This window comes from Leiobunum rupestre, chromosome 1 (genome assembly GCF_980474605.1).
Source record: "Leiobunum rupestre chromosome 1, qqLeiRupe1.1.hap1, whole genome shotgun sequence".
Classification (NCBI taxonomy): domain Eukaryota; kingdom Metazoa; phylum Arthropoda; class Arachnida; order Opiliones; family Sclerosomatidae; genus Leiobunum; species Leiobunum rupestre.
Window position 1 is genome coordinate 56,005,644 of NC_143384.1, and position 72,089 is coordinate 56,077,732.

Genomic DNA, 72,089 nt, shown 5'->3' on the forward strand with positions numbered 1-72,089 from the left:
AATTTAAGTTATTTCGGTCAAATTCTAATTTTGATCTAATCAATTTTGGATGAAACTTTACAAATAAAGTTTAATTTGCCATTTTTGTTTGAGAAAAACTCGCCATAAAAACCAATCAACTGTTATCCCTTTAGCATTTGGTGTAATGTAAATCACATTTACGATTATAAAACTATTATTTCTTTGCATTTCAATTACCTCTTCAAGTTTGACCTGTTCTTTTAAACATTTTTTGTTTATTGAGATTAATATGATTCACTGTCAGCTGCATTGAAAGTGATCAGAAATAAATATCATAATCATGATAAGAAGTACCCATATAATGGTTTCCAATATTGAAAGTACAATAAAATTGCTATTTATTGCCATAGTTTGGTTTGTACAACTCCTTTCTCATCTTATCAAAAAAATATATGCTGAATGACCTACCAACTCCAGATACAAAGATCAAAGCAGTTCTTTTTGCTGGTTATCATCGTGACAGGCTTATTTTCCATTGTGGATGCTCTTTCGATGATTTAATTCACTCGGAAATTCTCTTTGTAGTCGAAATGATCACCTTCGAACATTCGCAATATACTAAAATTGAAAATATGCTTTTAAAAATAAGCCGCTGCTGTACCGTCACACCTAGCAGCTTATGCTATCACGTTAGTTCTGATATATGTCCAACAATATTTCCTCCACCTAATATTTTTAAAAATCTATAATATACTCTAATGCAATAAAGCCCCAGAAAGTCTCACATGACGCGATATCAGCCAAGCGTTTCACTAAAAATGTATTTGATGCATAATAGCTACGATGTCTACGCATTGATACTACTTTATGATCGACATAATAAGTGCTCCTGGTCCTGCTGTATATAGATTTCATTTGGGATAAAGACAGATACGAACCTTATGATAAAACCTTTTACGCGTTTATCCAATCCCTTGCTATAGGTGCTGGTGGCTACCCAACTTTAGAGTACGGGTCGCTGTACCGAAAATTGCTTGGAAACCCTTTGGAGGACCAATGAGCCACAGTGCGCTTTAAATAGAACGAAAATGCACCAACGTTATCACGTTCCAGCTTATTGAAGAAGCGAAATCTTGAGAGTTCATGGCTTCTTTATTGTAAAACATTTCGCTTCCACCTTTAAGCAACGTTTCCAGATGGTTTTTAAACACTCTTCTTCAGCATTCTGCATTAACCTAATTAAAATAACTGAATCAATTAAAGGTCACGCGAGTCTCAATCTACATGTAAACCACAAACTCAGTACTTAAAGCCACTTTGTGCTCTATCATATTATTGTGATAAGGCATTTGTTGAAAACGTAGATCAACGTTGCCTACACAGAGAAAAACAACGTTTAGGTTTTCAATATATTATTGAGATCCGAACATGTGTTATTCTAACGGTTCGAACAAAACTTATTTTTAAAACTTAATCACTGAAATTTTAAACACTTAATAAGCGTTAAAGCACAACTATACCGTATAATTTTTAAACGTCTTGAAAAAAACAACGTTAGACCTTTAGCCTACGTGGTTTTAATATTTTAAACGAACCGTTAAGAGATACGTATAATGTTTATACGATTAAGTTGACTATCATACCGCCAACAACGTCATTTTCATTTTCCTATTTAGCCGAGCTGGTGGCTTTATTTACGTTTTTGAGATCGATTTTAAGGTAAGTGTTCTGAAATTATTCTTCATTAATATGAAATTTATATTCTTATAAAAAAATCATCTTAATTTCCATAAATGCGATCGTAAAAGTGTCACATTTAATAGAAATATAAAGTTTTCCTTGAATCTAATTGTGATAAAATTTTAAGCCTGGTACTTCTTTTCTTCAATCCCAAAAATTATGTATAGGGAAAGGATATTTATGGTCTAATAAATAAATAATAAATACTTTATTTGTAAACTAAAATTTGGTTAGATATTGTTTGATAAAGTTACCAATAACGTGAAAGTTTTCTAAGGATGGGTGAATTCTCTAAACACGAAAACAATTGATAAGTTAAGAATATTTATTTATGGTTCTTGTGTATGAATCCTCTTTAGCACTATACCATTTATCGGATAAGAAAAAAATTCTGATTCGAAATATCTTTATTTTATTAATAACCATAATTTTGAAATAATTTATATTTTGATTGGGTATTGAATTAGGCCACCAAAATAATAACAAAGCAATATATTAATTGCTCAGTCTTAGTGAACTGTAATGGCACCATGATACGCTGATACCATTTTCCTCTTTTCTACAAATTCACCTCATGATCTGCTCCCACCCTAAGTTAAAATACAGCCAACCTGGTATTTAATTGGGTGCATGAAACTAAAATAAACCGACGTGGTTAAATAAGATAACCTCCATTTTTGGAGAAAACTACCATGATGCCCACGGATTGTCTAAAGCTATTTATTATATTCAAATATAAATGAACTAATTACTCGTTTCACTTAAACCGGAAATTTTGTGTAGTTTTGAATATAACCTTTAATACGTAAACGTCCCTGTTGGATCTTTTGTCGAATAACGGATGCAGATTGGGATAGCGGAAAACAATCGCAAATATCTCGGACGAAGTCTGCTTTCAAATTGGTCATCGTTGCAGTGAGAGAAGTCTAGGACAGAAACTGGGCCACGAGGAACATTCCGAAGATCCAAAACGGGTATATATGTTATACTTGCCTAATTCATATAATAACGAAACAATCTTTCCAAAATATAGAGTCGAGTAGGTTATAATGAAGAATACTAGTAGAACAAAAACCTGAAAGATAATTTATAGATGCAGTTAAATCAAGCTATTGAAGTTCAAATTTGTGAAATTAACTTTTTATTTAAAAATTGAAACAATAGCAGTTTATTGAGAAGTTATTATGCAAAATACGTAATGTATTATGTCTAGCAAATGTAACTGACACCTCAAATTTTAACCAAGAATTGTATTCAGTTTCATTGCTTTGTGAAAACCAATTTTTTTATTCAATATTTTTTAGTAAATTTTGTGATATCAGCTGGTTAAACCTTTAAAGCCGTGCGGAAAGTTTTATAAAATAACTGCTTAAGTAATATTTATTGGAAATAGAGTAACGCTGGAACGTGTTGTAAATCAGTGGCAGCTAGGAGCAACAAACACAAGAAGAACGCAGCTAACCTTTAAACATGGTAAGCATTGTTGTGTACAAATATCATTGGACGAGCCTTTAAGCTGAACGTTCTACGGGCGGGGGGAAGACAATTTCCGAATTTTCCCCTTCCGACGGCGTTACTCTAACAAATGAAAAATTTACACAAGAAAATGCACGACTTTTGCCTAATTGCGTTCTCCTTGTGTGGGGTGCTGTGTTTGTTGCTCCTAGGTAGCAGTTATTTGGACTTCTGAACGAAAATTTTTACTATGGGAAAATCCATTCGTTTCGAAGAACCTCAAATTTCAGTTCATGAAGAATTCGTTAATTTACCTCGAAACTTATTTTACTGAACTTCATATCCTCCTTAGCCAACCAGAAATCGACTGGTCACGGAACTCAAACCCCGGCGAAATGCATCACGCGTCACGATCTGGATTCATGACATTAGATCGATTTCTGATTCCTGAACATTAAACGGAGCAACGATATGAAAACGCGTAAAACAAGTCAATTATTTACTAAAACTATTGGAATCCTCGATTTTCTTAGAAAATTTATACTTCTTCATTAAAATATTGATATCTCAAATATATACTTAATAACACCGAGATATTTTTGCACCTCAAATATAAATTGTTTGCATTCATAATGAAATTAACGGGCAACCAACAAATTAGAACAATGAAAAGGGGTGTTGCGGAAACAATAACTGGGACTATTTAGAAAATGCGAAAAAACCTTTTGTTTAATGCGGCTTAAAATATTCCAAACAAAAAGCGACGTTCAACTAATTATTCTATACCTTAAGCTTTAGTACATTATTCAATAAGGTACCTACCCTCCTTTGAATCTGTCCAACAATTCCTGAATAATTACCATTCGCATCTTTGATTCCTAAACTACTGTCTGTTGGGTACTTCAATATGTGTCTGTAATTCAAAATCGTACTAGTTAAAAAATGATCAATCACTTTCTTTTGAATAACTAAAGGTTATCAGCTTTCAGCTGTTATATTTGTTAACGAAACACGGACGTTAAAATCATCGATCATTAAATAATTTTCATTTTTTACGAATTCAACTTAAAAAAATTGCATTGAGTCGACCATATAATGGGCTATATATAAACAATAAATTAAAGGTATCAAAGATAAAACCAAGTGTGATTGAAAATTGTCTATCATATGCCTCTTAAATATAATTTTTAAAAACAACAAATCTCATTTTTAAATGTGCCCACACTGCGTTCAAGTTAGAATTTGTAAAACAATAACCCAAAAACACAACCACTTAAAAATTGTTTATTAAATCTGTACTTAAAAATATGCCAACAGTATTTAGGAAAGTTTTTCGCTGCTCTGCCATATGTAGAATTAATAAAAAACTGAAGATTTTTATAGTATTCGGCCTGACCCAGAATTTTAATATTTGAAGCAGTTCTAGATTTCTATAACAAAACTTTATTATCATAAGACTTACCCGGCCTCGTACCCAAAGATCAAAAAGAAAATAATTTTAGACTTTCTATTCAGAAAAATCAACGACTATTTACTTACGTGAAGTTAACGCTGTATATGAGATAGTCCAGAACAAAGCTCATTGGTCCTGAAAGAAAATATCCCTCCGAAGCCTGTTGCTTCTCAACATGTAAATACTCGAGAGCCTAAAAGGTTTGAACATATATGTATAACTTCATCCTCCAATAGCTAAGTTTTGAATCAAACCTTATGTCGGGATCTTCTTTCCTGGTTGAGCTAGAGAAGGACCACGCCCTTTCCCGACATTCCACTTCAAGTCTCAGAAACGTCAACAAATCCTCAACTTGCAAGGTCTGGTTGATGTCATGTTTTCAACTGAATTCTAGTCTCATCTCCGCAGGTATCCGGTCCATTATGATGTTAAAGAGGAACACTCCGTAGGAGTCTTGAGGTATACCGATTGCGTCTAATCCTCTAACTTCGATTTCGCAAGTATCATACAAGTTCCGCAGTCCCACGGTGTCAGAATTACTTTCTACTACGGGCAACTTGAGCAACGTTTTCGTATGAGCATTCCGTATGACGCATTTTTGTCCAAATCTCTTTCTCAAAATATCTACAGCAACTCTGTAGTTGCAATCTTCCAGGGATAAACCATGTATGGCCGTCGCAGCTTTTCCTCGTAGGTATGACTTTAAATAGCTGAGTTTGTGGACATCAGGGAGTTCCGTTTGCTCAACCGCAATTTCAAACTGAGACCGAAAACTTGTCCATTCACTGAATTCTCCATGGAATTTCGGTACCTCAAATTTTGGTAGTTTGGCTGAATTTATTGACCTAGAATATCTCGCTCTTCCGCTAGCGCTACTGCTAGAAGTCGTTGATGAACAATCATTTCGAGCTTGTCTTATTTGATGTTCTGCTTCAGCTTTGGCTCCTGCAATTCGAGTCTTGAAATCGTTAACTTCTTTCATCTCGACCTTTATATCAGACAACGGTACGCTATTTTCTATTTTGTTGTCTAAAACGGACAATGAATATTCCAATCGGGTCAGTTGAGCCGCAAGAACTTCAAGGTCTTTCACATTCGTTAAGTTCGCTTGTGTCGCCGTTTGTAACTTCCCTATAAATTCGTTGACGTTTTCTCGAACTACCTCTCTCTTCGTTAGACTTCTTTCGTAATCTTGTGCCATCTTGAAATAATGTTCGCTTCCCACGTCTCGTCGTAATACGTTCGACGGTCCAAATTAAACCTCTAAAGCTGTTTCGCCGTTTTCTTAATAAATCGAAACTAACTTCCTAAGCTAAAGGTCCCGGGTTTTGGCACCATATAAAAACTCGTTGTACGCAAATGACTGGGACTTCATCGAATTAAAACGAACTATTATTTTAGTTTACATACACAACTAAAACTTTTTACAAAAGACTATGGAGTTAATATTTTCTGACATTTATCGCGCGGATGCAAATCGTCAACTCGCTAAAATCCACGAATTTATTTTCAAAGTTACTTTCTTATCAATCGGGATACTATCAAAGTTAAAATTTTACTTCTTTTTACAACGATATTTAATTTTGTATAGACCTTTTGATCTACTTTTTGATATTATTATTACCTCTCCGAGGGGACAAAGTCCCCTAGGAGGGGTTATACAACGACCGTGTCTGTCTGTGGGTGGGTCTGTGGGTGTGTCTGTCTGTCAGGACTGCGAACGCGTTCGCATTTTCGGTGCAAAGTGTAATCACTGCGTACGCAGTTTCTCAAAGGGTTGGCAAAACCACCGTGTGACGGTGAGCGTTAACGGATGCATTTGCGGTTTGGTTTGGATGGTGTTTTTTCGCTCACCGTCGTGACGGTTTGGTGTATTACGGTTTTTGTAATGTTTATGCGTAGGTTGTGAGTGTTGAATTTGTTGTGTTTGTGTTCTGATGGATGTGCATGTTGAGGCTGTTGTGTTTATATGGGCGTTTTCTCTCCAACTTCTTCTTAATGACTTTGGGACGGACCGAGTGCTGAGTGTAATGCTACCTCTCAACGTCCAATGGCAGGGTTTCCACCAGTTGTACACGGTATTCGTCTTAGTATCAATTTGCGATCGCATCGGGCGGGATTTGAACCCGAGACCTCCTGATTGACAGGCGGACGTTCTACCACAGAACCACCGACACTTGTTACGCCTTATTGAAAATTAGACCTTCAGCTTTATCGGAAGCGTATTTAATAGAGTACGAAATTTTGGTTTAATTGAAATAGAATTGAAATTGAAATTATTGCATCGAAGAAATTCTAATTTAGCGTTTCTCTATTGATTAAAAACAAATGCGCCACCCAAGTTTCGAACCCAGACCATTCGGCTTAGCAGTCGAGCGCTCTACCACAGAACCACCGATAGCTGCTTAGATTCACTGAAATTAAGACAGGCATCGTAAGCATAATAGGTAATAAAGTCTTTTTTTATTAATGAATTTATGAAGGCCTAATCTGGTATTTTTTAAAGGTTAAATCTTGTTTTAGCGCAGTCAGCCGAGATTAGAGGGTTAAAGGGTAGACCCTGTGGGTGGTCCACTTTCTTAACGACCTATATATAGTTCTGTTAATTCTAAGGAGATAATTTAACGTTAATTGCTTTAAGAGGTGGCGGTTAGTCAAGTGGCTCTCTGTGCTTTGTTGATGGTAAGGTTTTTGCTTCTTGTAAATACATTTGGTGTGGATATTTGGATATCTACGATTTCTAACGCAGTCAATGATTTCTTGGGTGTGCGAGTCATTATATGATATTGGAAATTGGACGGCATTGGTCTTTTTCATGTGGTATGCGTCACAACGTCAACAGGAAGTGAACGAGTCGTCCACTACCAGATATCTACGGTATCTTCATCAAGGACGAGTGTTGAAATAAAATGAGCGTTAAAGATGCGGCAAGTATTTCGTAAGCGAGTAATTCCAAAAAGCCTCTGTAGATATTTCTTTCATTAAAATTTGCTTCGTATTATATTTAACTGATAAACTTGTTCTGTAAAAGGGTTTTAATTCAATTGTGCATTGTTATAGTACGTCTAACTTACTGTTGTAACTACTTAACTTATGATATTCTGAATAAATTAAAATTGGTCGTTTCGTCTCAATTATTTTAATTATAATTAAAATTTTATACCGGGCGGGATAGAAATGGGTTAATATTTTTAACAAATAACTCTAAATTGCGGAGATATATCTTTAAGGGTTATCTCGAGAAATTAATACCACTAGGGACAATTCTACCGAGGAGAGGTATATTTTGGCTTGCCAACTTGTTTTTACTTTACGTTATCTAGGAAAGTTTGGTAAAAATATTGCTAATTTAATTTACAATGTCCTTAATTGATATCGATGTTTATCTATTGCAGTAAGAAAAGCTTTCATTGGTGCAAAATTATAAGTGTCATTAAATATAGATCTCTCAAACCAATCGGCAAACGATATGAATGGTTTGTTTACCTGTTAAAGCTTGGATTAAACTTCTGTTCTCGTAGACAAATTTCATCGCAATACGTAGTTTGAAAAGTCTATTATAGTGTATGCCACGCAAACGCTTCTTAACACGGAGAAGATTTACTTTCTGAAACTTACAAGTGAAATATGTACCTTTTTTGACCACACTAGTTTTTGTTGGAGAAGTGGTGACTCACCGTGCGCCATTAGTTTGAAGAGCATGCGAATGCGATGGAAATATTTTGTGTTTAATTTCATTCAAAGTACGACATTTAATAGTAGTTGTGAGCTTTGCTGGAAGCAACCCTAAACGGGGATTTACTCAAAAAGGCACTTCAATGTTAAAATTACTTTTCGATATTATATAATTCCTATTTATTAACGAGTTTTTTGTTCTGAAAAGTATTATTTTCTCTACGCTGACCTAAAATCGTTTTAAATTGATTTGTTCAATCTTGTTTTTCCTGTGAAGACTCGATTTATCTACGTCATGATGTTGTTGGTTCCGTTGACTTCTCTCCCATCATACCAATCTAAATGGAAGGCATCACCAGCTGATTTTCATAAAAAAATGTGTTTAAGGAAGGCCAAGCAAAGGTTTAGTCAATTTTGTTTTTCAAAAAGATAAATGATATATAGAACTGTATACAGAAGTAAACTCGATACACTTTGTGTTGTTTTGGGGTGGGTAGTTCGAAGACGTGTTATTAAAAAGTGGCATTATATCAACCACTGGCTGGCGAAGGCGTTTTGAGGCTAAAACGTTTAAATAAATTTATGCTTATAGACCATTCTTAATTAAATTTCAATTTATCGTAATACAGGTAGATAATTATAATTTATAATCTCAATGGTTAACATCGAAATTGAAATACACCTCTTTAACTCCGCCATAGAGGTATGCATTACTACAGTTGTTACAAGTACGGGAAGAGTGTTCAGATTGTGTTAGAACTCTGTTCACCATAGATTGGGAGTCTGAAATAGCCGCATCGGGTGTTTGAAGTTTCAGAACTTGTATTTCTTTATCCATCGAAGCGGCAAGGACAAAGATCAAGCAAGATCTAGTCGGCCAGTTAACGTTCGGTTCGGATCACGTAGAGTTCTGCAGCGAAGAGAGGGCGATCGGAAAAAGTTTCTCAAATATGCGCGTTCAGTTAATCCAAATTAGTAGCTTCCTTAAGTTACGTGTACAATTATCATCCTCAATTTGTACGGCTTGCCGAAATACGAAATTGGCGTGGTTTGATTGCCTCATTTCCCCAGTTTAGTGCAATAACGTTGCGCGTTTAAAGTAATCGTTGGCGATATTAGCGTCAATGAAAAAACATTCAAAACGAGTGAGACACTTTTTCTAACTAAGAGCAAACCTTAAGCAGCTCCGAGTGTACCGAAAACGGGAAATGTTTGAAGGGATAACGCCATCAGAGTGGCAAGAAGGACCAAGGCTTCAGCTGAACACATCAGAAAAAACTTATTAATAAACCACGTCACAAACGCCGTGCGGAGAAAGAATCTCCGTCGCCTGTGTTCCGTTTTGACTTCCTTTTAAATAACTGTGTCTTTGGTCCCGTGGCGTCTGTCGACTCCCCGTGAATTATCTTCACCCATAAAAGACCAAAACCACCGTTAGACGGGGAATACTAAGTTGAACTCGAAAAAGTAAAAGGATACTAACATTTAGGAGAATCTAAGCTCCATTTCCTCTGAATGTTGGTCTCCTCTTACTTTTTCGCGTTTAGCTCCTAAAGGGAAAAGATTCAATGGTCATTCGTTTTGCAATGACAACCCAAAAGGTTTTTCAAAACTTAAGTTTAAACTTTCTTAGAGGGAAATGAGTGCTTATTTTGTGAGTGAAGTGGAACGACATTCCCTTAAATTTGCATAACCTTAATTAGGCTAATTTTCGTGGTCGTGTAATTATACTCATATTTTCCTTAGTTCTTCGAATTTAGCCTTGAAGCTATATTTTTCAGTTAGCCCTTTAATCGAGGTATTAAATAGACCTATTAAATGTAGGTCTACAATTGCTTATATGCAAAGTAAACTAAGATAAACATAAGTGGTCGGAATTGGAAGTGTCCGGATTTACAAAGATGCAATTATTTTCAAGTAGTATTAATGTCACAACTATATAATTTAACCGTTAATACGTCTACAACTAAAAAAACTCGACATAGATAACCTCTTTTTCTGAAGTTTAAGCGTTTATGATAATCATTCAAATAATCGTAACAAATACCTAAAATCAAAAATATTACCCTACAAGTGAAAGGCTTAGCTCGACAATAATATTTTATCGTTACTTTAAAGCGTCAGTGAAAACGCAAAATGTATCTTAAATTTAAGGTTTGATAAAACCTTTTAATTTCTTGGGAGATAATTTTTTGAAAACAGATAGCTCACTATTTAATTCTAAAATTTTGTGTTAGTTGATATTTTGAAAGGGCGCAAAACTTAGGTCTTAAAATAAAGGTTTCGTTAGCGGTTTGAAAAGACTAGCTTGCTTTTGATAACTCCTCTTCATACTAAGCAGATATAACCGTTTCGATCAGAAATACCAAGCTACCGAAAAAACATCGCTTGTTAATTTTGGAGAGATTATTAGAAAAGCTTCATTTTCCCAGTTTATTAATACTAAACAAGCGGCATTCTACACTTTTGTTTTAAACATTGGTATTATTTGTATCATTAAATGGCGTTTATCTACACATACAACTTTTGTAAATGTTTGCTAGTTAGTTTTCCTACAAACATTTATGAACTAATGAGTAGACATCTTCGTTTATCACTCCGAAATGACAGAACATTTGCTGTTGAAAAGAAGGCTTTTATTGAAACTAAAGCAGATCTATAACCAACCCGTGCAAATAAAAATATTAATTTAACAATCTCTGGTTTTGTGACCTCGAACATCTCCATTTTGGTGTCAAATTTGCAATTCATTCTCGGTAAATACCAAGTGTATGTTAAAATTGTCGTGTATCATTACGTTTTACAAATCCGTCAAGCTGAAGTGATAATAAACAAGTTGGCAAGCAAAAATATACCTCTCCTCGGAAGAGTTTTTAATTTTCAGTGAAGTGTAACTGTATCCGTGGTTCTGCGGTAGAACGCTCACCTGTCGTGCAAGAGAGCTCGGGTTCGAATCCCGGCCGATTAAAAAATTATACTACACCCAATGACAAAAAGAGGGCGCTTTTGGAAAAACCTTTTCCCGGATTCTAAGAAACTGGGTACGCAGTGATTACCCTTTGCCCCGAAAATGCGAACGCAGGCCTGACAGACAGACCCACAGACAGACAGACAAGGAGGTTGTATAACCACTCCTAGGGCACAAAGTCCCCTCGGAGAGTTAAAAAATAAATCTGATATCAAGTTGCCTTTCATTTGAAACCAAAATGATAACAGACACCAACTTAAAAATAACAAGTTGACAAAGTTCCAAAAAACAAAGGGATTGACTATTTTGCTGAATTTCTGAACTGTCTGAACTGCTGAATTTAGAAGGAAACCTTCTACAAATCCTATTATCTGAACTTTTTGACTATTTTGCTGAATGCTGAATTTCGGAACTCAAAATTTCACCAACGCATTCATAGCCATAAGAACGGTTCTGTCTGAACGTTTTGACTATTTTGCTCAAAGCTGAATTTCTGATCTGTCTGGACTTTTTGACTATTTTGCTAAAAGCTGAATTTCTGATCTGTTTCAACTTTTTGACTATTTTGCTGAATGCTGAATTTCTGAGCTCAAAATTTCAACAACGCATTTTTAGCCGACAGAACGGTTCTGTCTGAACTTTTTGACTATTTTGCTGAATGCTTAATTTCTGAACTCGAAATTTCAACAACGCTTTTATAGCTGTCAGAACGGTTCTCACTATTTTTCAAAATAAATTATAGACCTTTTCATACATGTTTTTTTTAAATTTATTTCTTGTAGTTTAATTGTGTTTTTTAGTTTACACAGCATTTCTACTAATTTCTTGAAAAAACTTGTTGGAAATTATCTCCCTTTTTCTTAAACTTATTTTCAACAGCATTTCCAGGACATCACTTGTTTTTCTGCTTCGTCGTAATCATATTTGTGTTTATTCATCAGATATTTTATGAGAAACTCTCAAAAGTATTTAAAAAAAATACGAATTGTGTCATCTCACGCGCCTGACTTCTAGAAAAAGGTTTTTAAATTTTAATTTTTATTCAGTTTTTATACATTACTTAAAGGCCTAAGTTTGATTCTGCCTGTCCCCCTTTAAGTTAACTTGCCTGGAAAAAGAATAGACTGGTGGTGGTCCAACATGTTCAGCGGTGGGTGTCTACCATATAGTAAAATTAATATTGATTTTAATATACCAAATAATGTACTTTAATTGGAAATGTCAAACTCTAGCCCATAGTATGAGGTGTATTGATCACAAAATATTTTAGGCTTAAATACTAACTAACAAATTTGTAAAGGAGTATTTCTCTTTAACGGTTGTATCATTTATTGTCCATTTCTGGCGTGATGTATCTGTGCATGAGCGGAAAAGTAAAAAATTGGTTATTTCCATAAGTGTAGGGAGTACGCACTAAAATTAGAGATCAGTGAATTCCGACGTAGATTTACATTCCTCTAAGTGATTTAAATAAGGCTTTTTTTTATTAAAAAAGGGCGAAATTTTTCAATATACATAAGCCGATAATTGCTACGGTAGACGTTTTCCAATTAAAGTTTTCATGTAGCTTACTTGAAGTGTATAAATTCCTTTTTCAAATAGATTTTTTTAAGCTCTTCAAGGGCAATTTTCTAAACCTACTTTTATTTTAATATTTTACTGAAGTAGAATAATCGAGAAGCACATTGGGAAAAAATAAATTAAAACGAGAAGCGAACAAAGGTTTAAATTCACCAAAAATTTCATTTGGACCCCAACGTTTTGGCGAAAATATTCATTTGTCTTGAGCGATATTGACATGTCTGTCATAGCGGTGGCCCGTGGGGAACATTACGAAGATTCTGCTTTAAAATAAAATTACCATATACAAATAATGGTACAATGAGCCGTTTTTTATTTTTTATTAAGACTTATTAATTTTTATAATTTTAGTTGATTTTCGTTCATTAAAATAGATTATTATCTTTTTTTTCGATGCACCTAAAGGGGAGGGGTAAAATATGGCGTGTACTCAATAGCGGTACAAGTAGATGGTTAGCTAGTAGTGAACGAAAAGGCCATGGTCAAAGAGACGCGGGTATTCCTTTAAAGGGGAATTATTGTACGTATAGTCCCTTGAATCTATGATGGCAGGGACGGCGGGATTTACCATTGGAAAAATCTTAAAATTGGTAATTTATTTTATAAATGATGGCTTTATGAAGGGGGTCGGTTGCTTCTTTATTGTGGTTATAATAAGTTAGTGGTAAGTAAATACAGTCAAGTCGTCCGTTCTTCAGAGCACTTCCTATCTGTTGAGAGAAGCCAGGGTAGCAAAATAAATTCGCGCAATTAATAAATCGTGACAAGGATTTTCTTTTAACTTATCCATTTTTGATGAAGAAAGAGGAAGAGTTCCTCCAAAACGGAGGATTTTATAATACATTTATAGACTATCTATAAACCTTTTTTAGCTTCTGTTTTTAATTTACTATATCTTTACTTTTCTTGCTTATACCTTTTAATCGTAGTGTTTTTCCTTTATTTCTACACAAAAATTAAAAATTGTTTATTCAAAATTTAGAGAGTCACCTCAAAAACATCAAATAGTTACCACAAAATCTTAATTAGAGCTTCCACACGAAATAAACAGAGTTACCACACGAACCTGAGAGAGTTTCCACACAAACTTTAATATAATTTCCACACTAAAATTGATACATTTCCTTTACAAAAAATCGAAAACACCTAAGACAACCGGAACTTTCTACTTAAGCTGAGTGTTATTTCGGTGGAACATTTTGGTACGGGCCATAATTTGAAATTATAATAATACTTGGGAAGCTTAACCAACAAATATCTCGGAGGAAAGGTCGTGGGGTCACCAATGCGGCACGTTTCAGGTCAAAATACACCAACCGAAATTCCGTTTTTATTGTTCTTCATCATAAATAGATATAATTAAAGAGAGATTTACCCACACTTTATGCGGAACATATTTATAATTTAAAAAAAATAGTTAATAGTTAATTTGAAGAGGTTTCAGTTTATGTAATATAATACTGAAACAATTTTTTAAAAATTATTAAAAAAAAACACTTATCAACTTGCAAATTAATATACCCATTACCAAAAATAATGTGTCGGCAACTTCCTCGTTTTGAAATAAACACGATTATTCATATATAAACTCGTGTTCGGGTAATGGAACCTGTTTCAGCGCAAAGATAGTTGATAAATAATAGAGTCGTGGTATTTTTCTCACGAAATACGTCTGAGATTTCGAAGAGAGAAGATCTTAAGACTTCATTGCTGTTAAATCGCTCCGAGAAAGATGAAGGTCGGTCTTATAGTTCTGCTGGTTTTAACTCTTGCTATCACGGTCAGCCTAGCCGTGAACAATGAGGAAATCCAAATCGATGAGTTAGTCAAAGGTTTGTTTTAAATTTTCTTTATTAAATAGTATTATTAGAAAAAAGTAATACATCATTTACGCTTTAGAGCTCCCTCTTTAATTACGAACCCCATAATGTGTTGTTGAAATTATTATAGTTTTCTTAAGTGGGCTATCTTGGGCAGGGGCCGGTGCATTCGCCTCGTAAGTTTTTTGGGGTTTTGGAAGCGCAAAGTTCTTAATTTCCATGGGGTTCAAGTCAAAGGTGCTTAACGTTTTTTGCAATTTTATAGTAACAATAATAATAATAAAAAGCTTAGATAATACCACTAAAGGCCTTGAGTAATTTTTAATGCCATTAATTCAGGTGGCCGTGTTGTACTACGAATAAAGGTGGTCGCGAGTCCTTAATGCCACTCGAGTCAATAGCCTCCTACATTTACCATTAACGGTTAGCTCAACAAGGGTTTATGTCAATCAGAAAATTGACGAGATAGAAAAAGCTTTCCCAAATTTAAACCAGGTGTAATTCCACTTGCTGCGAGGTGAAAGTTCTAACCATCCCTCCGCCCCACCAAAAGGCAGAATCACTTCTTCACCTTCGGGTTAAGACCTTATTTTTAAACTCTTTCAAGTACATTTAAAGATGTTAGATGTATATTTAATATAACAAGGAATCATTGAAACAGAAGATGTAAATGTACTAACGATAGTCTTCAATTGAATTCTTGTTCGTGCATTTTAGTATTAAGAAGTGTTAAATGAATCGCCATAAATTAGCAAATCTAATACCGATTTATTTATTTTTAGACAATCATTTTATTACTAAAAGAGGTGTAATTCCAAATACTTTTCAATTCAAACCAGTTGTGTGTAAGTATAATTTCTTTTAAATGTTATCTACGTTAGAATTACTTATAATAGCTTTAAAACAATTAGCTTTTCGATAGGAAGATAATGAATTAAATATAAATACTTTTTTAAATGGTTTATTAAAAATATCTTGACGATTTGAACCTAAAATAAAATTATATTGAATTGAATCCATTAAATGTTATAAGATAAAGGTTTCATAAGACAATCGGATCCTTTCTAAAGAAAACAAACGTTAAAGCATCGTCTTATTCTCTGCTTTATTTGAAATTAGCAATTGTAAGGTTTTTTACCGATAAAGTTGTTTTTCAATTAGCTAACGAAGAGAAGAAAAGACGGGAAAAAGTTCGCCAAATTCTTTTTCTACAGGTAAATCGAAAATTTGTTTTCATAAATATTTGTTCTCAGTAGACATTTAACCTTGGAATGACACTTTAAAATTGTAATTTATTATAGCTTTTTCGTGGTCGCCAAGGATAGAAGAAGAACTAGATGACACGGACGTTTGAGAACACACAATTCCTCTGATGTATTTAACACGTTTGGACTATTAAATTTACATTTAAACCAATTTTCTATTAGCTTGTACATTAACTTAATAAACGTACTATTATATACCAAAAGGAATGACTTCAGAAATTAGGCTTTTCTCTACCACCCTGTATATTTAAAACATTATCTTAATCACCCGGTCGTTTAATATAACTAATCCACTAAGCATTAACAACCAAAGAGTAATTTTAACTGAAGGAAAACCTGGTTAATTAATTATAAACAACATTTTAATCAACCTACATATAAAATTAATAAGCGCGCTATAACAACCTAACCATCTTGTATATTTAAACATTATTCCAAACCAAACAAACTACAAATATACCGGGCGTTTTTTTTAATTCGGACAAGTGATTTTTTTACCAAAACTACTACAATAAATACCTGAGGGACATTGATTGTTGAATATCATATTTTTATGAAAATATTTTCACAATTTTAGAAAAAAAATTTACCACTAGGTGCTTGATCAATTTTGTCAATTGAGTATTTGTAGAGCATCATTTGACACCTACGAAAATCTTTGGTCCGATGGAAAAAAGACCTATTTTTCACCGAAAAATGTGACTTTAAAAATTTACGAGTTGGTCAAGCCAAAATAAATTGGTTTGATCCTTGAAAGAGATTGCAAAGAAATGCAGTCATAAACGTGTCATGAGAATCGATGAAAATTCTTATTAAGGAATAACTGTACTAGTTTTAAGAAAGGCTCAACTATATAAAAATGTAGTACAAAATAACGCGCTAAACTTCGGATAAATCAGTTTTACTACGACAGCAAATCAAACTATTCCTTGGGCTCTGATCTACTGTTTAAATATTAACTTCCCAAATAAAACAATATATTTATGAACTCCCAAAGCTTAGTAGAACAACTTTCCCTATTAATCATTTCGAAACATGGTGCAATAGCATTTTCCTTGTAATAACATCCAACCTTTAAATCCGGTACGTGGTAGAAACCGGTTTTAGGGAAGTAACATTTAATATATATTCGAGGGAGTTAGTTTTTTATCTTGAAATACTTCGAAGATTCAAAGAGAGAACATTAAAATCTTTTTGTTGTTAAGCGGCTTCAAAAAATATAAAAATTTATGTCTGGCAAAGAACTGCTAGTTTTGGTTTTCGAATTCATGGCCAGCCTAGCTTTGATCAATAAAAATGTCCAAGATGTTCATTTATTTAAAGTTTTGTCATAAACTTAAGCAATTGAAACTTTTTTACACAATTATATCCATTAACAGAGACGTAAATATCTGCTCCTGAAATTCGGTTGAAAAATGCACATGTACCTCCTCAGGCTTAAGATATTCGAGATGTTTGCTTCTACGGTCTGCGGGAGTTCCCTCAAATTGAAAACTTCATAAATAAAACTAAAATGCATATAAGGGTGCATTTCTATTAAAATTTAAACTATTGGCTCGTTGCAGTTTGTGTTCCGCGAGATTCAGGTTAAATTATAATTTATTATAAATATATTATTTCGGTTCCTCTTCTCCGCACTAATCAACGATAATAGTTGAAAATTAAAGTAAGCAGTGTTAAGAGCATTCATATTAATCACCGTCACCTCAAATTCAAAGTTTGCTTCGAGCATAATTCAGAAGGTTGTGGATATTGATATTGGGATAATTGTAATGATACGTTATAGATCATAACCAAAAATCGATCAACTATGATTTCACGTTATCACCCTAAAGCTTAAACAACCAAAGCGTTTGAAAAGTGTAAAAAGCTGAGCTTGTGCCGTTCACTTACATTCGTTTATGGGATTTTCCATAGACCAATAAAGCCCGGTTTCGTGGTATTTAAATCACCTTTGGAAGCTAGCTTTAAGCCTGTTAACTGTGTATGGCTGTCTCTTGAACGTACAAAATTTGGTTCTTTCTTTCAGAATTCGCAATAAAAAACAGCAAAGTCTGTCCCAATATTTTTGATTTTAATGTTGAGTTCGCAATTTATCTTATGGCAATTTTCATGGTTTTAAAATTTACTACTAATTTTAGAGCTTTTAGTTTTAAAACTTCAGAAGAAGTTTGGTGAATTTCAAATTATCATTTATGTTTAGTTCAATCCACGTATATAAATTTAACATATACAGCTTCTATTTGGATTTTATTATTCTAAAACGCACTGAACATATGTGCCATACTTGCATACTTTAAAAAGTCTTTAAAATATTTTTTTATTAAATTTGATAAAAATTTTAGCTTTGGTTTATTCAAATATAATTTCTTTGTTTTAGTACAGTGTGTTTAATCTCTTGGCAAGCGAAATATTTTATTATATTAGTGTATTGTCGGAGCCGCCTAGAGAGTTTGCCTACGCTACGGCTCGGAAAAAAATCAAGGAGCATAAATTTTTCTCTAATATTTTTTGGAGCAGTAACCAGATCTAGATCCACATTCGGAGATCCACATTCGGAGCCGATTAAGAATTTTTGGGAAAATTATGTTCTCAAAACTGATAAGACAAAACATTCGAAGGTTGAAACAAGCAAGCTGCTTCTCCCAAACTCTCCCAGTGCATTGGATGTCAAAACATAATTTTCATAGAGTATTATTTATATTAGTAGTACATATTCTAAATTCTTTTTGACTGCTTAAGGTGATGTCATATTTCAGACTATAGCGTTGATACGTCGCAGATCAGGATGGGCAAAACTTAAACTGTTTCATTAACTTTTAAAAAACATTTCATTTTAAACATATTTTGGAATTTCAATAATTGTGGCTAAGTATGATAAGCTTTAGATTACCAATTACAACAGCTTTATTTTGAGGTGCCGACGATCAATATAACATAGTTGTTATTCCTCTTGAAAATTATTAAAAAAAAACTATTTTAAAATACCTTTAAAATGGGTAATTGTTCAAAAGATATTTTGTTAAGAATAACTTTTACTTTTTTTAGCAAGTCTAAAAAAATATCAATAGAATGCTTTTAAGCCCAACGAAAAATTCCACGGGAAATTTGAAGTAATTCTATTGAGAAACGTAGTTTTTTGATTTAAATTAAGTAAAATTATTGCCTAATCAAGCTGTTCCCATACTTGCGAGTTAAAATTTTGTCGAGATCCATCGCGAAAAAACCTCATTCGCGCTCGAGTTGCTAAAAGTACGTCGTCCGATAACTCGGTTAAGATGTCTTGCAAGAAACACAAATACGCCTCACAATTTAACCTAGGTGGAAGAAAGTTAGGTCCAACTAAATGGTTTCCCACAATGCCACACCAGACCTTTACGCTTAATTGCTCTTGATGTGTTCTAAGAGTAATCGCGTGAGATTTTATTTGACTCCACTGGTTACTGTCATTCGATTTATTATTCCTTTACGGGATAATTTGGCCTCGTCAGCTGACAACACAAATTTCGGAAACTCAGGATCTACTGCATCTCTTTCCACAAGTTATTGACAAAAGGCAGTTCACCTCGTTAAGTGATTGAACTTTTTATAGGTGGCAAGCGTGATATTGATGGCTGTTAAGGATTCGATACACCATAAAGTGAAGTCCACACAATCACCTCCCAACGTCCCGGCTACCTTTGATTGGCGTACATAGATACAATCTAGCTTCGTTACGGATAAACATTTACCTTTGAACCATATCTAACAAACATTTAACTTAGTCATGACCCCTATACCTTATCAAGCTTGTAACGTGTCTAAGATCACACATAACGTACAACGGGTCCTATTTATTATTTAGCTTTGTTCAGGACCCTTAAATGTCTAAATCGTTTGATTTACCTTGCCTTTTAGTGGGCCCAAGCTATATTTTTTAGTCGGGTCCTATAAAGTCATCTTACGTTAAAACGGGCCATAGACAACACATAGCATCTCAACGGGCCCTAAGTTTTATAAAACCTCGCAACGGGCCCGTCACTGAGGTCCGATATGTACATTTGATATAATTTTTCAACAAGACGGGTTCTAAATAACAACTGGCCTCACAACGGACCCTAGAAATCACATTACCTAGCAACTGGACGCAGACATTATCTTACTCCGTAACGGGCTCCAAACACTATTTTTTCAGTTACCGGCCAGAAGGCCCTAAGCAACGTCACTGGGGCTCACGTTGTCATGACCCTATTGATCTACATTATGTAACCCATCATAACAGAAAATCGTTCGAATTAAGGACATCATAAAATTTTCTAAATTTTATATTTTCAATAGAGGGCGAGTTAAAAGCGCTCTTTCCGAAAGGTTATAAAGAATTTATTTCAAAAGCACCTTTAATAGTGCCATTGTATTTTACAGTAAAAATCCGCTCTACGTGGACGCGTACGGATTTTTTTTAAAAAGAAAGTTCCCTACTTGGAATTTGTTGAAAATATTTAAATACTTTATTTTTAATATAAGTATCATCTCAGATGTTCGACAGTTAAAAAGTTGTATTGTAACGCAAGGAAAAGTCTGTTTTTACGATAGATTAATTATATCTGCATAACTTAAAGCACAAATTTAATACTCATCTCCCAAAGAAAAAATTATCCGTCAACGTTTTTAGTTTATTTTCTTAATTTTCCTTATAACGAAACATTGCGCAACAGAGTTTTCCTCGTTTTCAAATCCACCCTTTAATTCCTGTACGCGACATCAATCCAGTCTTTTCTAATTTATTTAACTGCTGGCGGAAATTTTAAAAAATATACACAATAATGCAATTTTTCAATGATTTCTAATTATAATGGACAAACATGCATTTTTGAATAAGCTCACGTTAACAAACACACAAATGAAAAATAAAGAAACGCTTAAGTTGCAGATTGAAAGAATCACGAAAAATCTTTTACCTCAGTTGGTTTTGCTTTAAACGTTATTTGAAGTGGTGTGATTCTCAAAAAAGCTGAGAATAAAAATATTTATGAGCGCTTTGATATTTGAGAAGTTAAACAAAAATATGGATCCTTATAGAACCAGTACAACATTGATGGTTAATTACCATATTTTAAACTTATGAGAGGATTATCAAAGTTTTAACTCATGAGATGATTATCAATGTTTACACTTATAAGAGGATTATCAAAGTTTACACTTATAAGAGGATTACCAAGGTTTAAACTCATGAGAGAATTATCAAAGTTTACACTTATAAGAGGATTATCAAAGTTTAAACTCATGATAGGATTATCAAAGTTTACACTTATAAGAGGATTATCAAAGTTTACACTCATGAGAGGATTATCAAAGTTTAAAGTAATTAGATGATTTTTGAAGTTCAAACTGATAAGATTATTTTTAAGTTTAAATTCATTAGATTATTTAAAAGTTTAAACTCATTAGAGGATTATCAAAGTTTAATATCACTTAGATATAAATGTCGTTACCACCGTTGGCATGGCGATTATCTTCAACGCAAATTTTATAAGGGCGTTTTAAATTCTCAAATATGTCACGAACATTTTACAAAATCATGCCATTTATAAAAGAGGCATACTTAAGCTAGCTGCGTATATTTAAAATATCCTATTAAAAAGTACTAAATGACGTATTTTTAAAGCTTTTCAGTTTATTTAAGAAAAACATACTTAAATTTATCATGAATTATTTTAAAGATATCTCCTTTAGAACAAGAAATTAAGCATTCTCTAAGGCTTCCTAGAAATTTTTAAAGGGTAAGGAATTGACCTTGTTTAACAATGATTTTAGTTTTGTATTGAACTAATTTAGTAAAACTTTATTTTGGCATAGAGGAAAATTGTCCGAAACTTATTTTTGTAATCTTTACATCAGAAATGTTTTCAGAATTTAATTATTTAATCAAAGATGTGGCACTTTAACTATAGAGATATAATTGCCCTCTGGAACATAAGCCCTGCTTTTGCGTAGTTTTATGTTTTCCATACAGTAACCACGTTTAGTTCAAAACTCATGTGATATATGCAAAAATCTTAATTCAGACTAAAACAAATCGTTAGGAATATTATCCACTCCGTTTTAAACAGTGAAAAATATAATACTAACACCAGGTCTTAACCTAAAATTCCAACTAATGTGATCAGTTCGCGAAGAAAAGAAAATTTGCGAAGGTGCTCGCCGACTCCAATTGTGAATTTAAGCGAATCTAAATTTGCCATTTATTATTATAGTTCATTAGTAAACGTTACAGCTGAATATTTGAAAAAAATGATTCACCTAAAATTTAATGTATTTTATTTAAATCAAGGTCGCCTACCTATTAACCTTTTTTTAACTTCATGGAATTCGCGAAGATTATTTTTTCATGGACATTTGCTTAACAGCAACGGTGCCTGACTGATTCAAAAGTTGGTTTTCCTTTTAAACTTATTTAAATGATAAATATGTAATATTCACGGAACACAAAAGGTACATAAAGTTAGCTTTCATCTAAAACGAATTATAATTTCTTGATTAATGGTAATCAAAATAATAAAACTATAGTTAAAGGCAAGTTCCGGCTAACTTTTGGTGTTAAAACAATGGCATAGACTTAAAATGCAAAATAAAAATTTTAATAAATTTTTATTGCAATTAGTTTAATTGCTATCACTAAATAATTAACTTTAAATTTGAAGAGTAGACGCCTAAGCGATAGGCTTCTCCGTGAAACGACTGGACAGGATGTTTATTGGATAAGGGGACACGAAGCTGGGATTGGCTGTTTTCGTTCGTCTCTTTTTCACGATTGTAGGAAATTAGTTTGCCCTAATCGCCTTTTCAAGTTTTCATGTAATTATAAAATGTCACGAATTAATCCTTTTGACGTAGAACCGGAATACTTTGAAGAAGAGCTGAGAGAGTTAGAGATGGTAGAACAAAACCGTGGTGATGAAAATTATCTTTTTCTGATCTCAAAATAAATATTGACTATTTTCTACTCAATGATATTTTAAATTTCTAATGACCAAAGCAGTGAAAGAGTTGATAGCCCAGGCACTTTAGAGTTTTAATCAAACAATTTAGATTACAAGGTGAAATTTAGCATACAGGCAGTTTTTAAAGTAAAGAAAAATATACTAAAAGTCCCCACCCCTCAGATTCTTGGCGGTCGATTTGCATTTTTTAAAGAAATTTTTATTTTCGCAACGGTAGGCTATAAAAATTTAATTCCAACGTTTTTGGGTAAGCTTACATCATTGATATTTCGCTCAATTATGGCGCTCCCAGAATAAAATTAATTTTAAACGATAAGGCATTTGAAGGTGTATAATTAACGTTTATTTAATTTTTCTCTTTCGTGTCATTTTTGATAAATATGAACCCTAGCACTTACACCCCAGTTCGTTTTTCTGGAAATTAGACCAAACTTCCTTTTCCGCGTCGTGTTCTCAACGTTATCAAAAAATTTACTTTTCAGAATTTTCGTTCTGGCAAATGACGTTGTTACGGCCAACTTGTACCGCGCTTGGCTCTGCCTGGAGGAACACATATTAGCGAAATTTTCTAGGAACTTTCCGAGGGACTCACCCATCTACTTATTATAATTCCGAAATATTTTGCAGTAGGGCTCGCGACGAACAGATAATATTGGCTAAATATTCTATATTTATTAGTATGATAGCCGCTAGGTGGTTCTAAGTAAACTGAAAAGGCTAATTATATAACTGCATGCTGATAAATATATTTGAGCTGTGGAATTATTTTATTTATTTATATATTTCACTAATAGATGTATAAATATATATATAAAAATACAAAATATATATGTCAAAGTAAAATTTCGTTATTTAATGCTATAGTAATTCATAAAATAACAAAAGTTGTTCGTTTGTAAATATGGTCGGAAATTGACGGTCATTAAAAGTTGTAATCCCACAACGCATGGGTGTCAGACTTTCGCCACGGGTGTCCTATTCCTATCCTTCCGTTGGCGTGGTCTTGGTACATATCGCGACCCTAATTACTACAATGAGGACGAGCGGACTGTCCCACACGCCTTCTTATTTAAGGGGTCAGCGCGATTTCCTATGGCTAAAATTAATACAGCCAAGCGCAGGAGAATCAATAGTCGGGTCGCTAAAAATTTATAACTTTATTTTAAGCGATTTCTATGCCCAAGATTCAGTATTGTGGATGCCTAGAAGTACTACAATTACTATTAATGTATCAGCGTTGGTGTACAGTACAGATATAGCCATACGGATTTGTTGCTACTGTCAACTTCAGCGAGAAACGTATTGGAATCCCGTCATTTAACGAAAGTTAGTCGACTGTAGATAAGAAGCTTCGTACTGTAATAAGTTAGTTTACCATTTTTGACATGGAGGCCAACTGATCAGCTCGTAGCCAGTTTCCCGGAAAAATGCTAAAATCAAATTTTGTCCGTTTTCGAGTTAACGTTGTTTTTCGCACTTTACTCAAGAAATAATAAACCATTTCTTATGGGAACTTTATTTAAATCTCATTATTTATACGTAATTAAGTATTTTTTAAGTAAAAATTATCATTATCGTAATTAATTTACTTGCAGTTGAATAGTAATTAACATTTAACCGTTAAGCCTTTGCTTCGTAGGGAAAATTAGCCCGTTGAACCCGATCATATATTCAAGGTTAAAAATAACGTATTTAGTTGTACCAGAAAGAATTTTGTGGAAAGTGAAATTTAGTTTTAAGTTCATTTTGTTTTATCTCTTCCATAAGTTTTTTTACCCAGCTGATTTTTTACAAAGTTAAAAAAAATAATAATTTAATTTTCATTTAGGTGTATCTATCTTGCATTGTGTTAATAATTTTGGGAATTATAATTACAGTAATGAAGTATGGTAAATTTTTGAATACTTTTTCATAACAATAAACGTTTTGGGCATTCAAACTTAATCCTCTATGTAAAGGCGTCTTAATTTTTCAAAAGCTTAAAGAGTGAGTAGACTGAAATTATTGTTATTTGAGGATCAGTAGTGTACGATCCATACCGTTGTAAGGTAGTACAGCCAGAACAGGTCTTGAGACCCAACATTCAAGTACTGTTGATAAATGTGCTTACTTACACTACGCGCGTAGAATTTGTTTTTAGTTTTTTAATAAAAATTACACATGGTTAGTTTTTTATTTGAAAGCTCCGCAGAGTTGGAAAACTCTTGATACATGATTGAGATAAAAGTAAACGATAAAAAGCTCTTCACAAATCATGCTATGCTACCCATAATCACTATCTTATCAAAGGTCTGTTTTTGATTGAAAGTTTTACCAAAATTAGTATATTTCACTTGCTTACTAGAACCAGTTATACACATATTATCTTGTTATCTAAGTCTTAATGGGAAATTAAAACTCAATTTGACATAACATTTTGAAATAATGATGATAATTGGTTAAGTAAAATATTTAAAATAATATTCAATATTTTAAATTACATTCAATAATATTAAAATGTCTGTTCAAAATATATTTAAAAATAAAACCTATTTATTTTCTAACTTATGGCTTTTATTTTCAATTATAAATTTTAGGCAAAATACGCCCTGTTAGGCAGAGCAAAGGGACAGCTATTAAATAAAAAATGCTTTTATCAAACCAACTGGAAGGTTGATTTAAGGGCTAGTTCGGATCATTTGAAATGTTTTAGAATTAAAGAGTAAATTTTTGGAATTATTTTAAAAAGCAAAATATATTTCTAAAATAATTTCCATCAATTTTTTCTCACCTTTTATATATTTTAAAACAATTTCCTTAAATTTGAGCCATGAAACTGTAACAGTAAACTGAGAAAATTTTCAATTGTAAAGGATTACGTGTAAAATTACAACATTTAAATTGCTGAAACTCATTATAGAAACTAAACTAGTAAAAATTCATCAATAAAAGAGATTTGCAATCAATTTAATCAAGGAAGTTATTAAAGTTAACATGCCGTAAATTGTGAACCCAAAGTTACGACTGAATGACTTATTTCAATTCGACTAGGTCTTTCTTGAAAGTCTCTTTAACAATTCAAACAAGCTACTGCAGTGTAACTGCACACATTTCAACAGGCCTTTCTAGAAAGAAATGTGGTCATTTTAATGTAATTCCAAGATCACTCTTTTTTACTACCAGCGGGTACTTGACTTGTGAGGATCTTCAGTTTTTGATGATGCATGCCAAATTCAAATACTAATGTATAATTCTACTTTAAACCAGAAGTTTAAAATAATAAGTGCAGACTTGAATAGATAGAATTTAGTACATGTCTGTTTTATAAATTCATTAAATTCATTAAGCGAATTAGCTTACATAGGAAGTTGCAAACTCCTTTGACCGTTTAATTTCATATGTATTTATACAAAATTTTAATATACAGAATATTTATTAAGGTTATTATATTTTGTGAGTAGTAGTTTGAAACACAAAACTGCAGATGTTTCAAACTACAGAATCAAAGACTGTATAAAGCTACGCGTAGTCTTTGTACAAGATCCAGTTACGACAGCATAGCAGACGTCTATACAGGGCTTCCACATTTGATATATAAAATTTTCCTATTGCGATAATTTCATTAAATGAAAAATCCCGTTTTTCACGTTTTTGACCTAGAAATTTCCATTTTGTATCCCTCACTCTTAATACTAATTTATATAGATATTCAGATTAATTCTGAAAATGAATCCAAATTTAAGGTTTTATTTATTACAAAATTACTTACATTTGAATAATTTTGCATAAACATATCCTCAAAAGTTGCTCTAGATATTTAGATCGTGACTTTCATTACTTTTATAATGACCCTTTATTAAATTTCCATCATTTTTCCGTTTTTCTTCTTAAATTGCTTTATTCACTTATAGCGTTTTTAAAGGTTGAAAAATACCGGAAAAAGGAAAAATTCAAGGCATATGGAAGCACTGCGTCTATAGCATTGAAAATCAATGCCAGAAATAAGCGCTTCAAAAATATGGTGCCTTATCAAGCAACATAACTCAGCTCGTAGTATCAAGGTTTCTTAAGAAACCTTGGTAGTATGTCTTTTTCTTTCGAATTTTTTATCCCACAGCCCTATTTTATATCCATGGTGGCTGATTTTAAAATTCATTTTCAATATTTCCATTAGAATATGCATAATTCTGAACTAAACACGCGTACTCCTTTACAATTGAAAATTTTCTCAGTTTACTGTTACAGTTTCAAGGCTCAAATTTAAGGAAAGGGTTTTAAAATATATAAAAGGTGAAAAAATTGATGGAAATTATTTTAGAAATATATTTTGCTTTTTAAAATAATTCCAAAAAATAACTCTTTAATTCTAAAACATTTCAAATATCTGTGCCTTCATTGATCCGAACTTCCCCTTAAATCAACCTTCCAACTACTTTGATAAAAAGGATATTTTATTTAATATGTAGAAGGGGCTGCCCTAGACTCGTTACATGGATGTCGGTCCATATTTGGAGAAAATAAATTGAACAGTAAAGCAACATTATGCATACACTTTCTGTAAAAGTTTAAGTATTCCATAGTGATTAGACGATTACAGAATCCCTCTAATTGTCCTTAAGGGGTCTTTTCAGGGATTGTGAAATGGAAACTTGAAATTACATTCCTGTCCCCCCTCCACATTAACTATCCCAGTTTTTGAAACACTTTTAAAAACTATTAAAGGATCATAGAATCATAACCAGTTTCCCACACCACGGTCACCAAAAATTGAGCATTTATAATGCCCTTTTCTGATTGGTCGGATCTACAATTACTATAGAGTTACGAGCGATTGACACGTAGCGCCTCTTGGGGCGAGCTCACGCGTAACTTGGTTAATAATAAACTACAATTCCCGTTGTAAATGTAGCCATGATTTAAAGTAAATTAACAAATCGTTTCTAAAAAAACATTTGATAACATTTTTCCATAATATATGAATTTAGAAGAAAACAAAAAAAAGCCTTTAAGATTTTATCGTTATATTTTCGATACAGGCGGGCTCAAAGATCATGCGTAATCCAAGATATACATATCTAGGGAGAGAGCAGTGATTCGCGCTGAAATTTAAATATTTCTATCTTGTACAACCTAAAGTAATATTAATATTTTAAAGAAATTATATGACAATTAAAATTAAATTACTTACACTAATTGTTATATCGTAGACTTTTTGAGTCATAGACGTCGCTCGTATGCACTGCCCTTGAACTTCTGAGCGGTCTTCGTTAACTAGCTGTTTCCCTAACGTTAAATATACGATTGCCTACCAAAAGAGCTTGACATTTTGTATACGTAGATTCTCTAAAATATTTTTATCGCGAAAAATTTCCCACGTATTTCATTATTTGTTTCATATTACAATTAGCGTTCACCATCATTTAACGATAGTAATCGGGTTTTTCCGTTTCAAAATACGCGGTAGATTAAACCGAGGCTTAAGACTGGGTAAGAGTCACCGCCTTAAAATTTTCGTCTACTTTAAAGATACATTGTGAACGAACCAATGGATGAAAAGATACTTAACTAGCTTTTAAATAAACCTCGAAACTTATTTCAGGTCATATTTATAATTCACTGATGACAAAATTCTGCAAAAGTATTAATATCGTTTAGAATTACAACCTACTTTCTAAAAGCTCATTTTGCTTTCTAATGAGCGCGTTGACAACCCAAAATTTACCTAGACGAGCAGCTGTTCGATTATCTACATGACGCGTTAAAATGTTATTTTTGGATGTTATAAAGCGATAAACGATTTTTCAAGACGATTTTATATTACATTTAAGTTCATATAAACGGGAAAAATTTTCAATGGAATATTTCTTATATCATTTGGTAGGTTAATTAACGTTTAGTTATTGCCAAGTTTACATTAATTTCAATGGGGCGGGGAAAAACTTTTAATCAAGTTACGCTTGAGCTCTCCCCGAGAGGCGCTGCGTGTCATTTTCGTTTGAAACTGACAAAGCCTATAGGTAAAGAAATTCAGGTTGAAATTTTAAAATGATTCAGTGGCCCTTTAAGTAATGTTTTGCAGAACGTGTTGAAAAAAATATCTTTGTCATTCGCTGAACCTAGCTTTAGTTTACTTCAAACATAATTAATATAATATTCATATTAATTAATATCATGATTCAAACATAATTAATATATTATTAATATTAATTAATATCATGATTAATGTAAGTGTTGCAAGCAGTGGCGTAGCTAGCATGAGTGGAACCCGGTGCGGTTATCGTGGTGTGCTACTTAATTACTAGTCAAAACGTGTAAAAAAGTTTTTTTCGGATTTCTCTATTTTTTTTTACGGTCAGCTGTTACCCGAAAAACGGCCCAAAACGGGTGGTACCCGGTGCAAATCGCCATCCCCCCCCCCAGCTACGCCACTGGTCGCAAGGTTTTTATTCAAACCGGAATGTAACCTTTACTTTGAAGATGCCATTCTGTATTTTCAATCAATAATCAAGATGAGTTTCCGAATATGAAATTGCATCTTCCAATTAATAGAAATTTCGTCTGCTAACCCGCGCTGCGACTGGTTCCCAGAAAAAATATCTCCAATCATCTATAGCACCTGTTAAACCCTGCGACTCAAGTGTGAAATTGGTTAATCTGCCATAAATACGGAAGTTCATACTGCCTTGAACTTAGAAGGACCCGTTTCTAAGCAGGATGTAAATGCTCTGCCTGGTATGTGAAATTAAATTAAAAAGAATTGTATGAAAGGTATACGGAATATATTTTTTTCAATTTATAATCCTAAGAGGTCTTTGATACCTGGAAAACCGGCGTGTTTCACAACCGCGATTCGGAGAATTCCTCTTCATTTCAATCACGAGCGTGTTTTCCTTTTATTCTCGTTTCACCATTTGACTTCGAACTTTGAATGATTTTGACTGCTAGTTCGATTAGTCTTTTTCTTGCTTACAAAACCTCCAGTGTTACTTTAGTTTCAGCTTGTGTAGCGAGTGATAAAGGTACTGTTATTTTTATTATTGATATACTTTAAGATTACTTTGTGTATGACAATTTTTAATTTCCTTCTTATTGAAAAATATTGAAACATAAAAGGAATAATTATCCCAATCTTTTTAATAATGGATTTTAAAAGTGAAACCTAATTGTTATATTTTGCCGTATCTTATGTTTGAATAAATGACAACATTTTAATTTGAATGGTTTTAATGTATTAAAATATATCTAGTTTTATAAACGTAAAAGAAACTTATTCTTATTTCAATATCACATTGTCATCTCGCAGTTCAGGGTCTATCTCTCTGGCTCTCTGCCTCTCTCTCTCCGCATATTTTTTACAACACAATATCGCGCCCTCTGTCGGTTAAATTTTAAACTATTAATTACATATTATAACACTAATAATATTGTAACTAACCATGGTTAGTTTCTAAATATTTTTTTAAATAAACCTTACCTAAATTTGTGGATTTGAATAAGACGTAATCATATATTAAGAAAATAATTTAAAAATAAATCTTAATAAAGCTAAAATGAGTTGATTTTGAAATAAGGGATTAATAAAAATCACAGTAAGAGATAGGAATATAGGTAAGACCATATTATTTTAATTTGTCAATTTTTCCAAACACATTTTAATGAATTTATCGTCGTAATTTCGAAAGATCGGTTTACGCACGAACGTGATAATTATACTACTAGTGACGGTATTGCCACCACCTGTTTCTTAACTATTTTGTTTTGCAAATCTATCTACGTTATCCGTGCAGATAAGGCAAAAAAAACGTAGATAAACTTTCTTTATAACTTAAGACAATTATTGAAATTAATTACTTTCATTTCGAGAAAAACAGATAAAGTCTGCCGTAAGTTATTTTTTTTATAATTATTGAAATTTTGAAATAAGAGTTATATGAATATTTACAAAAAACTTAAATCATGAATCATTTTTAAAATCTAATAATAAATAGTTTGGATGATATGGGTTTTGGATAACCAAGAATTCGGGTAAAGTTTTTGGATTAAATAGTCAAAAACGAGTAAAACAAAAGACATTTAATTTTTGAAAATGTGGAAAATAAAAATTAAATAACATTTACAATTGCGATACTAATACTAGAACATAATTATACGTTATAAAATTCATAAAATTAAAATGTTGTAAAAAAAATTGCAAATAAATCCGATTGAAGTTTAAGTTGATAGTTTTGTAGTTAACATTTAATTAAATTAAATCAACTTACCTTTATTAGAGGAAAAATGAAATCATTCATTAACGACGGAGTTTTGGCCTTGGCATCAATATTCGTAATCTTGTAAGTGTTTTCCTTCAATTACAATTTCCATTCCACAGAAATTCGGGCGTTCTACAAATAATTCATATATTTTAAATAAGTGCGAAATGAAACCTATCCGTTTTTATTAATTTATTTAACTGGATTGGGAAAAACGAGTTGGCAACATCCAGGAGCAGCAATCACATCCCACACACGGAGAAAGCAACGCGTTTTTAGACGCGCATTTTCGTATGTACATTTCTCATTGGCTAGACGCTTAAGCACCTGCCACCGTCGGAAGGGGAAAGTTCAGACAATTTCTCTCTTCCCCCCACCGCCCGCGTAAATGAATTTGCCAAAAGGAGCGTCCAATGAAAATCGTACGCAAGAAAGGGCTAGGGCGTGTAAAGGCTCGCTGCGTTCTCCTTGGGTGTTTGTTGCTCCTGGGAACCTTACATAATGCCTAATATTCTTTAATATGACCCTTTTGAAGATGTACGCCACTGTAATTTTGCACAGTAAAACATTATGTAAACATTCAAACAATGGTGTCATTCAAAATTGATTTTTATTTATGTAATTAAAAGTTAGTTCATATTTCGTAAAAATGTAACTAAAGTTAGGCTACTGGAATATTACAGAACTTCATTTAAATAGTTGAACCTGTTCCGGATTATCTTTAATAAATCACCACTCGGTAAAATATTAAAATCTATGAAATGATTTCATTTGTGTCAGGTTCTTTGCTCAGGAGATTAAAGCGGATAAAAACTCCGAGTTGATCCGTTACACACTGCTGAAAGACAGGGCAAAGGTTATTTCACTGCTGAATACGGGAGCCAATATCGACACCCAATCAGCCAACGACGGAGGTGCCACGCCCCTTATCCTCGCCACCAAATTCGGAGACACGAACATGGCTCTGCTCTTCATCGACCGTCGAGCCAATCTAGACATCCAAGACCAGCACGGGCAAACCGCTCTTCTTTGGGCGGTTGCCTTCGACCAACTCGACATCGCCAGAGCTCTAATTAGATGGGGCGCTAGCATAAATATACCCACAGTTACCGGTAATACCCCGTTGCATTCGGCCACAGCCAAGAACCACAAGAAAAGCGTCGCCTTTTTGTTGGACAAAGGAGCCGACGTCAAGATTAAGAACAAGGAAGGGTTGACCGCCTACGACGTGGCCGTCAAAGCGGGACTCGCCGATATCGCCAATATGCTGAAGAATGCCGATGTCAACTGCAACGCGGGTACGCTGACGACTTTGTTGGACAAGGTGACCGATTTGTCTCAGAAGAACAACGCTTTGACGACGCGAGTGAATGAACTGGAAGTTGAACTCTTGAAAAAGAACGTTGACTGTCTTTAAAATCCTTAAAACGTTTGAAAATATTTTTGACATTATTCTAATCTTAAACTGGAAAGCATAGTCATTTTTTAAAATTTCAAAAATATTCCCAATATCTTCTTTAATTAGTTCATATATGTGCTGTTTTGTTACATAGGCGAAAAAAATTAAAAAATAAGTATTTATAGGTACAAGATATGATATTTAAAATTTGTCCAATTATTTCCTAATAAAATTGGTGGTTTTCGGATAATTTCCTGCAGTGTATAATTTTTAATGCGTTTTAGGGGGTGAGTTGAGAAGTATGCCGGTTTTTCCCCCATTTCCTTACGATGAGTTAAAAGAGCGCCAGAGAGCTTCCAAGTGTGGCCTAATAGCCCCTGGAAGTAGGCTGCAACAAGCACAAACCCAGAAGTAGGCTCTTTAAATACTGTTTAAGTTACATTTTACGCTGGTTACTTCGATTTGTTTACAAATTCCTTTTTTACCTATCACAAGAACCCCAACCTTAATGTTCGCATTTCCCAAGAATGAGGCTTAGACAGGAATATCGAAATCGCAAAGACACATCATGCTCTCGTAACCCGTTAAAATTTTGTCGATTAAGGTCCACAAGTTAGTCATGTGACCATTTACCGATTTTCGGTTTGGAATCTACATACTATTCTTAAATTTAGTTCGATTTCGTTGAAAATTATTTTTGAAAATATTGCTGGCCATTTCTGAACTACGTTTATAATTTAATTTATACATTTTAATTTTAAATAAGATTTCAGGCCAGCTCGCTGAACCCCACAAGACGAGTCACGGCACTATTGTGATATTGGAGTTTCGTACCATTTCAAGATTCAGAATACAAACACCATCCACCTACAAATATTTAATATTTCAACTTGGAAACGTCTACGAACTGTGTCATTGCTGGATACTTTCGGCGTGCTTTTTAAGGCACCGCACGTTTGTTATACAAGGTGTTGGCTATGCTACGTTATTCTATCTTGACTATGGCATAGTGTTGGGTAAGGGTTCCAATTTTTTTACGCAGGGTGTTTTTTTATTAAACCAATGAACATGATGTTTAAGGTTGAATTTTCAAAAGATAAATGACACGTATATTTCTTTTCTCAGGGCAGACTTTCCGTAGAGTTGTATTTCACTCATTATACTTATTTGCCTCTGATGATGGACTTTTACGGTGTCGCAATTTTAGTCAACCTAAACACGCGGCACCTTTTTGTTTTGTTTTTTAACTTTCGGTATTTTTTCGACGCTGCCTATTTAACAAGGTTGTGCTTATAATATTGTTTTTTCCCCACTCTCGTGCAAAAGTTTGGTACGTGCCTGCCTGCCCTCTTCTATAAACACGGGATTCTGTAGCCCGTTTCTCCAAATTTAAAAGATTGGTCCTTTTAGATCTCCTATTAACTGAAAACGGACCTCGTTCCAGTCTATGTGTATCATATTAGGAAAAAAATAAAAAAATTGATTTTTAAGAAGAATCGCAAATAATATTTTAGTTGTAAGTCGAAAACAATTTTATGGATTAACTACTCAACAAAACTACAACATAAAAAGACAAAGAAAAGAATACGCGTTATCGCAACACTCAAAATTATGAAGTTACATATCCATCCAGTAACGTATTTTCAAACGCATTTTACGGATTTTAAAAAATTACTTTAGTTAAATATATTAAATATAATGTTTTTAAATTAATAGTGAGCCACACGAAAGCATAATTAATTGAGTCTCCGGTTGAATGTAGAGCAAGTGTTGAGAGTTATACGAAGGTCTCTGGTTCAAATCCGGCTTGACGAACGTTTAATTTTTTACATTTTCTTTCATTTTATCCTTTTTTTTTGCGATTTGTCGGCATCCATCGATAGCGAAGTTGGTAGAGCGGTGCATTTTAGAGGAAGTTATATTTGTGAGAGCCTGTTAGGATTTCATTTTTTTTAGTTTTTATGATTTTCTAAATACTGTTTGTGCGAGTCTGTTGAAATACAAGCAAAGGGGTTGACCGCAAGTATGTTTTAATCCGTTTTAATTTAGAAAAGGAACGTTCCGCACTTGCCACGGATACGGGCAAAGTTAGCATTATTCGAAGGGTAATTGCAAGGTTTGGAACAATCTCAACTAAACATTTTGAAATTATATATTATAATGTGTCCAATGCAGTCATACACTTTTCTATTTCCATACTCAATACAGGCCCGTAGCCAGGGGGCGGGGGGGCAGTACGGGCGGCGCCCGTACTGGAAGTTTTTTCGCCCGACCTGGCATTCCTCGAAGTAAATCTATAAAGACGGCACTGAATACTACTCGCCTCTCCAAAATTACCGTTCGCCGGGTCTACCTCTAAAACCTGGCTACGGCCCTGACTCAATAAGAAGTCAATTTCGGAGTATAACTCATCTCCCGAAATGTCAGAATTCTCTGAGCACCGTTTCTAAATTTTTACAAGATCTTTTCAAATCATTTGTATTAATATTTCTCAATTTTTGGGTTGTACTTAAAAATCCAAAATTTTGATTGTAAGCGTTCAGCAACTCAAATCTTTTGTTCAAAGATGAAATCGAAATATCAAAAAGAGCATTAAAACACTCAATTTTGAATTTTTCTTTTCCGCTTAATGGTGTGTCAGCTCCCTCGTTGTCAAATAAACGTCGATTTTTTCGTGTTCTTGTTTGTGGGAAAATTGGTTCTGTGCCAAACTTTGCAGCAATTTCTGTGGCTTCGCGAATAATTTTTTCAAAAGACTCATCACTTCCAAAGTTTTCCAAAAATTATTTAATAGCTTCTATCAATTTGGTGATAATGACGATATCTGCTGACGGATTTTGTATTAGTTTGCTAACTTTGTTGGTTTCAAATAAAATGTCGTGCCAAATCAATATAGACAATATAAACTTGAACGAACAATTTTCACTGGCGATGCTTTTGGCTTCGGAAACTGCTACTGCGTCATTGCTAGTATCTGCAATCGCGTGTAGTGCTTCTTGAATTTCAACGAGGTTATTTTTTAAAACCTTAATACTATTGATTCGACTTTCCCAGCGAGTGTCAGATAATGACTTTAGAGTGGTGCGACATTTGCTCTGCAACACCTCCCATCGAACCGTTGATGCAGCAAAAAAAGTAAAAACCCTTTGAACAAAACCAAAAAAGGGAATAGCTGCTGTAGATGATTTAGCTGCATCGCATATTGTAAGATTAAGAGTTGGAGCAAGCACAAAAAACTCTTTTTTTTTTTAATATTAATGCCTGCACATCTTTGTATTGACCGCACATATTAGTGCCGTTGTCATATGCTTGACCTCGACAGTTATTTAAATCGAAGTGATTTTTATCCAGAAATTCTAAAAAAACTTTGACTAAGCCAGAACCAGTGCTATCATATAATATGCACAAATCCACGAAAATGTTCCTTGATTTCAACTGTTTTGTCGTGTACTTCAACACAGCGAATTAAAACCATATGGCAATCTGAAATACCGGTATCAGCCAAATGGTGTTGAAAAAGTGCATATCAGAGAACTCTCATCTAATTCAATATGCCGAAAGGCGTTCTTTGCACCCAGAACTGTGAAGATAGTAGATCCAGCTAAATTTGAGAATATCTCTTGAGTTGTTGTAGAGCATTATTCAAATTTCGCTGGTCCAGGCATATCCGGAGATTCCCGTTGGGTTTCTGTGCGACGACCATGGGATGGATGTACCCAAGGAGTTGGTTCTGGATAGGCGTTATAATATTTAATTTCTCCATTCTATACAGCTCTTCTTTGACATCCTTTTTTAAGTGCAGTTTGTATTGTCCTGGAAGCTTGCCAACAGTATTAAAAACAACTTGATATAAGTCAATAATTTGTTGTGGACTCATGTCACTACTCACATCTTCGGAGAGTGTCTGTCCTATAATCAGACGGTGTGAGATTGACTGGTTGACGAGATATTAATCCAAGTCGTCTTGCTGCTTGACCACCATTAACAGGAGTTTTATAGTCACGTGTAACATAGAATACCGTTAGAATGGATAACTTCTGAGAGCCACAAGAAAGTTTGAAAATTCCCAAAATGTCCACATTGTGAACAGAATATGCCCGGATACGATAATGAGCATTCCGCAGTGGTGGGCGATCAGGTATCTTTAAATATTCAGAATTAGGTATCACATTTACTTGTGCACCAGTGTCAATTTTAAAAACAATAAGATTATTTGCTACATATAGAGGTGCTCGCCATATATTATCTTCACCCGCTATTGCATGTTGTTTCTCCACCATGTCCAGGTTCAAATAAATGTCGTCATCAGTCTCCCATGTACCTTCTGAATCAGCTGTAGTTCGTACCGCCTGAGTCGGCCACAAGCTCGACAGGAGGGGCCTATCGCTGGGCAGGTATGGTTAGAATTAACTGAACCACAGCGAAAACATTTATATTGACGTTGTTGAGTCTGCTGTTGTTGCTGTTGGTAATCTCCTCTAGCTCGATTACCTGCTGAACTATCCCGACGCAGAAATTGATTGTCTCGTTGAAAGCCAGTTCTGCCCCTAAAGGAACAGCGAGGCCCGGAATTATCACTATAAGCTCGGGGTCGAAATGATTGTTGATTATTTCGGTAAGGCTGTCTCTGTTGTTGTATCACGTCTACGCTTGGCTCCACATTCACAATAGTATTTTCAGCTCGTGCCATTAATTTGTTCTGAGCATTCGCTGCCTTATCCGCTTGGCAGATAGTAACGGCTTCTTGTAAAGTTAAGGATGGGATTAGTAACAGTTTCTTGCGAACATCAGCATCTTGCATTCCAATTGTGATTTGTGTTGCAATCAAGAAATCTTTTAAAAGACCAAAATCACAATCTGCAGCCATAGTTCTAAGGGTGGTTACATAATCATTAAAAGGCTGATGTGTCGCTTGCTTTTTTATAAAGAAGGCATAACGAGAATACGTAACCTTATGATAAGGCTTGTAATAGGCATCAAAAGCAACAAAGATATTTTGTATAGTACGTTGGGTTTCCGCAACAGCAAATGGAAGTGTTTTATATATTTGATAACCTTCAGTTCCAATTAAATGCAATAATACATAACGTTGTTTTACCTGACTTGTAGCGGAGAGGTTCGATGCTGCAGCAAAGATTTGAAAACGTTCTTTATACTCTCGCCAAGCATCCGCTAGTTTTGAGCCCGGGACAAATTCTTCTGGAGGTTTAAGTGACAATGCTGTTGTTGCAGTATTCTGGACTGGAACAACTGGATTGTCCATACTTCAAAATTCAAAGAGAGTTAGATTAAGAGTCAAATTTCCACGAGAGTGAGATTAAGAGCTTAGGCCTTGCACTAAAACATTTCTTTTTCAAAACAATTCTGTCAGCCATCCCACTTCTGACACCATGTTATGTTCACCAAATTATACTCTTTTTAGATCTTATTAAATGGTTTTATTATATACAAAAGGTTGAATACGGTATTTACATTGCCATTTATGAGTTGACGTATAGAGACTCCTCTTGGCCCTCTATCTAATACTAGGTGGCACCACTATACTATCAATAAGACCAGAAGTAAGTTAGATTAATAAGTACGTTAGGTTACTACATAATATAGAATATAACAACACGCCACAAGTGCTCTGACATTACAGGGTCAAATTTAGCTAACAATTCAATTTGGGCCAAGAAATTCCCATTTCTAGGGTTGTAGAGGGTTTATGGTAATGATCTTTCTGCTAAACTGAATTATAGCAAATAGTCTTTCAAGGACCGCTCGGCAATGTTTTTTTTTCTTTATCTAACAACTGCTGATGAGCCACATCGATAGTGCTTTGAGTATTTACATAATTAGCAAGACATTTCCACTTTTGCATGCATATAACGTGATCTGGAGCCGAATCATGATCTTTCAATTTTTGACTTAAATGTATCTCATCTATTTCTCGAACGAGAGAGATATCAGCTGTGCAGAAAATAGTTTGCAACAAAAGCAAAAGACAGAACTGAGTAAACAAGTCAACTTTGAGAAACCTTTTCACCGTTTGATAAACTTCTATTATAGTAACTTTCCGTAAATTGACGTCCTTTATTATCAGAAGGAAAATCAATATTTTTTACCTGAATTGGTCCTTTGTTAATTAAATAAACTCGTGCTTCTGGTTCAAATGCTTTTGGCCATGTAGCAGGGTCAAATCCTACTAAAACTGATCGAATTGACACTTACTGGTGGTGCCAAATCCAAATCATTATCCAATACCTGGTTTAAATTATTTATAGTTGTCTGAGATCGATAAATAATTCATCACCTTTATCGCCCACTTCTTCAGAATCGTTTACAGAATCAGCCGAATGGCGCATTTCACTATCAAGTTCATTTTCGGTTGAAGGCGGAACATTTTGTTCTAATTGCTTAGATGAAAAAATGCTGCTCAGAGGTTTATTTTTTTTATCTCTGTGGCTATTTGTTTGGCCTTAAGGCGTTTTTGATAACCTGTCTCCGATTTTCGCCTCTTATCGCGGTCTCGATGACTCATTTCTTAGTCAAAACTAAAATTAAATTTGTTTAAATAAGACTATAACCTGTCCGCGTCAGTAATAAAACCATTTGGTGTAACCGTGTAAACGACCGATGGTCTTTGCAATTAACTTATCATGGTAAATTTTGTATCACCCAGGTTACACGAATCAAAGAAAAAAAAAGGTTTTACAATGAAGTCTGCCAAGCATTTACATAGTAGTATAATTCTTCATCAATTAAAAGGAAGTAAATTCAAGTAATATTTCTAAAACGAATGATTACGAATTGTTTTATACATATATCGGAAAAAATTGGGAAATTCAATTCCTAATAGAACTAGTTACTAACACTTAGTCTTACCACGGCCAACTTTGATCTCTCGCGCATCTCTTGCGCTACAGCGGCCATCTCATTCGTTGACGTTTCTGTGTATGACGTCAGCGCCCCTAGCGGATTATTATTTTTAGAATAGCTTTTACATTGAATCCAATATAAAAACCGAGCGTGGCGCTGACCTCCTACACATTATAGTACAGTTAATAGGGGGAAAATCCTTGCTCGCGGAATTACGACGAATGTGTTGGCCGCTGTAGCGCGAACAGCGCGTGATCAAAGTTGGCCGTGGTCTTACTTAAGCTATTTAGTATTGTCAATATCGAATATCGTTATCATGTACTCTGCTGCATCGATTTAAGTTGCTCCGACCGACAGACAAGAAAAAATATAATTTCGTAAATCATAGAAATAGAAATTAGACTAGAAGCACTTGGGCGGGGACGTACCAGCTAGAAGGCTGCCATCAGAGTGGAATCGCGATAGTCGCGCCATCTCATAGAAACAATTTAAACTAAATAAGTAAATATGGTCAGGTGGAATAACATAAAACAGATCGTAGGCAACGTATTAAAAACTTTTTTTTATTTATCTGACATTATATTAACTTATTTAAACAGCTTTAGGAAAATCATACAAATCTCAAGAATCTACTATATCTACCGTGTCACGCTTAAAGTCACACATTAACTTTACGCAATCATTGTACGTCTGAAATACCACAAATCATCACAGTTTAATTAAATTTTAATTATTTCAGTGTGGTTTAAAATATACCTACATGAGGTTCCAAAATCTTGGTTTCAGTGTCTTTTAAACTATCATCAGTATTAGTCAAGTCAATTAAATTGAGTGGTTTCCGGTAGTTCACTTTTTCCGTAAGTTTTCTGAAATAACCTCTGATAAATAGGGAAACTAAATAACAATTACTAAAATCAATAAATTGGCATATTCTAGAAGATGTAAATATGCTTTGTTCTGGAAATGATTTTTTTGGGAGCTCTTTCAAATTCTTGTTTTAATAAAGAAATTATTCATATTTCAGTTAGTTTTTTATTTCAGAATGTATAGGGTAATTTTTACTTGTGTAGGTACAGCATTGGATGATATAATACGCGAAAAAGTAGATTAGTAATTAACTTAACTTTAGGTACAGTATCACGACCCTTTAACTTTCGGGAGTGATCATCTTGTTATTTTTCTACTTTTTATCGTTTTTTTCCTCAGTATAGCCATCTAGGGACCACTCATATATTGTTTTTTGTTTCATTTCGTTTTTCTGGCCTATTCTGGCAGCCCCGTAGCTTTTTTTAGTTATTTACACACCCCGATAAGATAAGGGGTCATCTATTTATCTAGTATATAAAACCAAGTCAGTTTTGGACAATAATCAGTTTTTCTTTAATTTGTTTCAATCGTGTCTTCAAGGTTTTATTGATCAGGATGTGGTATATAGCATCCGGTGACGCGGTTCGACGTGAAGGTTAAAGTGCACGGTATTTGTGCGGGTATTTCGCGTCGGATTCGTGGTTGTTCGAGATAATTCTTGGTGAAGAGAATTATGTGCGGTTCGTTCCTTGGTTTAAGGACGGTTACTTGAAGAACGATAAGTACTTTTAAACTATATTGTTCCATTCTTTTGTTATTTATTTTGAAGTGTATTTTGTATAACTTTAACTTAAAAGATTCGGCCAACCATAGCCAATCTATTTAATTACTTACCCAACCGAAGCTACCCCTGCAATATTCATAGTGCACCCCAAAGAGCCCACCATAGCCTTAAGTATTATTTATCTTCAGATCATTACCAATGTTGATATAATTACCATAATTGAATCTGTTGTTACCAAGTCCAATAATAAACGAAGACTTATATTTTTGCATAACTACCATTGATTTCATTTACCTACTCTGTAACAATACCGACTCTAAGGATCCCGAACAAATAAATTCGATACATACGGCACGGGGAAATAAGTATTTAAATTTCCCTCGAGTTTAGTGCGTGGGTCAGATTCTCAAGGTTACAATTGGAACTTTTTGAATCTTCCCTCCCTTCCAATCTCCACGACTCCCCTAAACCCCCCTGAAAGTTAGTGTCGTAATAACAGCATTTGCTTTCAAATGGTGCCTTCCATTTTGAAAGTAAATTTCATCCGGCAGAAAATGTTTACTACACACAAAGTCATATCATGGTCATATGAAGTAATTGAAGATGGAGTCCAATTTTCGCGATTTACCGCTAAAACGCATTTTCTTAGTAATTCAGCATTTCTCAGAGGAAATCTTAAGAGTAAAAAAATCTCTTATTCCGAGATTAATATAAAATATTTACTATAATATTAAATACTTATGAAATGAGAATTTTATTTCTTTCCCAGATCCCTCTTTTTGCGGATATGCTTTTAGGCGCAAAAATTTAAACACGAAAAGACTGCCGCTGCGCACGACGTGATGCGCAGTGGATCGCCTCCCCCCCCCTCTTCGAAATTCGCGTCGTAGCCATGGTGACAATGTTTAATGCGTTTGTCAGATGGCGCGTACATCGCGATTCCACCCTAATGTCAGCCTTCTAGCTCGCCTGTTTCCCTTGGGATTGGCGGAAAGGGCAGTGCTTCTAGTCTAATTTCTATTTCTATGTCGTAAATAAGCATTTTCAGAATTTTATAGATTATATTTGGTTTGATTCTAAAGCAGAGTACACGACGAGGGCATTCTTCTTTAAACCAAACTAAAACAGAAATATTTTAGCACATTCTTACAAACTGAATCTTGGAAATGGAGACTTTTTTTGCAAGGTCGATATAACGTTGAAGCGAGAAGCCCATAGAAAGATAGATGAGCGAGGCCCCTAGAGGCGCGAGGCCATGTGCATTTACACCGGTTGCACCTGCCTGGAACCGCCACTGGATTTCAGTTAATTTTTGTTTAAGTAGCGCTAGTACATTTTGGCATTTAGCCGGTTAGTTACTCCCCTAACTAAATTCCATTATCAGTTATAACTTCTTTCTGTAAACGTTTAGCCAACGATTTTACTTGTCAAGGCATTTTTAGTTAGCTCAAGTGGATTTGGGGATATCAAAGTTTTTGCTACTACCGTAAACCATTATAGTTTAATTTAAAATAATGTATTTTAGACCCCATAGTTTACATATAAATATTAAAAATTAATTAATAGTATTTTATTTTATTAATTTCGGTGGCACCGCTCTCGGGTTACACCATAGACATAATAAAGAAATAGACCCAAGATTCTACGGGCGGTTAATACGGAGGCGACGCCAAGCAGACAGCCGGTATTCGTTCCGTATTCCTGTGTTACTACTTTTAAGCGACACCTGTCGATTAGGTGAGAAAACAAAAAATCGTCACGTGTTCGTGCATAGAGAATAGTGTTTGTAATCTTTTAGGTAATCTGACGTGATTCTCGAATATTTCGGCTTTGAGAATTTAAAATAAGGGAAATTTTCATTATAATTGGAAATAAGTCAATTCAGCTTTCGAAACCCAAATAAAAAGCAGCAGATGATCTTTTAATTAAAAATAAAAAAATTCTTATTGACGAAATCATATTTACAGGTGTTGTGGTTATGGCTTGTTATGGGAATATTCTGACTATATAATTATGAGTTTCTAAATTGTAAATAAAAGTAAATCGAATATTGATGAAATGGATGTTTCTACAAAAGGTATGAGGCTATTGTCCTTGAAATAATAATTTTAATAATATTGAAATTAATTTACTGAATCTAACTAAACATGTTTTTTTCAGGGGCAATAACTTACTAAAAAATCTTCTATTTCGCCTACTGTATTTGAAATATCTGAAGTATATTAATTTTCAACAGTGACCTAATGGAAGTTACAATTTTTTCTCGGATTGTTTGGTTGGAAAACATTAAACAATATATACCGAAACTTAATTCTGTTCAACCGAATGTAGAACCGTAGCTATTGATGAGTCCACACAACCCGAAAAAGTAACCGTCAAAGGATCATCTAAATTGATAGTGCTTTGCTCGACTGAAGTAGGAATTCCGCTATTAACAGGAAAAACCGTTATTTTGGAGGGTTCCTGAATGGATTCGATAACTTGAAACCATGCCTCTATATCATTTTCACCATAAAATTTCTGTAATAAAGATTTTTCAACTGTAGGTATGGTAAAATTTCTAGTTCTTAGACTACATTTCTTTTATAGAGAGAGGAATATCTCTTCATAACAACTTAACCAAATGGGCTAAAAACAAAAGGAGATCCCGCTCAAATTATAATAAAATAATTTGTTTCTGTTCGTCATGAGGGGGGGGGGGGGAGCAAATCTGCCATTGGGTACAGGGGGTTTACAGGGGCACAGGGCGGTTTGCGACAAGAGAGAAAGGCGAGTTTTTTGTTATTTTTGCGGGGAAAAAAGGGTACCCCGGTAATTCTGGAATGGGGAAAAGGGGGAGGGGTGCCTCATTGGGGGGTTTGGGTTGAGAGAGAAAGACGAGTTTTAATGTTATTTTTGCGGGGGGAAAAGGGTACCCCGGTAATTCTGGCATGGGGAAAAGGGGCAGGGGAGCTTTACTGGGGTGGAGTGTCTCGAAACACACAACTAGCTGAGGGCCCACCCTACGGCTAGTAATATATATTATTAAAAATAATACTTATATTCGCTCAGATAAGTTTTTATCTCCTGGTAGACGCTTAGCGCGGTCCATTATCAAATTTCAGGGTTTGTTTATTCATGTTGCAACGTGTTGAGAAGCTAATAGCTTGGAATTTAGTGGAAGAAATACAGATAAAAATCTGAAGAGAATTTTAACTTATATATGTCTGCCTAAAAAAGTACTCTTTGCAATATTAAATTTTGAAAATCCGGGTTTGTACAGGATCGGGGAAGTAGTTTACTACATACGATATGACTCTTTTGTTACGACTGGGCCGGCCGTTTGTTTTATCAACATTAGTCCTTAAATTCGGAAATGAGGTAGTAAAGGTTTCCTCGATTGCTTGGAACTAAAAAAAAAACAATATTTTGTACGCAAGTAAAAGTTAAACAACCAAAATTTACAAAACAATCTTCAATCAGTCTCCGAGGACTATACCATCCTGGCGTAACCACATACGACCGTCTGGATAAACCGTAAATACATAATTATTAAGTGAAGTCTCATTACAAATGTAGTATAAATATTTTCAGAGTTTTATTTTTAATATTATATAGGTGTACTGTACCTGGTTTTCGAATAGCTTGATTTAGTAAAGTGACATAATTACCAAAAGTGTGCCAATGTAATCGTTTTTGAAATGAATGTAAGTATCGAAGTTAAAGATGGCAGGGGAGGAGGGATTGAGGGTTATCATTGGGGAGTAAATGATGTCTGCAAGTAGAAACAGTGTCGCCTGGTGAGAGCTTCGAGAACCAAGGAAGCACAGGCGAAAGGTAGCAGAGTAATTACTTTCTTGCCTCTCGACTGAAATGCTACCACCATCTAATTTTTAATACAAGGACAATCCAGAAAAAAAGTGTTTTGTCCACGCTAGCCTATTTTTCTACGTGGTCTATCTCGATAGCAGCTAGAAGCAACAAACACAGCACCCGACACAAGGAGGACGCAACCCGTCAAAAGTCGTGCATTTTCTTGTGGACAGTTTTCATTGGTTTGACGCTTTAGCGCCTGCTGCCATCGGAAGGGGTAAATTCGGAAATTGTCTTCCTCCCCGCCCGTAAAACGTTCAGCGTAAAGGCTCGTCCAATGAAATTTGTACACAACACTGCGTTAGCGTGTTTAAAGGCTAGCTGCGTTCTCCTTGTGTTTGTAGCTCCTAGATAGCAGTATTCGGTAAATCTTTAGTATTGAAAACTATAGGAACTTGCACACTTCAGGTAATTATGTCACTTTTGCGATATATTATAAAACTAATGGATACATATCTCTTCCCAAATGGTTTCCATTTCCTCTCACATATAATTTTGCGTCAAGTTGGTCAACAGTTGTTGAGTTGCTAGGGTCTGCTATTTACTATATCTAGAAAGATTTGATACACGTTTGTGAGAGAACTTAACCATATTTTAATTTTTATTACACTTTACAAGATTTAAATTATTTAATTATTTATTATTTGTTTAGCAAATTATGAACAATAAGACGCCAAATCGGAATAATTGCAAGTGGATCGACAACATTCATCCATGATGCTTCTCTTGCTTCTTGATCCTGTTACGAGCTCCATATTTGAAGTTTTATCGAAATCTGAAAATAAAGTTTTTTCCAACACGTTTTATGGTCGTTATTGTCAAATTGTGAGGTCGGTTCTGGAGATTTTCAAAAATTTACGAACATTCGGGTTTTTGAAAAATAATTTAAGTGTCGCGATGCCCTTCGGGAGCACTTAGAGCTAAGATGGACTGTTAGGTTATAAATGAGATCCAATACTTCGAAAACCATCTTTACAATGGGAACTACGTTGAAGTAATATATACTTTTATTATAATACCCACAACCAAATTGACAGAGTGTATGTTTTGAAATAAATGGTGGAGTGGTTAGCACCTTGGCTGAGTTTAATACCAGCTGGTGGAACTGGGAGAGAATACGAAAAAACTCTTCCGCGTTGATCTTTCTCCCTACTGCTTTTAAAATATTTTTTTGCCGAGATCTTAGATTTCGCCATCTATAAAAACATATTGAGCTTAACTACCTTGCTCCAGGCTACTAATGCTTGGTCGAAGTGGATTGAAGATGGGTTTAGTGTCGATATTATATACTTAGATTTTTCTAAAGCTTTTGATTCCATTCCCCACTCTTGTCTTCTCGATGCTCTGCGTTCCGCGGGTATCGATGGGGATGCCTTGTTGAGGATTGAAAATTATTTAACGGATCGTAAGCAAAGAGTCGTTCTTCAGGGCCGAGCATCTGTTTGGAGCAATGTTGGTAGGGGGGTTCCTCAGGGGTCGGTTTTTGGGTCCTTTACTCTTTAACGTATTTGTAAATTCTTTACCCACTGTGGTGCTCATCGCGTTAATTTTACTTTTTGCCGATGATTCGAAACTTCCCCACAAAATTCGTTCGCGATCTGACTATCTTGCGCTGCAGAGTGACCTAGATGCGGTTGTTCGTTGGGCCCAATTTCGCGGTCTTTCCTTCAATACTACGAAATGCTCTGTGTTGCATCTCGGCCGGCGCAATCCGAACTTTGTTTACAATATTAAGGGTACTCCGCTAGTTTATACACTCTCCGAGCGTGACCTGGGGGTCGTGATTGACTCATACCTAAAATTTTCTGCGCAAACCAATAAAGTAACTAAACGAGTTCGTTCGGTGGCTGGACTTATTCGACGTAATTTGAATTTTCGGAACCCTATACTTATTAAGCAGCTTTATAGTTAGAAGAAACCACCTATGGACTATGAGAAGGATGATAAAATACGCGTATTTTATCATCCTTCTCATAGTCCATAGGTGGTTTCTTCTAACTTAACTTATCGTATATACTATTCTCCACCACACTCCCCCCTTTTCGGCTTTCCGTTGCTATACTTTCTCTTTTCGATTTGATAGTCGCCAGCCAGATTTCCCGCACGGTACTGATGAGTTCCAAATAGAACGAAACCGGTCTACCGTTGGAATTTCTGGCTATTTTATTTATTTTTAATTTAGTTTATTACTCGAAGATCTATTTCATCCGAGTTTCGCGTTGCTCGAAGACCTGTCGGTACGAGTTATTAGTAAGTTTTTCTTTTTCGCGTATTTTATCAAGCAGCTTTATAATTCGCTCGCTCTGCCGCTCATTCATTATTGTTCCCCCGTTTGGACTCCCGAGTTTATCTACTGATCTTTCAGCTTTGCAAAAAGCGCAAAATCAATTTACCAAACTAGTTACCAAATTTTCAAAGCTCCATGCCCCCTCCCGTTTACATGCTCTTGGTATACATTACATCTCTATTCGTCACAAAATTATTAATTTAAGCCTTCTGCACAAGTTTTTTAATAACAACTTAGAACTTAATTTTTCGGATTATTTTTCACTAAGCGTGGAGTCCGGAACCCGTGGGCACTCGCTCAAACTTTACAAACCTAAAACAAAACCTTCCGTTCGTTTTAATTTCTTTTCAAACAGTGTAATTAATGATTGGAATTCGCCCCCCAACGATATTGTAACCGAAAATAATTATCAAATTTCCGCTCAAAATTGTCCCTCTTTTACCATGTAGATTTTTGAAATATGTTCTTTATTGTACTCTTATATCTCTTTTTTTGTTTTTCTGCACAAAAGCCAACCTTTGGCTTTGCAGTTGTTATTTCATGATCTTAAATAAATAAATAAATAGTAGAGGGGGAAGCTCTTGCATGATGTGCTTTACACCACGCTCCGATGCAATATAACCCGACCACCTGAATTGATGGCGTTAAACGACGCGACGGTAGATGACTTTTCGCCGAAGGTGGTTCCTGATTATTAAGGTTATTACTATTATTATTGTTTAAAATTCTTTATTTTCTTAATGGACAAGTGAAGCCAGCACCAGAGAATGGTCAGAAAACCTGGTTTTCTGACCATTCTCTGGTGCTGTACAGGTATGTTTCAGGAGGTGCTTTCTGCAACCATAAAGGTGCAACAGCAATGTTAAACGTTTCCTCGTACACGATTTCAGGCGCTGGATAAATCTCTTTAGTTATTTTGACCAACTGTACCTTCTCTGTTGAACTTGAAGTCGCAAACAGAATTCAATGCATTGGCCAAATCAGCTCCACAAAGTCGGATACTCCTCTTTTCCAGAGTTCTAGCATTGGCTTCATCGAAGACATTCAGCAACGCAATGGAAATTAGGATAACAGTAAGCTGCATCTTCATTATAGATCGACTCTGAAAAAATAAAGCAAAACTTTAAAATTACGAGCGAACAAAAATGTATCAGCGCTACTGAAGGACAGCATGTACTACGCTATTTATTTGAAGTATTTTTGGATGTTGTACTTGTTATTGGAGAGTTCTTTGTATTTGCGACGTGCACCCGACATTGGGTTATCAATTCCATATTTGCATTTTTAGGGTTCTGTAATTTATTTTGAAGTTTGATTTATTAAAAATTAAAAATATGTCTTTATAATTTATTTAATTATTTTAAATTCATTGCTCGTATTTTGTTTATTTTTGGTTTAATATTTTATAACATTCTAAATTAGTGTTATTTTGTTGGTTATTTGGTGATTGCCACGATAATCACCCTAAGTAGGCTTTGCCTTGTGCGTGTAACCGAAGTCTATTTTATATTGTTTTATATTCGGAAAATGTTATGAAGAAGCATCAAATTGGTATTGTACTACCCGCGGGTTTGTTTCCTATACACATGTAGTTTCATAATCAATGAGTATAGATCTATTAGTTTTTAAAAAAGACGAATTAGTTCGAACAGATTGTTTATAAAATATTTATAGATTAAGGTAACGTTTTGATGTCACATCTTTCTGTAGTTGAGAAAAAACAAACCAAATACTCGAAACATACCTGGATCAAATATTGGTTTAAAATATTTATAAGGACAGAATTTGGAATCACCCATGAAACATGTTTTATAGTAAATAGGGATGCACTGATATGGGTACAGCTGATATATCCGCTATACGTGTTCGATAATATCGGCCGATATTAATAAAGTCATCTATCATAACAGTAGTGTATATGATAAAATCATTGTAAAAGACGGTTCAGTTCATTAAAACAATTTGCAAGAGCATATCCGAATATGTCTCTTTACATTTTACTTGATACATTTTATCTATCACAAATCGAATTTCATTGATTTTGTTTGTTTACACTCGAAACCCCTGTCTAAAACATGGGCTAGCTTCTGAAGTCTGGCGTACGTGGCGCAGCCAATCACTCTTTGGTTCTTTTAAAAACGTTCATTGGTCTTACGCGCTTAGTGGCGGAAAATTCCCAGACCTCTAATCCCAAAGGAAAGCAATGTTTTCGAATGGCGGCGCGCCAATAAAGAACGATTCCCAATACTTGCCAGCCTTGCTAGAATATATCCATCGGCACCTGCATCCAGTGTTGATAGTGAAAGGCTGTTTAGTACAACCAGAAAGCTATTTGCAAAATTAAGAAATAGACTAAAGCCAAGCCTTGTTGAAGAACCTCACTTTTTAAAGGGAAATGGAAGGTTGTAGCTATAAAATATTCTCATAAGTATTTTATTATTTTTAAATGTTTTTCCTCAAAATATTTTTCGAAAACTGGTATCGGCCAATATCGGCTTCGTTTAAGCCGATATTGGCCGATACCGATATTAGAAAAAATAGGTCGATATATCGGTTACCGATATATCGGTGCATCCCTAATAGTAAAGGAGGCAAAAAGTAAGGAAATCAAACAAATTGCGGTAGATTACTTTTTAGTTCAACATCGAGATATATATATATATATATATATATATATATATCTCGATGTGGGACTATTGCTATGGATGGATTGTCGTTAAGTGTTTGTTTGTTTATCGTGGAAAAGCAAAAGATGGAGCTGCGAAAAATAATTTATGTAAATTATCCTATTGACGATACCGAGACTCGAACCCAGATAGCTGCTGGCCGCGTAATCTTCAAAAACCGACGCCTTTACAAGTCGTGTCACGCCTTTCTCCTGAAGCTATTGCTTGAACTTTTACCGTTGAACAATGTCCCCGGAACTAGCCTTCTTTAAATGAAAATATTTTTAAAAAATGCTAGTTCCTGGGCGTAACAATTTTCTTTATCGTGTTTTCTGTTTACTCAAAGAAAAAACAAGAATAGTTATATGATAAAAACTTGCACTGGCTAAAGCGGCTGGTTATAGATCCATGTTCAACTTTCACCTAAGAAGGATCTATCATGGATTAATCAAACGGAAATAGATTCTTCTTAGGTGAAAGTTGAATTTAGTTCTAGCGTGACGCATCGCGACGGTGGCGCCGTCTGGATTGTGGCAATTTTTCTTATTGAAACCGTGTATGGTCAGAAGTAATAAATAAGTGTGGCACTTAATAAGTGAGGCACTTTCTTATCGAAACCGTGTGTGGTCAGAAGTAATAAATAAGTGTGGCACTTTCTTATCGAAACCGTGTATGGTCAGAAGTAATAAATAAGTGTGGCACTTTCTTATCGAAACCGTGTGTGGTGAGAAGTAATAAATAAGTGTGGCACTTTCTTATCGTAACCGTGTATGGTCAGAAGTAATAAATAAGGGTGGCACTTTCTTATCGAAACCGTGTGTGGTCAGAAGTCGTTTATGTGTGGCACGAAATAAAATTGTCGCCTTCTTGGCGAGCTTGAATAGTTTGTATAGCTGGTCCAGAGATTTGGTCTCATTTGATGGAACTCTTTGACGTGCACGCAGTGCCGTTAATTTCCGCCCCCTCCGAACAACCCCTTAAAGGGAGAATGACCGGAAAAAAAAACAAGTTGGTCTCATTCGATAGAAATCTTTGAGGGTGGGCGGTGCCCAGTCTTTATCTTAGGATGGCAATTTATATCTCAAACGATAAGAAATCACCTAGCTTCATCAGCTTTTGTATTAGTTTGCCTAACTGTGTCTACTAAGGGTGTATGGGTTTGCCCACTCGAATACACTGATGTGCAACTAATATTACGGCCTGGGCCGACTTGTTCCAATTGAAATGAGAGCATTTTTTCCTTCGATAATTTATAGTAAAACATTATTTTATTATTTGTTTCAAAGAAAATCGATATTAAAAGGGCAGTGACTGCGTCACTAGTGCTCGGATTTCGATTAATTTTTATCCACGAATAAAATAAGCTCGGCGATATTTAAATATTTATTTAAATAACCAATAGTTGAATAAACATTGTAAAATGTTTAAATAATCGAGAGTGAATAAGTATATTTTTTAAATTAAACAAACAATTATTTAAATAAATGCTACTTTCATTAAAATAAATGCTTGGTTGCGTAAAAAAAACAATTCAATAAGTTAAAATGATATTCTTTTATATCAACGTTTTTTAAATAAATCGGAAAATTTGTGGATAATGAATAAACAATTCCGAGAACTATGCGTGACATTCATACTAAATGTGATAAATTAGTTTTAAGTTGTTGAAGATTTCACGAAAAAACGTTAGCCCTTATGGTGGATTAAGACAGGTCCCAAATATTTCTTAGGAGGTTTTCTTTGACGTAACAAAAATTTAAATTGCAAACCCGTAAAAGCTTATTGAGGGCTTTCGTCTGATACGATTTTGAAAACTTGTAACGTCACAGCTGTAGTGTTAATAGTGGCCGCCATGACAGTAACCGTTTTTTTATCAATAGGCTAATTACATTGGTAACGTCATGAGTTTCCATTTGAAAGCACTATTTTAAATTAATGGATTTTAGTTTATCTAGTAAATGTTAATAAAATCTTAATAATATTAAATAAATTGATCGGAAAAACGAGCATTTATTCTTTATTTAGATTTCAAGTTTCCTAATGAAACAAATTTTCAACGAAAGTTGTAGCTTACCATTGCAGCGTCAATCTAGATTACCCAACAAAAGACAGTGAGCAACATGTGCACGGCCTTATATTTACTGTGGTTATCAAATGTAATAATAACAATTTTGATTGCTCGATATATTTTTGACCTCAGATACCGTTTCAGAGGGGCGTTGAAAGAAAACTGTGTCGCAACACATCCTGGGTGATGCGTCTACTCGGCTCTTTAAGAGGGAAATTAGATCTTGGAGAGCACCCAGCGTCTTTGATAACAGCGCAGACATCGGCCAAATCATAACAATTTTCGCAAATAGGTTTTAAATGACGAGGAGCCTTTCAACAGCTGATATGAAATTTGATCTTTCCTTCAACGGCATTCGGATGAAAGTACATCAATTATTCATCCCTCTAACCTTTGAGGGCAATGAAACCAAAAGGTTATAGTCAAATTTCGGGATATTGATTTATTTCGGAGACGTCAAGAGTCATTATTTTCGAGTAGACTTTAATTTGACAATTATTTTTGTTCTAAGAATTGAAAAAATAACTAACTAAATTTGGTATTTACGTTGTAGAAAAATCCGACGAACGAAAACGTTCAAAATACGCTATGTGGTAATTATTTTGTGCGAAGTGGAAGCTTAAATTCAATAATTAACAATTATCCCTATTAACCTGTTTATCATTCTTTGCAATGCAGTCCATAGCTGGTTTTTTAAGTGTATAATATTGCTACTTAAGTAGCAAATGTTTTACTGACAAAGAGGTGTTTATTGCCGATTTTGTTCAAAGTCGGCAATAATAATGTAGACCTATATGAGACATAAAATTTCCCAAAAGGGGACGTTTCACTACCCGTTTGATTTGCCATGGCAACCCTTATTTCCTACCCCCAACTTCAAAAACCTTGCGAAGCGGATAAGCCGTTGGAATTTATTTTGATGTCTATTGTTTTTTGAGTGAAGCTAATCGTAATGCAACAAGGAATAGCCCCTTATTTCATATTCGCTATCCGAGTGGAAACCTAGTCATAACAGTATTCACAAAGATATTCTATATTTTACATATCAACCATACTGCAAATCTCAATTCAACTTTCTGTAAAGCAGGTCATCATAACTTTGACGATATGGAATGCGTGGTTCTAGACAATTTTGATTCATACCCTCAATCAAGTATTAGAACAGCAATTGACGAATTTCTTTCTATAAGATCCACTATTTTAGAAACTTTAATATTTCGAATGTCTTCAATAACTGCGGCTTGCCACCTGAAATGTTGAATGTTAAACCAGAAAACTTATCTATTTTTATTGTGGGTTCGTTTAACTTTATAATTAATAACTATAATTTAGACAACTTGCCAGCCCTTCCATAAGCTATTTTTTTATTTATTTTAAAATACAAAATCTATTTTCATATATTGTTTAATATTTATATGAAACACGATCACTGATTGATAGGCAACCTGAATATAACGAACAGCCACGCTTACGGTAAATTATTAACAAAAAAATGAATAAAATATTTTGGGACGACCAGGTGGGAAGGTGGTCGACAACCCACTGGACCAGCCCCAGTAGCAAAAATTAGTCGAGCCGTCGTCGTCGTCAAAAATGAGTCGGCCGTGTTAAAACATAGATCAATTTGTGCCTAATTTTAATCTTTTATAAATTTTATTTCCCCTCTGTATGTTGTAATAATCATTCCCCCCTTTTTTACTGATATCTTGTCGAGAATAAGCTGTATATTTTGGTGGTTAACGAAAGAAGCGGCCACCAAAAAAACTTTCCATACATTCCAACATTAGTTTGGGCTTATCCCACCCCCCACCCTTTTTTTTGGGGTTTTTTCGAGATTAGTGTGTTTGTTGCCTCTCCCTGTGTTAAAAATATAAAAAGTGCTCTCCTATTTTTAAAAACTTGAACTTAAAATATTAAAATAACTTTAAATTTAATAACTAACTTAGTTCCTAAAGTAACTGTTGCTAAATTTAAGAAAGTACAAAAAAATAATTAAACCAAAAAATATTTCCCAACTTTTGTAAGAATTCTTGTAAAAGCATTTCAACGGTTTTTTTTCTTTTATTCAATGTATGTTGGGAAATTGCCCTTCAACGCTTTCTCGGAAAGCCCGTGGCGATTTCCTGTGTCGGGGACACGTGCACCAGTGTGGGGCTCGTTTCCACCCTCCTTCTCTCCTGTGTTAAGAGAACTTTTCCTCGGTGTTAACGAAGGCATTGAGGGGCAGATTTGAAGAAACACTTCTCTTGGACGGACCCAAATGGTCAACCGCAAATAAATGTTTTATATTATTCTAAAAACTTGGTCGTTTTCATTAAAAAACAGCATTAAATAGGATAAGGTAAAAAGCTCTTGTTTCAGTCCAAGAGTCTTCGCGAGTAAATAAAAATAAAGCTCTCCCCTAAATATTTCACCCTGAAGCTCTGTCACTCTCGCTTTTCGCTTCTCTCGCCCAGTTCTCTGCTTCGTAGAAGGAAAAAAAACTTCAATTCTACCCGAGCGGGAGAGCCTAGGAAACTTAAATTTTAGTCCTTTTTTTGATTTCAACCAAATAGTAAATAAAGTTATTGATTTTCTCGTCAAATTCTTATCGTTTTCGATCAGTTTTAATTGTGAGTTTAATCGTGGGGTTTTTCCGACGTAACTGGCCGACTTATTCCAGTCGGAGTAGGCCAACTAGTCGCAATGTCAACACAGCCCGACTGCATGTTTTCTAGTCGGAAGCGAGTCATTCTGCCTAAAGGCTGGTTCACACGGGCAGTGTTTTCCTGATTTTCTCTATTTTCTCGTTTTACCACCTTTTCTCGTTGTTCTGGCGCACGAGAAAACGACTGTACAAACGGACAAAATTTAACGGTTTTTTCCGCCGTCAGCGCTGCCGGTAAACGAGAAAACCGAGAAAAAAATGTTGAAATATCTCTACTTTATTTTACCGGTTTTTAAAGCTCTTTGAGTTCGACTAATCAGCGAGCGTTTCGCTGTCACGTGATATAAGGAGCGATTTTGAAAGTCTTTAAGAGTAGGCTTACGAATTTTTGCGTCTACCACGTGACGGCATAACGCTCGCTGATTGGTCGAGCCCAACGCCCCTCAAAAAAAGGTTATCCGTTTTCCCGTTCCCCGGCTGTGATAAAATCCGGCAAATTTTGTCCGTGTGTACAGTCGTGTTCCTGTGCGCCAGAACCACGGGAAAAGGCGGTAAAACTAGAAAATATATAAAACCAGGAAAACACTGCCCGTGTGAACCAGGCTTAAGTTGGGCTTATTTGTTTTGGGAGCGATGGCCCATCTTCAAATAACGCTGACTTTCCAACTCTCAATCATAAATTCACAGAAGTCATTTTCACAGAAACTTATCGCATTATATTTTAATTTTACACTTCTTTTGTAATGGACTGGTTTTTGCGTTAACAATAACGAAATAAAGAAAAGGGCAATTTCCTAACGTTAAAATAGACTTTAAATACTTCTAGAATATACATTGTTTGACGCGATGATTGAATTGGTACCTGGAATTACTGGAAGTCAGGGAGTTACAAATTGGTTTCAAAAGTCAGGATTTTTTTAACACTAATCAGGAAATCTAGTTTTAGTAGTTGGTATTAATATTACTACCATGATGAAACCATTTCAAAAGGTTGACAGTTTAAACAAAAATATACGAAATTTTTATCATATGTTTTTATTTTCTTATTTATATAAGTGAGTAAATTGTCCGGGAAAATAATGATAGACGACCAGGAAAAATCTGGAAAAGTCCGGGATTTTCAAAGTGCCAAATAAGTGGAAACACTTTATTTCTTTAGAATTTAATTAATGAAAAAACAGCCCCTTTACGACTCGTAGTTGGACCAACTACGAGTGTTGTCGGAACGACGAACCTTAGACGAGGTCATAATCAGAGACAAGCGCTGGAGGAAGCTGCGCCGATTCGATCACCCCACGATAATTAAGTCTTACGTTAGAATTTTTTTTTCATTTCAAAGTCGAAGGCTGGTAGGACCAACGTGATTAGTTGTTGGCCCAACTACGAGTGTAATATGCGGTACTTCCTTAAAAACTCCAAACAATAATAATTTATATATAAGAGATAATAACATAGGGTAATAATCCACCACGTGGAGAAACACGTGCGCCCTGCTTAAAAAGCTTGTCCCACCAAAACGCGGAAAGTCGACAGATGGCGCTGAAAGCAATCACAAAGTTTGGTGGACGTGGAAAACCGAAAGTGAAATATTCAGTAAACGTTAGCTTTTACTATTCATCCAAGGGTGGACAACATCCCACTTGACCTTGAGCAAGTTTTACTCTGGGGCTGTTGGATTAGTGGAGCCACGAGGGTTCTAAGACCAATTGATTTAAACGTCGTCAGTCGGACTCCGTTTGGCACTTCGATGAAAAACCGAATTCTAGAGGTCATGGTCTAACTAAAAATATCATTTTCCTTTATAACCTTTTTAAAAAAATGAGAAAATGACTAGCTTCCACGCCCTAATATTCATTTTAGGAATACGATGGTTTCTAATACGCTGTAATTGGACATTGATTTAAACCTAACGGTCGAATAGTTGTATCCAGAACGGCGGCGACAACGCACCATGTGAAAAAAATACTTACAAATCTCCATATCGGGTTGTGTGTAAAATTATTATGGGCTTTATAACTAAAAATATGACCTAGGAAACAAATATGACGCTACCTTTTATGCTAGTAAAAATTATAAAATCTTTCAAAGCATCTGGTAATAGACACCCGAAAAAAGTCGCGTGGTTCTGATCTGACAAACTATATTCTTATTAATAATAATTGTTGGGCATACAGTTGTTAAAAAGTAATAAAAATTTTATTAAAAGTAATAATTTTATTTTAAAATAAAAATTTTCCACTACAGCTAATAAAACCTCTCAACTACCGTTCTACAGACCAAATTCTGTAAGGTTTGATGTGGGATTTACTTAAGAAACTTACGGGACTGGTTTTGAAGTAAAAAGGAGAAAGGGAATAAAAATTGGTAAAGTGAAGTAAACTTTTCCTCATTGAAGTCAGAGCATTTATTCATAGAGAACTTATAGTAAAACATTATCTTATCTAAGGTCGATTGTACTGTGATTGTGTGTCACTGATTTTATTCTCTAAAAACGAAAAACAATACATGTAGTTGGTAGGGTGGATTCAAATCGGATCTAGATTGTTTTATGGAAGGGTGTTTGACCTAACACCAACTTAAATGGCGCTTAAAATCTATTTGACATCTAATCGATTTTTGTGATCGAATTGAATTTATTTGTAAGAGGAAATCGAACAAGTAATCAATTATTAAAATTTTATTGAAATAAATTTATCAGAAAGGCAAGCATTTATTAATTTTACAGAATTCAATTTAAAAATTAATAATTGTAATAAAATTTTCCAATGAAAGTTTTAGTTTACCAATTCAGCGTCCATCTAGCTAACGCAACTTTAGAGTGAGAAACATGAACTATAATAAAAGTTAAAAAATTTAGTGATAATCAAATTACGGAAAATCAATTTTGATTTCTCGGTAAATTTTTAACCTCAGATAACCATTCAGATAGGCGTTGTAATAAAAATTTGTTAAACACATCATTGAAGATAAGTCAACTCAGCGGTTTAAAAGGCAAAACACTTCTTGGAAAGCACCCAGTATCTTTGATAACAGCCCAGGCATCGGCCGAACATATAATAAATAGGTTTCAAATGACGAGGAGCCTTTCAACAGCTGATATTTAATTTGATCCTTCCTTCAACGTCATTCCAATGAAAGTATTTAATTATTTTAAACGTTTTTTGATTCGCATTTGAGATCCAAAAACCAAATAAACAGATGGGATCTTCCAAATAGGAAGTTCCGAAACCACTTGTAAAAGGCACTCGTCACCTTTATTTCAGCAGTTTGTTTTCTTCGGAGATGTCAACAGTCGAAATTCTCTGGTTGACTTTTATTTTACAATTATTTGGGTTTAGAAGTTATACAGGGTGGCTTGATTTGCTCCGACCAGGCTTTTTTCTCCAAAACTATTTGAGATATAATTTTGAAATTTTCGGGGTATGCACATTTATTTGGGAACGCTTTAGATTGTAAATCGCAGAAAACTCGAATACGTTTTCACGTTTTTATTTAATTATTTTTTCCCCTGCTAGGTGAAAGGGAACTATTTTCAATGACAAAGTTGTAGAGCATACTTGAAAACTTACAAACAATTTTTAACTTAGATAATGAGGTCAGCAAAAAAAGTCCGCCATAGAGGCCAAATAGTTCTTTTAAAAAGCTTCGAAAAATTGATTGTTTTGTGGAATAACATGTCAATTTAGGATAAGCTAACCATTTATTTAGTACAATCAAGTGAGAGAAATATATACGAGTACTTTTTAATCAAACTAAGAAAAAACATTTTTAATCGGAGCAACGAAAGGGTTGCGAAATTACAGGTATGGTTCGATAATTGCTCCATTTGCCACGATACACGTTTCTGCGTAATGCCCGCGGGATCATGTCGGAAGTGACCAATTGAAAAGCATCGATGATACGCTGACGTAACAGGCGTCGCATAGACATGGTCCTTGATGAAACCCCACAAGAATATTGATGTGAGGTCAGGTAACCTCGGAGGCCATTTTACTGGTCCGTTTCGTGCTCTCCATCGTTGTTGAAATTCAGCGAGTATCTCTGCACACTTGCAGCTTTCCAATCAATTCCCTAAGAATTGGAACAGTTATTTGAGCCAATTCGCCGTTTGAAATCGTCTTAAGGGTGTTCATTGGAATGTCTTCCGCGGTTTTCGGCATTTCAGGAAAATGTGGACGCCATGGTCCATTTAAGAGGTACAAGGACGTGAACAATTAGTTTTTGGAAGTTGGGTGGTTCATTACTTAAGGCGAAGGGAAGACGTAGAAATTCATATCAGCGGTTCATCGTCACTTAAGCGGATTTCTCCGCGTCCTTGGTGTCGACCTCTATCTGTCATTAGCCGCTCGCCAGGTCCAACGACGTAAAATATTTCGAGAGCTTTAACCGCGTCGTCCGTTTCTGGGAAACGATATACATTTCTTTTAGTAAGTTTGTTCACTAGGCGGTTGTCTACGCAAAATCTAATTGAGCCATCGGGTTTCTTGACGAGAAATACAGGGTTTAACCACGGGCTTTGATTTTTTGTAATAATTCCCGCGCTTAAGAAGACAATTTTTGTGGCAGAGGTCGTATGAGGCCGCTCTCTCCTGTTTCTATACGATGCTGAGTTAAACTGATTTGCCAACCTCGTATTTACTTTGAGAAGATCAAGCATAATTCATCTTTAATCCAGTAACTTAAGGAAAAAAATCGACCAAATTGCCTTGTCAAAAATTCCGACGGGTTTCATTCCGATTCTACTTGTCAACTTAATGCCCTTTGACATCCAGATTCGAGCCAGCGAACGGATTGGAGAAGTTAGCGTGAAAGAAAGAGAAGGATGGAGTGCCTGATCGACGTCGAATCGCTTAAAATTAATGACACAGTAACTTTAGGATTTCACTTCGGAAAAAATGCCCCCGGGCTGAATTTTTGCATACACCTTTATTTAGTGTCTATAAACGTAGTGTCAAAAGTCCCCATCATTGGGGTGTATGGATTTTGTTTTGGCGGGAAAATGCCCGGCAAAAATGGTTTTTCACCAATATTTTCGTAATTATTGCTTTTACAGCTATACTGTCAATTACAAAATTAATGCTGAGCACGTTTTTGACAAGAATGGTCTTATTTGAATTTAGCGTCTGAGCAGTCGTTTCTGCGCAATCACAGTGCCAATGTTTTTAGTACGGCTTCCATGTTTTTTTTGTGGAAAAAAATATGCCATACCAAAAAATTTCACAATCGAAAGAGGTTATGGTCTTATAGAACCTCCACAAAGTCCTTAAGTCTGCAGTGCCAACTTTCACCGCTATCTTGGAAAATGGCCGCTATTTTATATTCGCTTATAATTCCAATATTATTTACCCAAACTCAACATATGAGGTGTCATTCTTCTTCAAATTGTCTTATTCTTCTTTATAACTTCTAAAAGGTCGATTTTATCAAAAGGTCAAGAGCTAAATAAGTTAAAATATCTTTAAATTATAACGAAAAACGGTATATTTCGTACATTTTTCTTATTAATTAAAACCTCTAATAATATTTCAAAGTCGCCCTGTTGCCCTGGAGAAGGTCACAGTTTAATTGGATTAAATTGATTAAGTATTTATTTTAATATTAAATAATAACTGATACCCCACCCTTCGTTTTCTAATAAAAAAAACGTCCTTGGTTTAACGCCAATTTCGAATGAAAAATGTTCTGAGGCGAATTCTAAGTCAAAATGTTGCGCTTTGTTCGAAAAAAATTGTTTCAAGACTGCCCGACTTGACATTCAACCACCAGTGGGCATTCTAGGTCGTTACGACCACAGCCCATGCAGTTTCAAACAGAACGGTACGAAAGATATTTTTGGATTTTTTTTAATTAAATATATATTTCATGAGCTACAAAACAGGTCCTATGCAATTAAGCCATACGAGCCATCGTTTTCGCTCAATATCAGTTTGAACCATAGAGATAGAAAAGAAATTGAGGCACTATTGTATCTGGCGAAGTTGACCGCGAGTGCCGACCCCCTTTTCACCAATGTAGGAAGCCATGAGATGGGCAGATTACGTGGCGCCATCGACGCGCGGTGAAATGAAATACATTATGGGGGGGGGGTCAGAATAATGTAGAAGGGAAATTGGTGTATACATCTAAAAGCCTTAACATCATGCGCGCCAATTTTACTTTCCGAAATATACATGAAATGTCAATAAAAAAAAACAAAAAACAAATTAATAAAATTGTACAACATAATAAAGTCAATTCAATACAGGTTCGTACGCAGGGTTAAAGTTATGGACGAATAGCCTTTCGCAGAATGTCACAAGTTGCCTCAATCACACCTTGGGACCCGGCGTGGATCCCCGTTAGTAGGCCAAAAAATGTTTCCAGAAGACCCTTATGATGAAAGGCACATCTGAGAGGGTGCCGAGCAGCGGCATTTGAAGGGCAGTCGAAAAGGATATGGGAGGCATGCTCACGCGTGCCACACCGGGTACAGCAGGCGGTGGGGCTCAACCGAAAACGATATAACAAGGCCTTGGTAGGAAGTCTGCCGCAACCTAGCCTCGCTAGCAGGGTGTCATCCCGTCGCGTAAGATTAACGCGCATAATAGCACGAGAGTCAGGATTGAGCTTCACATCGCGAAGAGGCCAGGGATCCGCGAGAGAGAGCCAGTGCCGTGTCCATGCCGAGGTAATAGTCCGTCCACACGCACTCTTTTACTCTGCTAGAGTAGAGGGAAGGAGGAAGTCAATCCACCCAGGACGCGGGGTGTTAGTAACCCCTGCAAGACTGTCCGCCAATTCGTTTCCCGGTATTCCCACATGTGCCGGACACCACAGCAGAGTTATGGAACTAGAGTACTCGTCACAGAGGGCATGAATTAGTTGAACCACTGGATCAGGAGAGCGCGATTAAAGTTGAGTAAGGGCGCTTTTTGAATCTGATCAGATTACTAGCGGCCCGTGGAGATGAGACGACGCGTAGGAAAGAGCCATTTGAATAGCGAACAACTCAATCCTATTGATGGGGTGCCCAGAATCTAGGTACGAAGTCGCACCGGCTTTCAGGGCAGGAATCGCGAAAGCCGCACCTGCCACATTATGCCTTTTTGAAAATCAACTGTCATTTGATGTAAACAAAGGAAGGATAGATGGCGTTGCAAATTCTGCCCATCTCCGCTTTCATGCATGCGTGGGGGGGGGATGAATTTTACCGGTCAAAAACAGGGGTGCCTTAACGCGGTAATCTTCCCTCTATTTATTTTCTATCTCTATGGTTTGAACATTTGATTTAAAACGCGTCTTCGAATTTTTCCAGTCGCCGACTAAAAATGCAACGGTGCTCCTTACACTGCTCCGTAAGTTTGAATTTGCGGGGACGGACTGTCATGAACTGCAGACTGCTGTCGCTTTTTTATCCATGTAATGGCGCGGTGGCATTTAAAATGGAGAACACAGACGACGATAATTATTTTTCTGTGACAAATCACTTAAAAATGGAGATATTGTGATAGTTACGCGGGGATTGGATAACTTGATAGAAGCTAGTATCGAGAGAAATGACCGAAATTAAAAATTACTTCGCAGAGTCACTTCAATTAAAGTTCACGTTGAACCCTCTTGCATAGTAAAATTTAAAAATGTTTTATTAAAAGACACGACTAGTTTCACTGCCGTTCGGTCGTATCATCAGGTGCGATTTGCATCTGATGATGCTACCGAACGGCAGTGAAACTAGTCGTGTCTTTTAATAAAACATTTTTAAATTTTACTATGCAAGAGTGGTCGTTTTTTTAATCTTTCTACATGTATTTATTAATGTTTTAATTAATTAATATTTGATATTTACTTTATTTTCATAAAATTGGTTTTCAAAAATATCTTTCGTACCGTTCGCTTTGAAACTGCATGTGCTGTGGTCGTAACGACCTAGAATGCCCCCTGGTGGTTGAATGTCAAATCGGGCAGTCTTGAAACAGTTTCTTTCGAACAAAGCGCAACATTTTGACTTAGAATTAGCCTCAGAACATTTTTCATTCGAAATTGGCGTTAAACCAAGGACGTTTTTTTTATTAGAAATCGAAAGGTGGGGTATCAGTTATTATTTAATATTAAAATAAATACTCAATCAATTTAATCCAATTAAACTAAGACCTTCTCCAGAGCAACAGGGCTACTTTGAAATATTATTAGAGGTTTTAATTAATAAGAAATATGTACGAAATATACCGTTTTTCGTTATAATTTAAAGATATTTTAACTTATTTAGCTCTTGACCTTTTGATAAAATCGACCTTTTAGAAGTTATAAAGAAGAATAAGACAATTTGAAGAAGAATGACACCTCATATGTTGAGTTTGGGTAAATAATATTGGAATTATAAGCGAATATAAAAAAGCGGCCATTTTCCAAGATGGCGGTGAAAGTTGGCACTGCAGACTTAAGGACTTTGCGGAGGTTCTATAAGACCATAACCTCTTTCGATTGTGAAATTTTTGGGTATGGCATATTTTTTTCCACAAAAAAAAACATGGAAGCCGTACTAAAAACATTGGCACTGCGATTGCGCAGAAACGACTGCTCAGACGCTAAATTCAAATAAGACCATTCTTGTCAAAAACGTGCTCAGCATTAATTTTGTAATTGACAGTATAGCTGTAAAAGCAATAATTACGAAAATATTGGTGAAAAACCATTTTTGCCGGGCATTTTCCCGCCAAAACAAAATCCATACACCCCAATGATGGGGACTTTTGACACTACGTTTATAGACACTAAATAAAGGTGTATGCAAAAATTCAGCCCGGAGGCATTTTTTCCGAAGTGAAATCCTAAAGTTACTGTGTCATTAATTTTAAGCGATTCGACGTCGATCAGGCACTCCATCCTTCTCTTTCCTTCACGCTAACTTCTCCAATCCGTTCGCTGGCTCGAATCTGGATGTCAAAGGGCATTAAGTTGACAAGTAGAATCGGAATGAAACCCGTCGGAATTTTTGACAAGGCAATTTGGGGTGACTAATTCTGCCCCGGGTTTGCCATTCATCCTTCTCTCTATCCGAACATTATCACCTTCCGTAAGCTCGCTTCCTCCTTCCAGTCTACCATGCTCCACTCTAAGCAGGGCTTGTTAATCCTGCCGAGGAAACAATTAGTTACGAGTTAGTATCGTGATTTCGTAAGGGTGGGGAATCCTTTGGTTATTCTTCGCTGTAGCTGAAAGGGTATGTCGATGAACAGTCGTTTGGGTTATCGTAAAGAGTCTTCGGTATCGTTTTACTATTCGACTGCTCCTGAGACGGAATAAAACTTTCAGTTGAAACCAGCTGTAAAATAGGAAGACATGGCTTTTGATGTACCAATCCACTCCTAACACGAGAGGGAATATTGTGTCCAGTACCACGACGAAACTGATAAGCACTGGCTGTCGCTCTTGAAAATACTGGACGTCTAGCGTTATTTTCTCTTGCGGAATACTGCCTCTGTTATCAAATGAAATCAAGGGAATTCCTTCCCAATCTTCTATTTCTTTAGTAAGAACACATTTAATCAATAATTTATCAGTAATTACCCTTATAAAAAATGTCTCAAGAAATCTTAAGAAATTTTTTAACGGTAATATATGGGATTTCTTTAGGAATGTTGTAAATAAATTCTTAAGAATTGGTTTTTCTAAATACATATATTCTAAAGAAAACCATAAAATTATCTAAACATTTCCCAAATAATTTAAGACATAAATTAATGACACTGAATAACGCTTATAATTTTGGAGTTTTTTTGCGGAACGTTAAAATAATTGACTATCTATTTCGTTAATTTAAGATTTAATTTTAAATGCTAAAACTGAAATCAACTGGTAATGATTTTTATATCAAATGTTTTTTGTTAATTTTATAATGGTTATTTAATATTTAACCCAATAAAATGTTTTATTATTTAAATACCAATATCTGGTTATATTTGCGTCGGTTATTTTTTTCTTGTGTCTCAAAACGTTTAATATTGGGCCCTTGTCTTTCGAAAAATATTAATATAATCAACCTTAAATTCTTAAAATACTTGCCTTTATTTATTCTAAGAGTTCTTAAGACTTCTATTCCAACTTAAACCAAATTTTTCTCTAAAATTCCTTTATTTTGGTTACGCTTTCTACAGACCGATTTTCCCAATATTTCCATAAAAGTTATCTCAAAATTTTCATTTGATTTTCTTCAGAAATATTAAGAAATATTTTCCCAATATAATTCAATGTAGTTTCTCTTCAAACTAACCTTTATCTTTCCAAAGAGTTCTTAAGATAACATTTCCAAACGTTCAAACCCCTATAGGCTACTTAGAGCTCCCTAGGATTTTAAGATTTCTTCAGACATTTTTTGTAAATGTAAACTTCTATCTGCACCCGTATCTATTAAAGATTTCAGAGTCCCCAGTTTTACGATACATACAAGAAAAATTGGGATTGGGTGAGTGGAGGTTAGCTCTGGAAGCCTTCAGTCAGAGTCTAGAGTGTTGAAGATCGGTCCCCGCTTGAGAGTTTTCCGACGTCCTTAAAGGAATGCTGAAGACGATAAATAACATACTCTTATTCAATTCTCCATCTATAATTAAGCCTATTTAAATATTTCAATCGTTAAAATACTTTAAATCCATTTAAAAAAAATAAAAACTATGAGAAATTAGGGCCTAACGCGTCGACCCCAAAAGTTCTCGGAAATTTGTGTATTCCGCGGCTGTACGAGCGTCCAATGAGAAGCCTCTTTCAACTTTTATAACACCAACCAATGACAGAGCTAATTTAGGCGCACGCTCAGAGCCACTGCATTTTGCGATTTTAAGACTAATGTTGGTTATGACACTTTTCTTCATAAATAAATTCGGATACCTAATTTATGGAAAGGTTTGATCGGTTATTCTAGTGTAGAAATATTTTTTTTACATCTATTCGTTAACGCACGGGATTTTATAAGGTAAACAATCATTTGGATGGCCATACTTTCAAGTGAAGGAGCCAGCCAATGTTTGGATTCATCTCAAGGGGAAATTATTTGCTTGCAGCGTCGATGTTTTTCAATGGGTTACTTCCGACAAAAACATTGACAATGTTTAAGCATTTCAAGCTCCGCTGTTTTTCTGAACGGATGTATTTCTATTACTAGTGAATTTTCCATAATATCGTTTATAATTTAAATACCTTTTTAGTTGTGGAAGATAGAGCAAGCGACTCTTTTATCCGCTGCCAAAGAAGATGAGGAATTGGTAGGATCTACAGATGGCAGGGCGGACTCACCAGGGTTCTCTTCTAAGTACGGTTGGTACGCTGCCATGAATGCGAAAACTGTAAAATTTTTACATTTCGAGCTTGTTTAGGTAATAAAAAGTGCAATGTTTCATGTTACTTGACACTAAGAGCAATCTTAAATCTAGCCTTTGAGCGTGGTGTCAGGTACGATTCCGACATAAATTTTTCCTAAATTTAAAATAGTCGACAGAGGTAAATAGCTCAAACCAAATGGAACTTCACGGCCTTGCTAGATGTTTGAAATTTTCGAAGACAATGGTATCAAAATAAATAAAATGGTTTCTGATCGACATCTTGGAATTATTGCGTATTTGAAGAAAAACCACCCAAATAAAACTCACGAATTCGACAACTGGCATGTTACTAAAACCTAGGAGCAACAAACAGAGCACCCCACACAAGGAGAACGCAACCCGTCAAAAGTCGTGCATTTTCTTGTGTACAGTTTTCATTGGTTAGACGCTTTAGCGCCTGCTGCCGTCGCAAGGGGAAAATTTGTAAATTGTCTTCCCCCTTTCCGAAAAACGTTCAACGTAAAGATTCGTCCTATGAAATTTGTACACAACACTGCGTTAGCGTGTTTAAAGGCTAGCTGCGTTATCCTTGTGTTTGTTGCTCCTAGCTAAAACTAACTTAATTTTAAACTATTTTTTTAAAAATTGACTAAGAAAATGGTTTCTTTTTAGATATAAAGAAAAAACTATTAGCTGTGGGCAACGCAAAAGGGATGGTGTTACTTCTACACTGGGTGCAGTCTATCGTAAACCACGTTTATTGGGTTGCTGGTTCGTCACATACACCCAATGATCGAATTATAAAATGGACCTCCCTTTTGAGTTACATCTGTAATGTTCACGAAGGACCAGTAATTTATTTGCGAAATAATTTATTTATTTATTAATTTTTCAATATTCAATGCGAGTGATTCGCTTAACGACACTGCTGTTTTTATTCCTTTCTAAGGCACGAGTAACGTTTCTTTGACAGCAGTTTATTTTTTAGTTTTAATTTTAGGCGACCGCTTCTTTATCCAAATTGTATCTTTCATTTCATCTTTACAAATAAATGGTTCTTAAACTTACTTTACTTAGTGTACCTTTGTTTATTCATTTTCGTAAAGTGACAAGTTCTGATGTAAGGTATGTACATGCGAAGTACCGAAGAAATAAATGTAAATTGATAGAACTGAATTCAGTCGTAGAAATAAGTTAATAACCACTCATTTGCTAAGTGTTATTAGTTCTAATTTTTTCGTCGCATACCCATTTTACCCAAAAATTTCACCACTTTCTTAAAAAAAATTAAATAATGCACGTGGACGGATTTGAAAAAATTGTGGTGGGGGGGAGGGGGGTTCCAAATGGTTGGCCTACATCCCCAAAAGTCCTGGCGCCGCTACTGCGATGGAAACACAACCAATCCTTTCCTAAATGTCTTCAAGACCCCATACCAGTAGATTACGATCGACTCTGGTTACAAAGAGGTAAGACTTTGAATCAGTACGTAACTTTTAAAATGTAAAGTTTTTATACATCTTTATTCACTGGAACCATATTGTATGCCAAGCAGCTATCGAGTTCACGTTATACGCTAGCAGCTATATCACAACTGTCTGAAAAATATCAAACGTACACGCTTGAAATATTCCATTCAGTGACGAATTCATTTTTAACCAAGAGAGTACATTTTCACCGAGATTCCATCATGTCAAGGTATGAAACCCAAATATTAAATTAATTAAAACATTTATCCTGGAAAAATAACATATTTAGCAGTACTGCATTTCAATGAAAATGGCAATAAAGATCCAGCAATCAACGCAGAAGGAGGAATACTTTCTCGCTTATCCCAAAGCTAAACACGGCCACCCAACATTTAGAAGAATTCTCGTTCCCAACACATTTCGTAAGATAAGAAAAATTTATTTTGAAATTTAAATATTATTATGAAACAATTGCAAATTGATGGAATATGTTAATAAGCTTTTGGATATGGCATACAAAAATGCAGTACAAGCTACTAGTGCTCAACAGCTTATGGCCCCACCATGTAAGCCGACACTCTAGCAGCTAAGCATTCAGCTGATGTCAGTAAAAGTGATGTTGTGGCCAAAAAAGACTCGTTTTCAATAAAAAGATTCTGAAATTTATTTCATTGCCTTGGATACTTAAATCCAGTAAATTCCTCTAATGGAAATTGGTCTCGTATTTTTGAGACTGCACAGCTAGGAATTGGTGCTCGATTTGTCCATCCCATTCTACGGAATGTAATATAAACAAATTGCCTATATGTAATATATCTATTTTTTCTGTAAATAGGGCTTTATTAGAAATTATCACAAGTGAAAATAGACTGTAAAACTTAAACAAGAAATCTATTATAAACCCTTTTCGGGGAGAAGTGTCCAACCGCAAATTTTCTAGAAACGTTCTTTAACCAATTTACAGCTTGCGGATGTGCACAATTTTATAATCAATTAAAAAATATTAAATGTATGCATTCCTTACGAAAATTTTACATTAGGGCAATGCACGTTTTCAGGTTTTTTAAAAACTTGCTTATATATTTTAATCCATTCTCCTGAATTTATTACTTTAATTATTGTAATTTAAAACATTGGTGAAATAAGGTTTATTCTAAACTTTTGTTAAAACCAAATAGTATCTTACTCATGTATTTCTTGTTCATTCCTATCATCCATTTCCTGTACGTAATGGATGTACGCTGGCTCGAGAACATCAATTTCTAAAAAAGTTAATTTAAAATTTTCTCCAATCGAGACAGCAGCGTAAACTAAGGTTTTCTCGCACTTATCTTCCTACCTCTCGACAACAAACACTCTCCGTCGCTGTAGGCATTGGCTATTACCGCAAGTTCACCAAAAAACGTTTTTTATGCTTACATTGGTATAATGATTCGTGTAAAATATTAAGAATTCATTTTGACCAATTGGTATTTCCAATACGTTCCTGTTTTCCCACTACTACTGGCTGTTCATTTTCATCTTCACTATCATCTTCATTTGCAAAATCTTGGGGTGGTCAACAAGTATAGAGGCTCAAAGTTATACGGAACGGCCCCTAAATTCCCCAATTCTTCAGCCATAATTTCTGTCAGGACCCTTTCTAAATTTAACTAAGTTTCATAAACCAAAATAAGTCTTGGCCTTATATATTGGGGGATTGAAAATCATTTGATTTTCCTAGAGCTATAAGCCATACCACCCTTATTTGTTGATCTTTAGGAAATGAATGAAATGAGATGTTTAACCCACGACAATTGTCAAACGTATTATCGCACAGTCCTACAGCACACACTACACTGCTCGCCGTTTACTGTCAAATGTCAAGTGGCAATCAAAACGCTTCTATGGAGGTTCAAATCTATAAACAGACCTAAAAGCCGACTCCTGCTAGCCTGAAAACCAAAACCACACATTAATCATTGGCCTTATATATTGGAAATCATAGTGAAAATGATTGTTTACCTTATAAAATCCCGTGCGCTGACCGCTGGCCTAAAGAACAGATGAAAAAAAAATATTTCTACAGTAGAATAACCGATCAAAACGTTTATCTAAATGAGTTATCCGAATTTATTTCTGAAGAAAAGTGTGATAACAAACATAAAGCTAAAAATCGCAAAATGCAGTGGCTCTGAGCGTGCGCCTAAATTCGTTCTCTCATTGGTTGGTGTTATAAAAGTTGAAAATGGCTTCTCATTCGACGCTCGTACAGCCGCGGAAAACACAAATTTCCGAGAACTTTTTGGGTCGACGCGTTAGGCCCGAATTTCTCAACGTTTTTATTTTTTTTAAATGGATTTAAAGTATTTTAACGAATAAAATATTTAAAGTTATTTATCGTCTTCAGCATCCCTTTAAAGGGATTTCTGGGAAAGAGGCAGCCTGTTGGATCGCTGACGCTCGTTCGCGGGGATTCTGTACAGCTGGAACCCCCGTTCTGTTGTTGGCGCTCGTTAGGGTGGTTTTGGGGTGGAGGACTTTAGTAGTGACCCCCGTATTGTCGCTGCCGATGTCTCTCATCACGTGACCTCCTCGTACGCAGTACCCGCAAGAGGGCCCGTTTACGTCTGGCTGGCGATAGCCACTAGTCGGCCGATTTTCCTAAAAAAATCCACGGGTTGTTTCGAAACTGCCCATTGTTCGCGGAGGCTTTGCATCTGACTAATTTTTTGCGCCACCTCCGTGAACTGTTTTGTGACTTTTGACAGGTTATCCTTGGACTGTTTTTGGAAGTTGAGAAACGTTTCCCCTTCCACCTAATTTATCTCACTACTTTCTGCCTGGTGTAGATTCCGGCGTTCTGTGTGAAATTGGTTTGAGTTTTGGGTCGAATTTTAGCGATAGTCGAAGGAGTGAAGTTAGTTAGTGAAGAGTGTTTAAAAGATGGGTTAATTGGTCAACTTATTCATTTTTACGACGTTGTTTTTGTGTATTAGACCCCAAGGTGGTCATTTTGAACAGTTATTGTAAATATTTTTTGTATTTATTTTAAAAATATGGAAATTTAATTATGTGTCCTTGGTTTTTGCGTATCACTCACTACTACGGTTTAGCTGATTTAAGCCGATTTATCATTAACTTGAAATTTTTTTTAATTAGTCAATCTTTCCAGCTTAAAGTTAGTAAGTTCAAAATCTGGTGGTGCATACTTCGGAACCATCTCTTAATGATCTGTTTATCACTTTGTCGCTTAAAAACAACCGATTCGTTTATGAAAACAGTTGGGGTTGAGGAAGATTAAATATTTCACATTTGCGTTGATTTCGATGTTTTTTAGGCTTTTTAGGACCATGTTTTATTTGGTATTTCACTTCAAATTCGTAAGAAGCCTTAGAATACAATATACAAATTTCGGTACTCTTATCCGTAGCATAAATCATATAGCCCGCGTGTGACTTGCGGTGGTATAGGTCCCAAACCAGGTATCTCAAAAAATGAATTTTAATTCAAAAATGTCAATTACTCAGCTAGCGCGTTCACGTTTCGCTACCTTATTTCTAAAACCAGGTACCTCAAAAAAACCGTTTTGAGTAAAACATAATGACAGGGGCCCATAACTTTGGGCCCTTGATTTTTCAGCGTACCCTGAGGCGAAAATTATGAACGATACGTCCATTTATGTGCCATGGAAAACTTTCAGAGGGGTGATATCCGTTTGAACATTTGGGAGGCCCATAATTTTGGGCACTTGATTTCTCGGCAACCACTGTTAAGGACCCTCGATATCTCATCGACCAGTGAGACCACATATTTAAATGATACCTCAATTTATCTGTAGCGATTCCCATTGGGGCCCTTGGGGGCCCATAAATTTGGCTGATGTGGAAATAATATTACGCCTCTGCCGACTTATTAGATTTGCAATTGGGTATAGTAATTTTGTATAGGTAACAATGATTGAAAGTTAAATAATTTAGACACTAAAAGTAGAAACTTTTTTCGGAGATCAAGGGTAGATGGTTGTTCCCATAGTCCTTACTCCCTAAAAATGTATTGGGAAGAGAAACAGTTTGGCAATTTTTGTTTCGTTGTTTCAAGACATTTATAGCTTTAACGACTTTTATTTGGTTTTCCTTTTTTGTGTTAAATTTAAACGTTTTTTGAAACGTCAATTCATACAACCTAAGCCTTTAAAAACATTTTAGAACCGATAAGCACCTGCTGTGATTCGTAAGCCAAAACAGACAACTATAAGATATTATTACATCGTTGAGACTCTTTAATCAAAAACTATATAATCGACGTAAAAAGTGTGTTAAACAGAGGTATTTTATCTTCTATGATTATTATAATATTATAAAATCAGATTTAAAAAATGGGACAAATAAATTATAAATTATGATGGTTAAATCACTCATATCCATGTGTTATTTTATCCAGTTATTCGAGTGCTGATATAGTTGAACTATATAGAATTTGTTGCAGATTTCAGTGGAAACATGTTTTAGAAGTTTCTTTCAAATGAATTAAAAACGATATTTGGCAAAGATAGATTTGGCGAAAATCTTTCATTTGATGTTTTCAGAGAAAATAACTTTCGCTCATTTATAAACGTCAATATTAATAAAAAAAATCAATTCTAAAAAGTGATTAGTAATTGATTTGAGGAAATATTCTACAATGATAAAAGCTCTTTCTCATTACGTAGTGCGTCTATTTACATAAAACGGGAAACAGAGCAATAACGTATGCGTGTAAATACACTACGCGTCGACATATTTATTTTATTATGGAAATCAATAAACCTTACAAACTGGTATTCTTTCATCTTAAAATGAGAAGAGCCA

The 72,089-nt window shown here is 35.0% G+C and overlaps 3 protein-coding genes and 3 long non-coding RNA genes across 13 annotated transcripts in view; 2 read left to right on the forward strand and 4 right to left on the reverse strand.

The window, feature by feature from the left end:
• The window catches only part of LOC149963313 (uncharacterized), a 3,048-nt gene extending 1,776 nt beyond the window's left edge, over positions 1-1,272 (reverse strand). Inside the window, exons 1-2 of the long non-coding RNA XR_016480209.1 lie at positions 900-1,272; positions 430-579 (exon numbers count right to left, since the gene is read on the reverse strand). This is a non-coding gene — a long non-coding RNA (uncharacterized LOC149963313). The remainder of the gene's footprint in view (positions 1-429; positions 580-899) is intronic.
• Positions 1,273-4,988: 3,716 nt separating this feature from the next.
• LOC149963314 (uncharacterized) lies at positions 4,989-5,810 on the reverse strand. Its single transcript, XM_090165959.1, has one exon. The coding sequence runs from the start codon at positions 5,808-5,810 to the stop codon at positions 4,989-4,991; it is 822 nt and encodes a 273-aa protein (XP_090022085.1).
• An 8,674-nt stretch (positions 5,811-14,484) lies between these two features.
• LOC149963315 (uncharacterized) lies at positions 14,485-16,069 on the forward strand. Its single transcript, XR_016480210.1, has 4 exons — positions 14,485-14,665; positions 15,436-15,498; positions 15,815-15,867; positions 15,955-16,069. It is a non-coding gene; the product is annotated as an uncharacterized LOC149963315 (long non-coding RNA).
• Positions 16,070-29,877: 13,808 nt separating this feature from the next.
• On the forward strand, positions 29,878-32,721 carry LOC149963316 (uncharacterized). 2 transcript variants are annotated; one of them, XM_090180459.1, is made up of 3 exons: positions 29,878-29,896; positions 31,148-31,210; positions 31,910-32,721. In XM_090180459.1, the coding sequence occupies exons 2-3, from the start codon at positions 31,155-31,157 to the stop codon at positions 32,544-32,546; spliced, it is 693 nt and encodes a 230-aa protein (XP_090036585.1). In that variant the 5' UTR covers positions 29,878-29,896; positions 31,148-31,154; the 3' UTR covers positions 32,547-32,721. The 2 variants fall into 2 exon arrangements, with proteins under 2 accessions (XP_090036585.1, XP_090036584.1); XM_090180458.1 differs by lacking the exon at positions 29,878-29,896 and adding an exon at positions 30,738-30,760.
• Positions 30,133-51,950, reverse strand: LOC149963317 (uncharacterized). 3 transcript variants are annotated; one of them, XR_016482233.1, is made up of 3 exons: positions 37,627-39,171; positions 31,139-31,261; positions 30,133-30,251 (listed from the first exon to the last, which is right to left on the reverse strand). It is a non-coding gene; the product is annotated as an uncharacterized LOC149963317 (long non-coding RNA). The 3 variants fall into 3 exon arrangements; XR_016482232.1 differs by lacking the exons at positions 30,133-30,251; positions 37,627-39,171 and adding exons at positions 48,050-48,221; positions 51,860-51,950 and having other exon boundaries at positions 31,167-31,261; XR_016482231.1 differs by lacking the exons at positions 30,133-30,251; positions 31,139-31,261; positions 37,627-39,171 and adding exons at positions 45,403-45,607; positions 48,050-48,221; positions 51,860-51,948.
• LOC149963318 (uncharacterized) lies at positions 36,162-37,393 on the reverse strand. 5 transcript variants are annotated; one of them, XR_016480214.1, is made up of 3 exons: positions 37,020-37,393; positions 36,749-36,938; positions 36,162-36,670 (listed from the first exon to the last, which is right to left on the reverse strand). XR_016480214.1 is itself a non-coding variant. In XM_090170556.1 (3 exons), the coding sequence occupies exons 1-3, from the start codon at positions 36,806-36,808 to the stop codon at positions 36,293-36,295; spliced, it is 369 nt and encodes a 122-aa protein (XP_090026682.1). In that variant the 5' UTR covers positions 36,809-37,393; the 3' UTR covers positions 36,162-36,292. The 5 variants fall into 5 exon arrangements, 1 of the variants encoding a protein (XP_090026682.1); XM_090170556.1 differs by having other exon boundaries at positions 36,162-36,348; positions 36,418-36,670; positions 36,749-37,393; XR_016480213.1 differs by having other exon boundaries at positions 36,308-36,341; positions 36,418-36,670; positions 36,749-37,393.
• Positions 51,951-72,089: the final 20,139 nt, after the last annotated feature.

Coding starts and splice junctions, on each gene's coding strand:
- LOC149963314 (XM_090165959.1), bottom strand. CDS start 5,810: ATGGCACAAGATTACGAAAGAAGTCTAACGAAGAGAGAGGTAGTTCGA.
- LOC149963316 (XM_090180459.1), top strand. CDS start 31,155: ATGAAATCATTCATTAACGACGGAGTTTTGGCCTTGGCATCAATATTC. Junction 31,211..31,909: donor GCATCAATATTCGTAATCTT/GTAAGTGTTTTC, acceptor CATTTGTGTCAG/GTTCTTTGCTCAGGAGATTA.
- LOC149963318 (XM_090170556.1), bottom strand. CDS start 36,808: ATGGTGGAGAAACAACATGCAATAGCGGGTGAAGATAATATATGGCGA. Junction 36,671..36,748: donor TATGGCGAGCACCTCTATAT/GTAGCAAATAAT, acceptor GAATATTTAAAG/ATACCTGATCGCCCACCACT. Junction 36,349..36,417: donor GACAGACACTCTCCGAAGAT/GTGAGTAGTGAC, acceptor ACTGTTGGCAAG/CTTCCAGGACAATACAAACT.